Source organism: Lolium rigidum, chromosome 2, assembly GCF_022539505.1.
Source record: "Lolium rigidum isolate FL_2022 chromosome 2, APGP_CSIRO_Lrig_0.1, whole genome shotgun sequence".
Lineage (NCBI taxonomy): Eukaryota > Viridiplantae > Streptophyta > Magnoliopsida > Poales > Poaceae > Lolium > Lolium rigidum.
In genome coordinates, this window is record NC_061509.1 from 62,731,420 (window position 1) to 62,801,881 (window position 70,462).

General features: G+C 46.4%; 6 protein-coding genes across 9 annotated transcripts; 2 read left to right on the forward strand and 4 right to left on the reverse strand.

The window, feature by feature from the left end:
- The first annotated feature begins 7,358 nt into the window (after window positions 1–7,358).
- LOC124689809 (transcription factor IBH1-like 1) lies at window positions 7,359–8,012 on the forward strand. The gene is made up of 2 exons (XM_047223278.1): window positions 7,359–7,848; window positions 7,945–8,012. Exons 1-2 carry the CDS (start codon window positions 7,359–7,361, stop codon window positions 8,010–8,012), a joined length of 558 nt encoding a protein of 185 aa, XP_047079234.1.
- Window positions 8,013–9,025: 1,013 nt separating this feature from the next.
- LOC124691841 lies at window positions 9,026–17,070 on the reverse strand. Of its 4 annotated transcripts, none has more exons than XR_006999186.1 (2): window positions 16,493–17,070; window positions 9,026–9,383 (listed from the first exon to the last, which is right to left on the reverse strand). XR_006999186.1 is itself a non-coding variant. In XM_047225116.1 (2 exons), exons 1-2 carry the CDS (start codon window positions 11,808–11,810, stop codon window positions 9,377–9,379), a joined length of 525 nt encoding a protein of 174 aa, XP_047081072.1. In that variant the 5' UTR covers window positions 11,811–11,900; the 3' UTR covers window positions 9,026–9,376. The 4 variants fall into 4 exon arrangements, 1 of the variants encoding a protein (XP_047081072.1); XR_006999185.1 differs by lacking the exon at window positions 16,493–17,070 and adding an exon at window positions 10,516–11,221; XM_047225116.1 differs by lacking the exon at window positions 16,493–17,070 and adding an exon at window positions 11,293–11,900.
- Window positions 17,071–19,560: 2,490 nt separating this feature from the next.
- LOC124686584 (disease resistance protein RGA5-like) lies at window positions 19,561–23,183 on the reverse strand. Its single transcript, XM_047220510.1, has 3 exons — window positions 22,257–23,183; window positions 19,730–21,740; window positions 19,561–19,626 (listed from the first exon to the last, which is right to left on the reverse strand). The coding sequence occupies exons 1-3, from the start codon at window positions 23,084–23,086 to the stop codon at window positions 19,561–19,563; spliced, it is 2,907 nt and encodes a 968-aa protein (XP_047076466.1). The 5' UTR covers window positions 23,087–23,183.
- Window positions 23,184–36,575: 13,392 nt separating this feature from the next.
- LOC124686585 lies at window positions 36,576–37,507 on the reverse strand. Its single transcript, XM_047220511.1, has 3 exons — window positions 37,207–37,507; window positions 36,916–37,109; window positions 36,576–36,829 (listed from the first exon to the last, which is right to left on the reverse strand). The coding sequence occupies exons 1-3, from the start codon at window positions 37,315–37,317 to the stop codon at window positions 36,661–36,663; spliced, it is 474 nt and encodes a 157-aa protein (XP_047076467.1). The 5' UTR covers window positions 37,318–37,507; the 3' UTR covers window positions 36,576–36,660.
- Window positions 37,508–41,440: 3,933 nt separating this feature from the next.
- Window positions 41,441–43,640, forward strand: LOC124686586 (flavin-containing monooxygenase FMO GS-OX-like 4). Its single transcript, XM_047220512.1, has 7 exons — window positions 41,441–41,978; window positions 42,111–42,181; window positions 42,285–42,440; window positions 42,520–42,602; window positions 42,729–42,864; window positions 43,035–43,208; window positions 43,278–43,640. The coding sequence occupies exons 1-7, from the start codon at window positions 41,441–41,443 to the stop codon at window positions 43,527–43,529; spliced, it is 1,410 nt and encodes a 469-aa protein (XP_047076468.1). The 3' UTR covers window positions 43,530–43,640.
- Window positions 43,641–46,816: 3,176 nt separating this feature from the next.
- LOC124691842 (very-long-chain aldehyde decarbonylase GL1-2-like) lies at window positions 46,817–51,662 on the reverse strand. The gene is made up of 9 exons (XM_047225118.1): window positions 51,250–51,662; window positions 50,448–50,677; window positions 49,909–50,128; window positions 49,481–49,602; window positions 48,851–49,215; window positions 47,780–47,986; window positions 47,565–47,675; window positions 47,299–47,472; window positions 46,817–47,186 (listed from the first exon to the last, which is right to left on the reverse strand). Exons 1-9 carry the CDS (start codon window positions 51,522–51,524, stop codon window positions 47,031–47,033), a joined length of 1,860 nt encoding a protein of 619 aa, XP_047081074.1. The 5' UTR covers window positions 51,525–51,662; the 3' UTR covers window positions 46,817–47,030.
- Window positions 51,663–70,462: the final 18,800 nt, after the last annotated feature.

Consider the following 70,462-nt stretch of genomic DNA (forward strand, 5'->3'; position numbering starts at 1 on the left):
AGCTGCTAGATGTCGCCGATGGTCAGCGAGCGCCGGAGGACCATGGATGAGTGGTGGGTGGATCGAAGTGGAGGAGGGGTGGGTGTGGGTCAGGGTCAATTATTAAGGGATAAGACGACAGAGTGGTGGTTTGAGGAATAGTAAGTACCAGCCCCGCGTGACAAGGTCAACACGCGCCTAACCAAAAAACGAATCTTTCCGCAGATCGGATGGCAACGCATGCATGCGTAGCTACCCCCGTGGGCAGCGAATGCACTCTCATCTTCAGATACTCCTAAGGATAAAGCCAAGGGGAAGGATGTGATGTACTTTGGCAAAGACAAGTACCGGAACCCATCACCACCAAGGAATCAGTATGCTCCATGATATTTATTGTCATTTTTTATTGACTGAACCTTGTGATAGTTTGCATGATTATTTAGAAGCTATATATAATAAACTCCAAAGTTCATGTTAGTTTTATCATCTTTATGCTCGGGACGAGCATAGGTTAAGTTTGGGGATGTTGATGCATGTGAAATGCATACATGAACTTTGTCCTTTATCATATTGAATTCCCACATATTTGCAACATATATGATGATAATACCATGTTTACATTGATTTATGGGGATTTACCAATGATCCTCTTTATTTGGTTTATAACTATGCGGATGGAAATTCCTTGTTCTGTGTACTTTTTTACTTTTAGAGAACTATACGGAGTCAAATTGACCTGGGATATTCGGAGCGTCATTTTTTCATCGGCAGAAGCACCCTGGAACCTGGAAGCACACCTGGATGGGCCTGAGCCCAAAAGACACCAGGTGGCGCGCCCAAACATGTAGGGCGCGCCACCCGATGTCTTTCGGTCGTCGATCGTCCAATTCACTTGATCTTTTCGCCCACCAACGTATTTTGACCTAAAAATCACTATATATATGGCTCCGAAGAGTTCTCGGGAGGAGAGCTCCGTAGAAGATAGAAACACGAAAACAAAGGTTGCTGCGGCGAAGATATATTGGAGGGGGAACTCACGTGGGATCACCGCCGGAGGGATCTCCACCTTCTCCAACATCTTCATCATCACCATGATCAAGGGGAGTTGTCCACCTCGGCCTACGGGTTTTGGCAGTAGCTTGATCTATTTCTCTCATGTTCTTCGTAGTTCTTAGTGCCATATGAGCTGCCCTAGATGATTATGGCCATATTTGTAATACATATGTGGTGGATCCTTATTCTATGATATTGTGATATGAGATCTGATCATATTATGTGCAAAATGTCTTGATAGATGCATATTATGTACCCCGTTCTTAAGTATTTGTTTTGATCCAACTTATATGCAAGAGCGTGTGTGGGGTGATGTGTGTGTATTAGATGGAGTAGCATTGTTTTAGTGATTGAATAGTGACAACAAATTCGTGATCTATTATGGTTATGCCTTTTCTTTTGCTACCTCACTAGGCATAAAGTGAATGCATGTGCTATGTTCATCACCTGACAAAAGTGATGATCATGTTTGTTCAAGGTAGCATATTTGATATTCAAACATCATGTCAAAGTACTTATAGCTATGTGATACGTCCAAAACGTATCTACTTTCCCGAACAATTTTGCTATTGTTTTGCCTCTAATTTGTGTATTTTGGATACAACTAACACGGACTAACGCTGTTTTCGAGCAGAATTGCCCCGGTGTCTCGTTTTTGTACAGAAAGTCAACTTTCAGGAAAATCCCCGGAGTTTATTCCAATGGGCCTATTTTCATAGAAGAGGGACGGAGCCAGAAGACCAGAAGGAGGGGGGCCACGAGGCAGCCACCCCACCAGGCGGCGCGGCAGGCCCCTGGGCCGCGCCAGCCTATGGTGGCGGCGCCTCGGGCAGCCCCAGGTGACCTCTCTTCCGACTACTTAAAGGTTTCGACCTAAAAACGCACGGGGGTTAGACGAAATCGCGAGAAGACATCCAGAACACCGCCGCCATCGCGAAACTCCGTCTCGGGACCAGAAACTCCGTTCTGGCACTCCGCCGGGACGGGGAATTGGAGGAGATCATCGCCATCATCACCACCGACGCCTCTCCATCGACCAGCCATGTTTCCCCCATCCATGTGTGAGTAATTCCCCCGCTGTAGGCTGAAGGGGATGGTAGGGATTGGATGATATTGGTCATGTAATAGCATAAGATTGTTAGGGCATAGTGCCTAGTGTCCGTAATTGGTACTTCTATGATATTGTTGCAACTTGTTATGCTTAATGCTTGTCACTAGGGCCCGAGTGCCATGATTTCAGATCTGAACATGTTATTGTTTCATGATGATATGCATTGTTTTATGATCTTACCCGCAAGTTGTATACACGTATTGTTGTCCGGAACCCGAGGCCCCAAAGTGACGAGAATTGGGACAACCGAAGGGAAGGCGGTGATATGAGGATCACATGTGTTCACGGAGTGTTAATGCTTTGCTCCGGTGCTCTATTAAAAGGAGTACCTTAATTTCCAGTAGATTTCCTAGAGGCCCGGCTGCCATCGGTCTGGTAGGACAAAAGATGTTGTGCAAGTTTCTCATTGCTGAGCACGTACGACTAAATATGGAACACATGTCTATTGATTGATTAGTACTTGGATACCGTTTTATTATTATCTCGCAAATGCCCTACCTTGATTGTTACATGAGTTTCTCTCATCCATGCAACGCCCGTTCATCCATCCCTGTGCCTACGATATTTTAATCCTGCTGTTTACTATAATCACTACTGCTGTCTTTGTCACACTTGCTGCGATATTTCACTACGCTATCTTGCTATAAAGCTGTTACTATCGATAAACTTTTGCGAGCAAGTCTGTTTCCAGGTGCAGCTGAATTGACAACTCCGCTGTTAAGGCTTACAAATATTCTTTGGCTCCCCCTGTGTCGAATCAATAAATTGGGTTTTACTTCCCTCGAAGACTGTTGCGATCCCCTATACTTGTGGGTCATCACTATGCTCTCTTAATTTTTAATACAAGATTGCACGGAATTTTCCCTTTCTTGTGGAGTATAAGAGAAATGTGTTGCATCATCTCTATATTAGGACGTGATACCCATATGAATGCGTATCTTTCACATGTTATTATTTTGCATCTTCATATCTCATTGATGAATTGTTATTGTCCACTATAACTTAAAAGAGAGAATAGTCAAGTGAATCCATGAACCCCGGTCCACTTTTTTATCATAAGAAATACCTTTATACTGCTTTTATCTTGTTTTCTATTTGCTGCAATATTTTAATCCAAAAAATACAAAAATATTTACTTTTCCTATTCCCATCCAAAACACCCAAAACAATCTTTACTAATTTTGCTTAGTTACTTTATTTTATCTAGTTTATTTGTTTTATTACTATTTGTGTTTTATTTACTTACGCGAAACCTTGTGCTTGACAACCACACGGTGGAGTTGGGGACACAAGTCTTTACTTTACTTTGCGGGATTGCTAGAAGAAAAGAGGAAGAGATAACTCTTTGCTCGGTTCTCGAGAGTTCGATATTAACCCTCGAGTCACTCTTGTGAGAAAAATTACTTCCTAAACTACACACTCTGCACTTGGAGTCCCAACGTTTCAAAAGTTTTTGCTAGTGTTGTTTAGCTCCATCACTCACATAGTATTCACGTGCGCGCCAGTGGTATGCGCTACTAGTAGGACCACACTGGTTGTGTACGTGTTTTACACACGCGACCAGTAATAACAGTCGCGTGCCAAAAGTAGCGCCCGTTGCTCGTGGGTCTGCCCTATAGGGTTTTCATATTAGTGACATGGTATTTGTTCAAAGAAAAAAAATCCAACCTAACAACTGTAACCCTAAGGAAATGCTAACGTCAAACCATTATATCTTCTCGAACTAAACAAAAATCCTAATACATACCATAATTCCTAAAACAAAATTCTTACTGTGCTAGTTGTATTCCCTTACCAACATAATTTCTTACGGAGTAATAAAATTTAATTTTCATTCACTGCTAGAATGCTATATCATCATAGCAATGAATGATAATTAATTAAATTTTAATAAAAAATCTTAGAAATGAAAGAGAATTAATTAAATTTAGTATAGAATTATGTTGTTAAGGAAAAGATGCATGATACAATGGAAAAAATAGTATCACCTCTTACTTTTTTAAGAGATCACCTCTTAGCCTAAGAGAAAATAACATTTTGTTCGTTCATTCTCTATCGGTAAACTAAGAAAAAATCTAACCTTCTGTCCAAAAAAAAATTCCAACCTAACAAGAGAAAATTGCGTATACTAGCAACTCTCGGGGCAGCCTTTGCGCAAACCAGCGACTCAAGTTTATTTTTGCACAGTCCAGCAATTCTAGTCCTAATTCGTTGCAAGTAGTTGTAATGAGCAGCTTGTATGGTGAACAGCGTTCTGGTAAAACGGCCCACATTATTAGGTGACTTGGTGTGACTATTTCGTGGCTGAAAGAAAAATAATGAGGCAATGGCTTGTATGCTGCTGGCACAAGGGCAACGGTGGCTGCCAATGCGACTTAGAGACCCCTTAAAATATAGGAATTGTAAAATTGAGTTTAAAATTTATCTTATATCACATTTACGGTCATAAAATATTATCATGCATATCAGACACCAGACACCCGTATACGTACTTTTAAAATTTGAAAACAAAAATTCACGGGAGATTGATGACATTCAGATAACAGAAACAAAGCAACATTCAGATAACATACATAGTCCATACATTTTTTTACATCGCAAAACCTAACAATCCACGAGCCGCAGTCCTAATTCTACCAAAATGTGGGTCCGGGATACCTCATCGGAGCCCATGGATGCGGAGGCGACGCAGGTGGCAGGCTCACTCTCGTCCTCGTTGGAGTCGTGTGGTCATGTGCATCGGTGATGAAGCCCATGAGGAAGATGGCCGTCAACGGGATCGGCATCCCGCCTACGCCCATGCTTTGGGGACCGACCGGTGGTTCGACGAGATAAGGGTTCGGCGGCGTCGCCCGAGCCCGAGAGGAGCGTGCGGATCCAACCTGGGCCACCAATGACAACGACGGCTGGTGGGTGGACTTCTTCGCCACGCTCGCAACGAAGAGTTGCACAGCATCGACGGCCTCATCGGAGTGGCGGCATCTCGATCCACGAGCCGGCTACCCATGGTTGTGCCGCTCTCCTTGTCCCCAAGCCAGAGGTGAAAGAGGAAGATGATGAGTTGGTGGTGCTCCTCCGCCAGCAGCACCTCATTGCAAGCAGCGACGACCACGACCGGCACGCCGGGATTCAACACGGCGTTCATGTCGTCGCTGAACAACCACACCGCATGGGCGGGCACATCGAGGACGTGATAGGCTGATAGCCCTCTCCATCCGCGAGAGCGGCGGGCCGCTCGTCGACCTCACGCGTGACAACGGCGAAGGCGGCCCCAATGGCGCGGTGAAGGACGCGCCCGCCGACCCTCGCAGCAAGCCGCCTGCCGACTAGGACTAAAACGTCTTCCAAAATTACAATCGCTCCGGCAGCCGTGGGCGCCATTAGTTTGCTTTAATTTAAATTTTGTCGAATTTCATTCAAAGCCTTGTAGCATGTAACAAATTTGAATAAATTATAGAGTTTTCCAGTGTCTCAAACGCGGCACCAAGGTGCGGCGTCCCCCAAACGAACGATCCGATGCTTTAGCCGGACGCGTTTGGGAGTTGCGTGCTCTAAGGCATGTTGTTTAATTGCTTGATCTGTTAATTAGAGCTTCTTGTAACGAAATGTCTCTGAAGTCACTAGTTTGTGCAACAAAAAAATTAAGTCACTGGTTTGTGCAACCATGACCCCAAGAGTTGATGGTTTGTGCAATTTTCTCACGAAACAACTGTAACTGACATGAAACCATTATATTTTCTCCAACTAAAAGAATCCTACATAACACAATCCTAAGGAAATTATATATGACGTCAACCCATTATACATAGGCTGGTTCCTCAATTCTCTCAGCTCTCGCATATGCATTGCCCGCCGCAACTTACCGCAAAGATCTGGCCAAGATCTTTCTTGTTAGGATCTGCCTGCCTGTATGCATCACGCATGCGACACCGATGCACGCATCTCCCCCATCCTCCTATCGTCCCGTATCTCCATCCCACGGAAACCAGAGGAGGGAAATTTAAAGCTCACATGGGACGGCGGTACGCGCGCGCGTGCTCCATGATCGATCATGCATGCATCATGCATGTCACTCGACGAAGAGAGAAAGGAAGCGACACCTGAAACGGTGGAGGTCCAAGGATGTACAGCTAGCTAGCGCTCGCGAGATCAGGCACCGAGAGCGAGCGCGCGCGCGTCAGTCATGTGCCGGCAGCCGAGTTTGGGGAGGAAACCCATGTGGCCGCCATGTGAGCCTGGCCATGGCGGCCCTCCCTTGCTTTTTCTCAAAGCACACTCTGCCTCAAGACTCTAGCCAGCCAAGCCACCTAGCTCTGTTACGATCGATGCATGCTAAGACCAGAGAATTGCCCGATTTTCACCAATGTCGTTACGAGTATCATCACCCGATTTGCTCCGGTGTCGGTGTGAGTTTCCTGCGTGCCCCGTCTGCGCTTTTGGTGCCTACATGTTCCCAGAACATGGCCATGCATGCGCTGAACCGGTTGCTAAGCCATGACAGGCCGGCCGGCGACATGCGCATGCCATGCCAACGCACCTACGCTTCATAACTCGATCGCGAGGTTGCCAACTCGGGGGGCGACGCTGCATGTGCCGCCATGTGCTCTGCGTCGTCTTTGCCTTTGCCTGCCTCTCTTGGTCTTGGGCTCTTGGCCCACCCCTCAGGATCGACAGCCTCTGATCACCCAAATCGTTTACATGGATTTGGACATTCAGAACTTGCAGCTAGCGCACATAACTGTACCCTGGCCATGTTGCACACATAACATGCATTTCGTTTAAGACGATCATGGGATCGATGTGTTAAGAAAATGCGAAGAAATCAGATGCAACAATACCTTGTACTCTCCGATTCAAGCAACAACCACATGCATCCATGTTCAATTTAAAACAGGTGAGCTGTTCACGTGTCCTGCAAATCCCTGATACTATCTTTTACTACAACTCCATTTTGCAACCCTAAGCAAATCGGCAGAGTAGGCTGGCATGGCAACGGAAAAGGGGCAATGTGAAGGACGCCTGCTAGTAGTATTAGTTAGAGGACCACAGGCCAGGACAGGCCAGATGGTTGCAATATGCATGCTAGCTCACACCACATGTGCATGCCGTCCATCCTGTGTTCTTCACTCCTCGCAGATATATATGCACTCACAATTCACAAACACACACCAAGCAGTATCTCGAGTGAATTGGTCGAACACCAACGAATAGAGCAATGAGAGGACCTACGGCCAAGTCCTTCAAGCAAGGCTTCCTCAGGAGCTTCCTCGTCAGCCTCAAATCTTGCAGAAATGGCGACATGAGCCTACAAGAGAGGAAGCGCGCCGTCAGGTCGTCGGCCGACGCTGCAATGGCCACCGCCCGCGGCGGCGGAGCCATGTGGCCACAGGCCCTCCTAGCATCATCATCATCATCGCCGCCTACGTCGTCGTCGTGGCCTAGGCTGTTGCCTACTGCAGCCAAGGTGAAGACCACGAGGTGCAAGAGCACGGCGAGGAGGTGCTGTCGACCGAAGAGGAGTAGCAGCGAGATGATCGCGAGGAGGCTGGTGAGGAAACGGACCAAGATCTTGAGGGGGATGGTGCCCGGCGGCGAGCTCCTGGACGGCGTCTCGTTGCTCCGCGAGGCCATGGACTACGTCGTCCACCTGCGCGCGCAGGTCGCCGTGCTCCGGCGCGTCTCCAACGCCATGCACCACATGGCAGGTCCGCCTCAGTTTTCATCGATTTCTTATGCTTGTGTTCTGCGTGCATGCAGCAACTTCTTATCTGACTGACCTTGATTTATCACGACTCGCGCAGGGGCTGTTGCACCGCGTGTGCAACTGAAGGGCGAGACGGCTCAACTCTCGGATGGAAACCAAGGATAGGAAGATCGCAGCGGTAGTCAGAGGAGCCAATGCTCTACGGCGATCTCGGAGGCATGTAGAAGCTATCAAGAGAATGTCCCTGATGCGGGGTGTGCAGAACTGTCAAGATCCTGTATTGTTCAGAGAGGCATGAGATCGAGGATACGGTGAGTCGTCAGAAAGAGAGATCGTCGTAGTGTGTAGTGGTGTTCAGAGAGGCGCCTCAGAGTTTTTGGGTGCAATGACTTGCAACTGATTTGTGGTCAACCAAGAGATGCTGGCGCCCCGCGCTGGCAATTCCCGGATCATGCTTTGTGGTGTGGATATGAAATTCTGGTTATATTCTTTTCATGCCGGCGGGAATTTGATTTACACTATTGCGCGCTGGTCTGTTTTGTTAGTTTGATCACTGCATGTTTTCCTTTTCTCTTTCGTGGTTGATACCTTTTTCAGTGTTTCTGGGTATGTGCATGAGATTATCAGCGAACAAAATTCAGATCTTGTCCCTGGCGATTAAGCAGCACTATTTTGTCATCGGTAGCGCGCCCTCGCATGACCACTCGATGCCCCACTGAACCGTCACCCCACCCCAATCCAGATCATGAACCAGGCTCACCGCCCCCTTCATCCTCACTGGCAGGTCAGACGAGCGCCGCCGGGCCTCCCGGCAGCCCCGCACGCCTCCACATGAGCACCGCCGTGCCTTCCGGCAGCCCAACGCTCGTCACCTGCGAGCACAATCGTGCCTTCCTGCTGTTGAAATTTTGGCTAATGTGACCCAGCTCGAATATGTAACTATGTAACCATGTGATTCAGCTCACTGACAACATACCATCTGATTCACTTCACTGTGCCAAGAGCATATATTTTGCTTTATGGGCCTGCTAGGCAAAAGCCGGATAATAGGTACTGATAAACAAAGAGAACACACGAGTGCTGCAAGTCATTTTTATCAGATCATCTTGGCCTTTCTTCTGAAATTCAGATGCATGGAAAGTTCCACGGCACAAACAGCAGGTAGAGATTGGCAGGCATACAGCAAAACCACGGCCACATTATATAAAAACAGAAGTCTTAGTTAATCTAATGATTGTGCAGAAACTTAATACTCTTTCTCTCTCTACCTTATCTGGCAAACGCATTAACCATTGTCAGATCAAGGCAGACAAAATCTAGCTTCTAGGTGGCCGTATTACAGCCAAATAGTTCAATAATCACCATACTAGACCAACTTAGTTTTTAAGAGTTGCATCACCACACATGACGAACATCTCTAATCCACAACACTGCCAGACCTCCAGCATTCTCGGCACTATTCTGACCGTGGTGAATGTGGTCTTGACATTGCAGCACAGCCTTGTTCCAGCAACTCCTCAACCCCCTTTTCAACACCTGCCCAATGTCTCATAATTAAACGTCTTCACATTGCAGATATCTGAAAGCACTCACATTGCTTACAGTAAAAGCACGGTAAGAAAATCTGAGATGAAATATTAGGGTTTAAATCAAACCACACATAAAACATGGACGGAGACGTGTAAACATAGATAAATGGAACCTTAAGAAAACTTAAAGTTCTAAAACAATTGGTAGCTTCCTGTTCTAGCACTTCACAAATTACCTAGTATAATATTTTTCAACATTGAAGAGGAAGGAAACTCAGGGGGTCATAATACCAACAATCAATCCACTGTCATCCGTATAAAATGATTGGTTGCATCTGGCACATGCCTTGAAAGACTGAAAATCTAAGATGGAGGCGGATGAAAAGTACAACCACTGTAAAAGAAAATGTGTGCACTGCCTATAATTGATCTTGAAAAGTTGATTCCAAATCAAACAGTTTCTGAGCACAAGTTCAAAAACTATTCTTGCTACATAAAGGACAAGTTCAAATCTGTTTTGGAATAGTCCCTTGAAAAAAAAAATCAAGCTCACCACTTCAAATTTTCTCATATCAGATATAGGAGATGCAATAGTGCGACTATGCCAGTTATGCAGATTTATTCCAGACCAATATCGTGGGATAAATTTATATGTGTAAATGTGGCCAACTACTAGTTTAAATAATAAGTAGACAAGGTTTGTCCTGTTGACCAAATGTAAATATTTCTAGGGTGAGACAATTGAAAGATGCAGTGGTACCAATGTCCTGATTTAAAAGTGTAATCCTTCTCCTTAACTTGGGCCATTAAAGATAATTTGATCTAGTGTTTTTAAAATAAAATGAGGTCTCAAGAATGCTACTCATAGTGTGTTAGATCTATTCTTTTACTTATTCGATGAGCATGAAATGGAAACTAGATGTCCAGACTCTAGAACAGACAAAATAATAAATCATTGTTATGTTCCTGAGCACGATTTAGCTTTTTACAAGCACATAAAGAGTACTAGCAAGTAGTAAACTATGTCAACAAGACTTACCAATCACAGTAATGAACTATAAAGCTTCAGATCAGGCAAGTATTGTGAAAATGATAAGTGTGAAGCAAAGGAAATAACTAGGACTGAACAGAAAGTTTACCGCTTGATAGTTTTTTATATTCTTGGTGTTGACAATAACGATGGTGGGAAGTTGCTATATGTGCGGATTCTGCGCCCTGAGGTGATGAAAGAGTTTGAAACAAACACACTCTCAAGATGGAACGTCTTGACATCCAGAGATAAAAGGCGTGCATCGAGTGATGAGCTTCCGGGCTTAAATAGGAACAAGTGCCTCCCCGTCGAACCGATGAACAAGCAGTCAAAATCCAGTGGGACGGTCTTCTCAAATTGCCAACCACCATTGTTCCCCCTAACAAAATAGTCGAGGTGATTTGCGAATTCTGAACGCACAAACATCCCGGGCCTGCCTTCCCCTGCCTCCAAAATGGCTATATCTATATCCTCACCACGCGAACATCCGATTTCGCGTGGGAGTTGACTAATGGAGACCTCCATCCTCCGAGTGTCAAGCTCCAGCAGCTGTCCCCCCCAAAGTTTGAGCCAATAGAAGCACCCATACGCATACTGGCGCCCGGAGAAGGGAGGCATCTGTGTCAACAATAGCAAGTCAGCAATGGAACCACTCCAACTTGGCGACGAGACGGGTCGCCATTGCCCGGTGCTGGAAGAGAAGACAAAGGCGACCGGCTTAGTTGCGCAATGCGCCATCCAGACCACGCTGAATGACGTCGTTTCTTCCGCAGCCGATGCCGATGGGGGAGCGAGGAAGGTCTCGCAGTAACGGTGCTTTGTTACCTGGAGTGGGCGCTCCACCGTGGTGGCTAGGTGGGCAGGGATGGGAGGGAGCAGGATGTACCGTCGGTGCAAGGGGTCGCATACCACCAGCTCTGGGAAGACGACTTTGTATCTGTTTAGGATGCCGTGGCCGTGCTCACGGGGTCTGTCGAGGAGGACGCGGCCGTCGCGGATGTCCTGGACGAGCCAGTCCCTGGCGGGGGCGGGGAGGAGGGAGAATGAGAAGTCGACGGCGAAGGGGGCGGGGAGGAAGGAGAATGAGAAGTCGGCGGCGAGGGCGGCGGCGCGGGCTTCCGGCGCGGAGGGGTGAGGCGAGGCCACGGGGTGGAAGACTTTGGTGTCCTGCTCGAGGAAGCCGAGAAGGGGCGGGGCGTGGAGCTTGCGGAAGCGGCGGAGGAAGGAGCGGTCGGCGATGAGGCGGCGGAAGGAGACGCAGGCGGCGGAGGCGCGGACAAGGTCGGCTGGGTTGGGCAGGCGGAGGATGATGTCCAGCGTGAGCTCGTCGGGGATGGGCAGCGAGGTGAGCTCATGGCGTCGGTGGACGAGTATCTGGCGCTCATCCTCCGCGCCGCCGCCCATCCCGCCGCCGCCTGAATGGCTGAATCTAGCCTGGTTCAAAAACCCTAGCGCGGTGGAGAGGAGCCTGACTGTGTGAGGATTTGGGGGAAGAAGGAGGGCACTTCTTGCATCAATTTGGACATTTCGAGGGTCTGTCTGCAAATGACTGAACGGGAGGCCTGCACATCTACTCTGTACTCCTCTCTTCTACGCCATCTCCAACGCGGCGACCCATCCCGCGCCAGCGCGTTTGGATAGGTCGAAACGAACAAAATCACGATCTAATGTGCGACCACGCATCGCAAATGCGGATGGCCGCGGTGTCCGGGACGACCTAAACCCGACCTAAATCTCGGCCAGGTTTGCGTGGCCGCAGATGGCACGCACCGTCGTCCGCCTGGTCCGCGTGTCTAGCCCAACTTTCGGTGCCCCAGTCCTATTAAATTTAGAATGGGGAGGGGGCTATCCCTATCCAGTCCCCACTCCACCACCCCACTCCGGCCGGATGACCTCGACCTTCCGTGCCGCGATGGCCCGAAGCGTGAGTTCGAGCCGTCCGCCAACGACCACGAGGCCGGTAGGAGCCGGCGAGCCGCGCCGACGAACTTCGCCATGGGGCCGCCGGCTCCCATCCGCGACCAGATCTACGTCACTGTAGCGGTGGCACAGATGTTCTGGGAGGCCGGCGTCCCAATGCCGTGGGACGACGTGCACCTCCCCCATGGCCACTCCGCCGCGGGCCGCGCCAGCGCAAGCGCCACAGGCCCAGCCCGAGGAGGACGATGACCCCGAGCCGCAGGCCGCGCTGGCGGCGTCCCGCGAGGAGCTGGCCAAATGGGCAGCGAGGTCAGCTCATGTCCATCCCGCCGCGCAGGCCCGAGAAGGCTGAACGCAACGCGTCGGCGTGAGGAGTGAACTCGAAGGACCGAAATGAATCGAGTTCCCCGAGATCGGCGATGGTGGAGTCGATGGTGGTGGTGATGCCGACGAAGGTGCATCTGACACGATCAGAACAGCCGATGAAGTGCCTTGTACCAGCAGGGTTCCCACAGACGACGCCAATTGACGAGGGAGCTCCTCAGCAATATCCACCATGAGGGGCTTAGGGTTGACGGAATCTGCAGGTTAACACGAGACATCGAATTTCAAACGAACAGAAGGCGAGATTTACCCAGGTTCGGGACCCTCGATGAGGTAAACCCTTACTCCTGCTTGTATGATCTTGATTTATTCATGAAAAGGGTTACAATGGGGCTACCGATAGACTGCGCTGTGGTGAACTCACCGAAAGGCGAGGTTTCTAGGGTTGGTGTATACTAGGATGTATTGGTTGCGTAAACGTGTCGTTTGGCAAGCCCCCTCCTGTCCTTCATATAGGAGGCCGGGTTCGGAGAGTCCTGTCCGAACTCGTCTAGATTACATCATGATCTAATCTATCATTTCCTTTATCGACATCTCCTTACCTTGTCCGTCAAAAACCCATCTTCTTCCTATGTATTCTCCGCTACAACCGACATGTGGGCCCACCTTGAGTCATGACAACCCTCATGAGCCCCCGTTGAGCCGGAGGAGGTAGACCAACGTTGGGTACCCGAAGGGTAATACCCAAGGTTTGGAGGATGCCGCTGGAAGGTGATTTTTGTCCAGCGCTCCCCAAACTAACTTGACGGCCCATTTGGGGAACCCAGCTAGGGATGCTCTAACAATAGCAGGTACAGAGATTGCCGGGCATACAACAAGAGCACGGCCACAATATCTAAAGACAATAGTCTTAGCCAACTTGCTGATTGTGCATACTCTCGCTACCTTATCTGGCAGAAGCATTAACCATTGTCAGATCAAGGCAGACAATATGAAGTCTAGGTTATATTCTAGGTGGCCATATTACATCCAAACAGTTCAACAATCACCCTACTACACACCAACTTAGTGGTTAAGAGTTGCATCACCACGCATGACCAACATCTCTAATCCTCAACACTGCCAGACCTCCCGCATTTTCCTCAGCACTATTCTGACCGTGATGAATGTGGGCTTGAGATTGCAACACGGCCTTGCTCCAGCAACTCCTCAACCCCCTTTTCAACATCTGCACAATGTCTCATAATTAAACGTCTTCACAATGCAAATATAAAGAGCTTGTGAGCAAACAGCAATAAAAGGTAGGTCTTGGTATTTGTTAACACTCACATTGCTTACAGGAAAAGCAAGGTAAGAAAATCTGAGATGAAATAAAACAACACATAAAACATTGACGGAGGCATGCAAAAATAGATAAATGAAACCTTAAGAAAACATAAAGTTGTAAAGAAAATTGGTTACTTCCTGTTCTAGCACTTCACAAATTACCTAGTATAATATTTTTTAACATTGAAGAGGAAGGGAACTCAGGGCCTTAGGGCTCATAATAGAAACAATGGATCCACTGTCATCAGTATAAAATGATTGGTTGCATCTGGCGCATGCGGCATGCCTTGAAACACTGAAAATCTTAGATGGAGGCAGATGAAAAGTACAAACTGTCTAAAAACATGGGTGTACTGCCTCTAATTGATCTTGAGAAGTTGATTCTAAATCAAACAGTTTCTGGGCACAAGCTCAAAAACTATTCTTGCTACATGAATGGCAAGTCCAATGAGCGAATTTGTTTTGGAATAGTCCCTTGAAAAAAATCGAACTCACCACTTCAATTTTGCTCATATCAGATATAGGAGATGCAATAGTGCAACCATGCCAGTTATGCAGATTTATTCCAGACCAATATCATGGGATATATTTATGGGTTAATTAGATAAATGCCACTTCAATTCATGCGATTTCGAAAAATACCACTACAATTTCCAAACTTCAAAAAATGCCACTCCAATTCTCGCTTACGTCTATAGATACCACTCCAGCCATTAAAGTTTGATTTTAGTCAAAAAAAAATGTTTTCACATGCCCATTTTTTTTTGTCCGGGACGAAATAACCCCACGATCCATGACCTTATCCCCACAATTTTCCAGGCCGGCCTCTTCTTTCCTCATCCCGTTTTCTCGCCACAGCCGCCAAGAACCTAGGAAGGGCGACACGGCAGCAAACCTTCCCTCCGGCGCCCTCCAGCTCCAGCTGCCACAACCCTGCAACTTGCCCAGCCATCTGAAATTCGAACTCCTCGACGCGTGCTCATGTTGGGGCCCGTGACCATGCTAGCGACGACCACTGATGGTGCCGAAGGTGTTGGCCCAGAGGCCGCGTGCTGATGGCCGCTGCTTTTGGCCTAATCACACACGTACGAACAAGCTAGATTCATAGCAGGCAGCTTGATTGGCTTCACTACTAACCCATACATACACACCACGATGGATTAGTACATGTTCTACTTCACACACATACTAGTTACTACCAACGCACATGTACACCTAAAGCTACAATGTTTTCAGTCTGCCTACAGTAGCTGTTTACAACAAAATCTCCTCCATTTCTTTGCTGAATTTTACACATCGACACACAAAATCTCAGCTTTTCTTTGCGGAATTTGACACATCGACACACGAAATCTCAGCTTTTCTTCGCGGAATTTGACACATCAACTCAAAGAGTTTACAGCACATCAATTTCACACAAACACTTTGCTGAATTTCAAACATCAGAAGACCACAAAAGCCACTGATGCCACCCTTGCAGAAGTAAGTGACGAGGAGCTCCATCCAGCTACGTCTCTCCGAGCCATGCTGTTACAGTGGTGCTGCTGGGGAGCCAGAGAATGCGAGCGCCACTGCTGTTGGGAGGAACAGGGGAGAGAAGGGGCGGCAGCTGCAGGGCCCATCGACTGTGAGTAGTGCTGCTTCGGGGTGGAAGAGGGAGAGAAGTGGGCGGTAGGTCTACAAATCAGCGGCGGCGGAGCTGGGGGCACCGGAGGGAAGAGCTACAGCGGCCGGCGTCCATCCGACGACTCCTTGTCTGCTGTGGCGAGAAGAATGGGAAGAGGAAGAAGGGCTTCTGCGGGCTGGATGATGTGGGGCCAGGGGTAATTTTGTCGTGGACAAAATACGGGAGGAATACATGACACGTTTTTTATTAGAAACAAGCTCAAATGGCCCGAGTGGCATCTATAGAACTACGAAAGAATTGGAGTGGCATTTTTTGAAGTTTGGAAGTTGAAGTGGCATTTTTCAAAAATCGCATGAACTGGAGTGGCATTTATCCAAATAACCCTAAATTTATAGGTGTAACTGTGACCAACTACGAGTTCACAAAATAATTAGACAAGATTTGTCATGTTGACCAAATGTAAATATCTCTAGGGTGAGACAATCAAAAGGTGAACTGGTAGCAATATCCTGATTTAAAAGAGTAATACTTCTCCTTAACTTGGCCAATTAAAGATAATGTGATCTAGTATTTTTTTTTTAAAAAAAAGAGGTCTCAAGAATGCTATTCATAGTGTGTTAGATCCTTTGTTTTACTTATCCGATGACCATGAAATGGAAGATAGATGTCTAACAAATCACTGTTATGTTCCTCATCATGATTTAGATTTTTACAAGCACAAACAAAGTAGCAACCAGTGAATTGTGTCAACAAGACTTACCAATCACAATCATCAACCATTAAACTCACCAATCACAATCATGAACTATTAAGCTTCAGATCAGACAAGTTGTGTGAAAATAATAAATGTGAAGCAATGGAAATAACTAGGACTGAACAGGAAGTTTACCACTTGATATTTTTTATATTGTTGGTATCGACAATAACGATGGTGGGAAGTTGTTATATGTGCCGATTGTGTGCCCATAGGGCATGCAGAAGCTCGGAACAAACACCCTTTCAAGATGGAATGTCTTGGCATCCAGCGATAAAAGGCCTACATCGAGCGATGAGCTTTCGCACTTAAATAGGAACAAGTGCCTCCCCCTCGAATCCATCAACAAACACTCAAAATCCAGTGGGACAGTCTTCACAAATCGCCACTGGCTAGAACTCCCACCATTGTTCCGCCTAACATAATAGTTGAGGTGATTTGTGTTTTCAGGACCCACAAACATCCCGGGCCTGCCTTCCCCTGCCTCCACAATGGCTATATCCTCATTAAGCAAACCTTTGATTTCGTGTGGGGGTTCACTTATGGAGAACTCCATCCTTCGGGTGTCAAGCACCAGCAACTTCTCCATCGATGAGTTCACCCAATAGAAGCACCCATATGCACAATGGCGCCCGAAGAAGAGAGGCCACCTTATTGACGATGGCAAGCCAGCAAACAAATCACTCCAACTTTGTGACGAAATGGCACACCATTGCCCGGTCTTGGAAGAGAAGACAAAGGCGACCAGCCTAGTTCCGCACCGCGCCATCCATATCACGCTGAATGACGTTTCTTCCGCAGCTGATGCCTCGTCCTCGCAGTCTACGAGGGGCGAGAAAGGTCTCGCAGCAACGGTGATTGTGTGCTGCCGACCTGATTGGGTGCTCCACCGTAGTGGCTAGGTGGGCAGGGATTAGAGGAAGAAGGATATACCGGTCGGTGCAAGGGGTCGCACACCACCGGCTCCGGGAAGACGACTTTGTATCTATTATCGATGTCGTGCTCGGGGGTCTGTCGAGGAGGACGCGGCCGTCGCGCATGTCCTTGACGAGCCGGTCCGCGGCGGGGCCGGGGAGGAAGGAAAATGAGAAGTCGGCGGCGAGGGCGGCGGCGCGGGCTTCCGGCGCGGAGGGGTGAGGCGAGGCCACGGGGTGGAAGACTTTGGTGTCCTGCTCGAGGAAGCCGAGAAGGGGCGGGGCGTGGAGCTTGCGGAAGCGGCGGAGGAAGGAGCGGTCGGCGATGAGGCGGCGGAAGGAGACGCAAGCGGCGGAGGCGCGGACGAGGTCGGCTGGGTTGGGCAGGCGGAGCAAGATGTCCGGCCGTGGAGCTCGTCGGGGATGGGCAGCGAGGTCAGCTCATGGCGTCGGTGGACGAGTATCTGGCGCTCATCCTCCGCGCCGCCGCCCATCCCGCGGCCGCCTGAATGGCTGAATCTAGCCTGGTTCAAAAACCCTAGCGCGGTGGAGAGGAGCCTGACTGTGTGAGGATTTGGGGGAAGAAGGAGGGCACTTCTTGCATCAATTTGGACATTTCGAGGGTCTGTCTGCAAATGACTCAACGGAGGTGTCTTTTTTTTTTTTTTGAGAACACAGTACAACGCAGACGCTCACAAACACGCACGTACAGACACCCCTATGAACGCACGCACGCACACCCTACCCCTATGAGCACCTCCGAGGAACTGAGCCGGCATATCTTGAGGTTGACGAAGTCACCACTGGCGCCTCGCTGTTGACGGGCACGTCACCTACCACTGAAAGCATAGCGCCGGTTAAATCCTGGAATAAATCCAGGTAAATGCAAACACCCATGCCAAGTCTAGGACTTGAACCTGGGTGGGCTGGTTCCACCACAAGGGACCTAACCACCAGAGCCAAGCTCTGTTTGCCTCAACGGAGGTGTCTGCACTCTGCACATCTACTCTGTACTCCTGTTCTTCTAATCCTACCCTGCTTTTCTAATTACAAGAAAAAAGTAAGAAATTACAATATCAAAATAGGTAAGGAATTGAACGTGAATAGATCTACGTGTCACCCAGCTACTAAAGGAAGGTGAGCAAAATTAGGACGTCTACAGTGGCCAAATTAATATGAGACGTGGTAAACTGATTGTCTTTTATATATAGGTTATAATAGGTTATAATGCTTGCTTGTTTTCGTAGCCTCTTCACTGAAATATCGGCAGCATGACCATTGTGTTCTCTCCGCGCCGAGACAAATGACGAGGGAAAAAACTGAATGTCTGGGAGATACATCAACTGAACGAAAATGCAGCTGTTAAAAAGAAAAGATTCTACATGTTGCTTCTTTCCAGGTACACGACTAAGACTTCATCTTGTCGCAGATTGAAATGAAGACTTCATCTTTCTACATCTTGTCACAGATTGAAATGAAGAGCTGCACTAATACAGTATGTGCAAAGCAAATTATCGTCTACTCTTTACATTAATAAAAATCTACTGGGCATGGATTAGCTTTGCTCTTCCAGATTGTTTTGTTTTCTGGGTCCAGAAAACCTTCTCCGCTCCACTGTTCCAAAATGACGATCTCGGCATTGTCGCCAACCCCGACCAGGCCCAGGCGACCACGAGGACACAGACGTGTAGCTGAAACCCCTCCACCACATGGCAGAGGTGGAGGCGATCACCGTAGTCAAGTTGTGGTCGTTGTCTCCCGGAGCTGCATATGCTTGCCCAAAGTAAAGGAACTCCATCAGTACAGTGTACACGAATTACAACAGTAGCAGAGGGTCATTTAGTTTGTAAGGACCAAAAATATAAAAACACAAAATGTACATAAATTTGACTGAAATGCACATACAAGAAAGAGTATGGATGAGTTATCTAAATAAAATAAGAGAAACCAGCGAAGGAGGTATAACTAGATGGTGAGGTTCTCACAAAATTTGGCACATACCTAGGCAATCCACCTAAATTTGATAACAACCATATGATCCTAAATGACTTTATAGAAGAAAAAAATCATAAGTAAAAGATCCTACAATAGTATACAATTCAAAGGGGAAATATACAAGAAATGATAAAATATAGATCACACAACATAAGTAGATTACTAGATTACACACACTAGCATGATGGGAGAAATGCAGATTATTTGCTTATCCAAAGGAGGGAGACATATGCTGTAAGAAGAAGAACCAGCAGATAGAGTGAGGTAAGTACCTCCATAATGGCACAACATTATTTAAGCTTTGTTCGCTGTTGTCTCCTCTCTGGTGTGCATTATCTTTTGTGCGCCACCGTCATCCAGCTGAAGTAGGCACATGAATATATTGATTAGATCATTTTTTCGATAAAGATATTGATTAGATCATATAATCAATAACATATCAATTGTAGCATATGATCAATACCTCTTCGTCGTTGGCCAAAACATCTTTGCCATCATGTAACACGCGCTTGAGTGATTGAATAATCATCCTCCGGCACACTTGTTCTTGGTTTGTTTTGCTTGAAGCCTCCTGGTCATTGTATCTTCGAATTGCTAGCGAGGGACTGTTGGGGTGGACGCCGGCGGCGTGCCTCATCGCTGCCTCCATTTCCTCCACCTTCTCACCACTGTGATTCTTGCAGTTTAGCCAATAGGTGGCTTTCTCCAGCAATGGCATGCTCCCTGGAACCAAGCCGACATCTTCCGTTCCAATGCTGGCACCGCATACCAATTGATGAAGCATCGGCAGTGCCCCCTCCACACACTTGATCTCTATATTGGTGCTCAAGCATCTCAAGCTCTGGAACTCATCGCTTGTAAGAACAGTGTATGGTGTGCAGTTGTCCACACTCGAGATGCAGAGGAAGCGAAGTGATGGCAGACTCCCGAGAATTCGCAGATCCCGATGCTCCACAACCTGAGCTGCGAACAACAGGTACGAGAGGTGGGGGACACACGACGAGTCTAACCATGAAAGCCGCTTCGGTAAGAATATGCCAGACAAGGTGAGCTCACGGAGCTTGTAAGGTGCTGGCGTCCAGTCTTCCCAGCCATCATGGCATGGCCACTCCTCTATATCCATTGAGTCACAATACATCTCTAGAGTCTGAATTTTCTGGAGGTTGCACAGGGAGATCACAAGAGCCTTGTGCATGCTATCCTTCATTTCATCAAAGTGGATCTCCAGCACTCTCAACTCCGTTAGCTTCCCCATCTCAATGAAGAAGTTTGGGGATTTGTCCACTGAGAATAGCCGGAGCTCTTCTAGGGAGGTTAGCTTGCCAATCTCCCCCAACATTCTTGTGCCTTCAGAAGCGCGCAAGGACAACAACTTCCTGAGCTCACTAACGGACGGTGGCAGTTCTTCTAGCCCAGTTTCCCTGACATCCAATGTCTGCAAGAACTTGAGATCATGTCCTATTTCTCTCGGGAGCTCGGCAATAGGTGTGCCAAACAACCCTAGGTACCTCAGTTGAATCAACTTCCCGACATGTTCAAGACGAGAAACTCCTCCAGAAAAATCACATTCTGTTAGATCCAGTACACGCAATACTTTAAACCTAGAGAGTGGGGGCATCCTACTGTCACGACACATGCTAGCATTGAAAGACCGCAGATGTCCCGTTTCCAGGTTGGGGATGTGCCCGAAAGCTCTTTTGTGGAGAGCTAGTCTTCGGACACTATTGCTTGACAAACATGTCTTGTGATGCTCCACATCATGTAGTGTGATAAAGTTTACTTCACTCGACAAGGTGCGGATGAGATCAAGGACCATATCATGAACACGACAACGGACAACATTTACTCTATGGCATGGCTCTATCCAACGGATCATGCTCCTATTTATGAGATCGTTGAAATATCTCTCTCCCTGCTCAAATAACCCTATCTCTTGTTTATCTGGGACAAAACCTTCGGCCACCCACCTCCATATCAAAGTATTTTTGTTGATCCAGATATCTTCTGGAAGCACACTTAGATACAGTAAACAAGTCTTTAAACGAGAAGGCAAATCATAATAGCTAAAAGATAATATCTTTCTTGTGTTCTGTATAACTTCATTTTCTTCATTCCCAAAACCAATAGACTCATAAACCTTATACCAGTCCTCCCTCCGTTTACCAACAAGCAAGCTAGCTATTGTAATGACAGCTAACGGCACACCGCCACATTTTATTAAAATTTTATCAGATACGTCAGTAAACTGATTATTATGACTTGTACCTTGATCACCAAATATTCTGAAAGAGAATAACTTTTTGGAGTCATCATCAGACAGCGGTTTCATGTTGTAAACAGCACCAGCCTTCTTGGCAACTTCACAAATCCGAGTAGTTGCGATTACTCTACTTCCAAGGTTACCGTCCACCAAAGCATATTTAATTATTCCCCATGTTTGGACATCCCATAAGTCATCAATGACTATCAAGTACCTATTTGCATGAGGGAGAGGAGCAAGATCATGGAATTAGTAAAACTACCTAGAGTAGTACCCACTAAAAAAAGAAGAGCATGCCAATCTTGAGGTGAAAAGGTGCAAATAGTACTAATAATAAAGAAAGGATATACTCGAACAGAGGAAGGGGGTGACAGAAATGAAGGATTTATCAACACATATTGGCGCTTTAAGCTTACGCTCCAATGTTTTGTTTCCAAGGAAAATATTATCGACAACAAACTCTAGAAGTATAAGTTGCATGCTAGGTATAGATGTACAATTTATCTAGATTAGCATTACAATGGAGAAGGTTAGCTATACCCAACTATAAGCCAGACAAATTATATAGAAACTCGACATAATAAATAGATGATATCTGTAACACTGTAAATGTAATCCATGGCAGTCAAACTTTAACTATTAGCTAGAGAACTGACGTGCCATACCTACTGTCTGACCTAGGTGACACACAAAGGTAGTATCGACTAGTGTATTATGGCATAGTCCATACCTCTTATCCGCAAGGAATTTTTGCAGCTGGTTGATGAGCTGCCTTACATCCATAGCCGACGAAACATTGTAAGTTTGCAGGCCAAGTTCATGAAGGATGTCCCCAAAAACTTTTTTTATGTCAGGATTCTGACCCACTGGAACAAAAACTCCACAGTCGAATTTCTTGTTAAGCTTGTCATACAGCGCTTTGGCGAGAGTTGTCTTGCCCAACCCACCGAATCCAACAATGGAGATGGTCTTGAGCTTTCTCTTGGGCACATCACTTCCCTCAAACATGCTCTTCATTAGCTCATAAATTGGCTTGTCAATGCCAACAAGGTCAGATACCTTGTTGTACATAGCTGAGAGACGAGGGTCGACGACCGTGGTTGTTGCCTGATCAGCAGCAATATCATGGAACTTGTACCGATCGTACCTTTCCTTCACCTTCCTAACATGGCTCTCGATGTCTCTTATGTCATTGGCTATTTTGTGGCGAATCTTGAACTCAGTGATCTTGTTGCGTGTACACTTGATGAAGCCCACGAAGCTGACGCGGGGCTTGGTTGGCTCAAGTCCCTGGAACTGCACCATGAAGGAGTCGAGGCTATCTTCGATGGCATAAGATAGCTCTCTGACCTCGTTGGCCCAAATCTTGACCAGCGGATCAAGCTGGTCCAATGGCACGTTGGACACCTTCACAAGGGCAGTTTGCATGCTTTCAAGCTCGGCCTTGAGGTCCTTGATCCCCTGCTTCACACGCTTCTTCAGGTGATACTCCTCCTGGAGCAGCATGCCCAGCTTGGGGAGGAGGGCGCCCATGGCTCCAGTGGCAAACTCCATGCCCATGCTGGCGTGGTCGCCCTCTCTTGCTTGCAATCTTCTTTCTTGTTATATTTTTCTAACTTTTCTGGAAAGCTCTTGCTAGCTTGATTAGCTACAGCTAAGTTGCGATGGGTTGTACGTATATATAGACCGATAGCTATTGGTTAACGTTGCTGTTAGCCATGTAATACAAGGGACATGGTTGCTACTATAGCTTTGTTTCTTATATATGGAGCTATATATGTGCAAAGTTAATTAGATCAGAATTATATTGAAGTGTGCATGTGTGTGTGTACAAACTACAAAGTAGTCTGCAAGATTCGTTTTCTGTTCAGACTTCAGGCCCAGCTATTTTTCATACCAACTGTACTAACAGTACTATGGAGATTATACAAGAGGCTTAACCTGAGACAACGACGGTCTACTAATAAAGGATGGTTTTATAAATGATACACATCGTAGACAGGTTTCTTGGAAAAGCGTTTATGATTTGTACTTTGGTAGATGGTAGGTCATCGTTGACATTTTTCTCTGGAACGTTTTCTGTAATTTAACACACCGCCGCCTAATCATATGCCCTTTGTTCTTAATTAGTGCAATGACGACATGGTGCCATCGTATAGTATATGCCAAATGTTCGATCGACCTGCAGAAAAGTCAAGGCCAGGAACGACATGCGTGTTCATGTTGCCACAGCGGTCAAGGGCTCAAGGCATATGAACAACACCAAGAACAGTGGTCCGTCAAGGCGATGGAAATAATCAGGTCGTCAGAGCATCTCTAACTAATCTGAGTGTGCAGTATGTGGACAGAATCCAATGTTGGACCTGCAGTATGAGGTCACCTGCAGTCATATGCACGTACTAGTACTAGAGAAGAAATTAACAAGGCTTCTCTAGTCCCGTCTAGTAGTCTAGAGAGACTGACTAGCTTAAAACTGACATGGAACTATAGTTATCGCGGCATCAGGGGCCGGCTGTCGGGTGTAGATGAAAAATTAAGCCGGATTCGAGCTGTCGCTGAAACGAATGGAGGTAGAGGAGCAGAGCAGGGGCATCTATGTTCGTCGGTTCGTGCGTGTCCACTTGGGCGGCTACGTTCGTGCGTTCAGACGAGTCTGGTCCAAGTCTCGTACTGGACGTGGCAATAGTTTTCTTCACGACGACTACTACTGTACTAGCAGACATTGTAATTCAAGCGGAAATTCGTCTTGGCTCCACCGCCCTCTTAGCTGCAAAATCCTATACTATGTCGAAATGAAATCAAAAGTAAACATAGCACAAGCGACCAAAGAAACTTGGGAGGCAAAAACTGGATGGGGAAGAGAGACGGGGGCATGGGAGGAGAAGAGGGGCAGAGTGGAGAGATTATTGTACCACTGGGGCTCGACAGGTCCTCCTGCTTCCGGCGAACTGGGAAAGATTTGGGTGCTGACGGAGAATATGGCGGCGTCGTCGAGCAGCAACGAGTATCGCGGAGGAGGCGAGACAAACGCGCCGCCGCGCATGAGGACGAGTGGCGGCGAGAGGAGGCCTAAAAACTGCGAGGGCACTGTTGAGGAGCGGCGCGGCGGCGCTCGCCATCAGCGGCGCAGACGAGTAGCGGAGGGGCGATGTGATGGAGAAAAAATTTCTGGGGACCCCACCGAAGATTTTGACACGTCAGCTTTAACAACTAATCTTAAGAGCATTTACAGCCGCGTCCCCAAAACGTCACAACTCACAAACGGCACCGAACCTATCGTTTGGAGACATATTTTATTGAGAGAATTCCTTATATGACACTAGTCTTAAATTTGATGCCTTATATGACACTATCAACTTTTTCTTCCTCATGTGACCTGTTGTATAAAATTTATGCCTTATTGTTGATTTTGTTAACTTGTTCCGTCACTTTTTGCTCATCTGGACCAAAATAACCCAGTTTCCCGTTTCCTTGTTGCCCTGTATCAAGCACAACCTTCACGCATGGAACAACCACCGAGCCCGCACCCTCACGTTGGGGCGGAACCCTAGCAGCAGCGGCGGGCAAGGACCGGCGACCGAGGGCGCCATGGAGCAGGCGCCGGCATGTGTTACATGTGTTAACTACTTTTATTATTTACATTGCAACTACATGTGTTAACTACTTTTATTATTTACATTGCAACTACATGTGTTAACTACTTTTCCTATGTCTCATGTGTGAATCTGGTTGCTTATGTCACTTGTTTATATTTGTTCAATCGATTATATACATATAAACTGTGCATGGGATATGTCATCAAAATACAGTGGAGGTTCTACCGATTTTTTGAATTATCGTTTCAGTTATTATTAGTATATTTATATATATAAACAACTGTTGAATTTTTACATATTGCATCAGGGGTAGAACTGACTTTGTATGTGAAAAGTTGACACCGTTACAAAAAATACACTAGAGTGTCATGTGAGGCATAAATTTTACACAAGTGACCATAGAAGGAAGCAAAAAGTTGAGAGTGTCACATAAGGCATCATGTTTTAGGACTAGTGTCATATAAGAAATTCTCTCTATTTTGTTCGTGCCGCGTTTAGGGGATATCGCTCCCAACCGCGTCCTCCAAACTTTTTTTAACATTAAATTTTTTGTTTTTGTTTTTGTTGCAACATTGCCACGACCACGCCCGCGAGGCCGCGACCACGGCCTTGGCCTCTGCCTCGCGACTCTTGAGATGGTGGCGGCTAGGGTGGGGCAGAGAGACGCTAGGATTTGTGTGTGAGGGATGATGCGAGAGCGCTCTTTTTTATAGATCGGAGGGAGGCGGGGGAGCGGTGGCGCTCATTAACGCCGGCACGGAGAGCTAGACACAACGAGACGCTTCGCTGCGCCTCTGCTGGAACAACACCGTTGTTGCGCGCCAATAACTTCCATCGCGAGGTAGGCGACGGTTAGGTTAAACTTGAATGTGTCGCTGACGCATCGGGGCCGCCACTCCCCACCTTGCTTTTTGCTGTATCCGGCATGCCCGGAGCGTCCCATGTGGAGCGGGGACGGGCTCGGGACGCCGAACACCGTATTGGGGCCGGACGGAAGGAGGCTTTGGGGCGCGCGACTGGGAACTAAATTTTATCCGTCGCGCCCCAAATCTCTTTGGGGGTCGCTTTGGGAGACGCGGCTGGAGATGCTCTAAAGCCCCGAAATCATTAGAAAAACCATAAATCTATTCTCAGGCCCCCTAGGAATAGCCAAACACCGCAGGCTCATGCATGGACTTCGGATTTTAAGTGAACAGACATGATCAGCTAGACCATCCTTCTTTCCTCATCCCAATTCGCAATCTCGATCCCACACCGAACTAGGACGATGCCCTAGCCAGCCATTTCTCATCTCATATCCTCTTCTCGATGGCGACGCTCCCCGGTTCCCCTTTGCCTGTGCATTCCCTCCGACGTCCTCCCGTCTCCCTCAGCCCCAGCCATGCTATCCTCCGCCATCCCCTCCTCCCCTACTTCCTCTCAGCCGCCACTCCCACGTCAGATCTACTACCGCCGCCCGAGCGTCTGATGAGAGAGCATGTACAACACATGCCAGAGAGACGTGGCCAGCTTGCTCGCCGGCATTCGTGTGCATACATGCGTGCGGCTCCAACAAGCTCGCCGGACCGGGCCGATCAGCTTGGCCGATGGATTGGATTCACTAGTCTATTTAAAAGCTACAGGTTAATTTGATAGATGGATGTCTATTTGCGTTTTTTATAATTAACCTATTTCGAATTCATGGCAATAGGGGCATGAGAAATAAAAGTAGCTACATGGGCATTTGCTATTCATGGAGATTGCCAGATTGCTATTAGGAATGCATGTTCTGTGATAACATAGATCAGCTTCTAAGAGCATCTCCAGCCGCGTCCCCCAAAGCGTTCCCCAAAGGGATTTGGGGCGCGCCGGACAGAAAATGCGTTCCAGCCGCGTCCCCCAAAGCCCATTTTTGTCCGGCGCGGCCCGATACGGTGTCCGGCGCCCCGAGCCCGTCCCCGTCCCACAGGGGACGCACCGGGGACGCCGGACACAACGAAAAGCGAGGCGGCTCCCACATGTCGGCGACTATTTGCATAAACCGTTGGTTCGCGCCTCTTTTCTCGTCGCTCCTTCGTTCCCGCGCCTCCCACCCCACCGCCGCCGCTGGATTTTCCGGCCGGTTGGGCGTCTGATCTCTCGCCGAGAGTCGGAACCGTTGTCGCGGCCGGGGCTCCCCGGTCGTGCCGCCGCCGCCGCGTCGCCGGCGCGTCCCGGAACGCGCCGTCAAATCCGCCCCCACCTCCGCGCACGTAAGGTGCTCGACGACTTGCCGTGCAGGCGTGATTGGCCGTTGTTTGTTGCGTCGTCCGCCTCGACGCAAATTTAACCATTGATTTTGCTTCAGCCATGGACAGCGACGATGAGATGGTTGCCCTCGCTGGCTGGAGGACGAGCAAGCCTTCGACGACGACCTGGCGGGAGCATTTGCTGATCATCGCGTCCCTCCAGGAATTGCTCGACGCCGCGAGGCGGAGAAGAGGAAGAGGCCGCGCCGCGGAGGATCAAGGCCGGGGAGAAGGAAGTCGAAGCCCCGACAGAGGATGGAGGGGCATGCCATGCTGCACAACGACTACTTCGCCGACGACGCAACACATGCCGACAATTTTCGGCGCCGGTACAGGATGAGCAAGGGGCTGTTCATGAATATCCTCCACGGCGTTCGAGAGTTCGACCCCTACTTCAAGCTCAAGGTCGACGGCTGTAGGCGTTCTCGGGTTCTCGTCGATTCGAAGTGCACCGCCGCCATGAGGATGCTTGCATACGGAGCACCTACCGATACACAGGACGACTACCTTCGCATGAGTGAGTCTACTGCCATTGAGTGCATGTACAAGTTTTGCCGAGCTGTGGTGGGAAAGTTTGGCAAATACTATTTGAGAGGGCCAACTGAGGAAGAGACTACAAGGATCATGGCACAAAATGCTGCTAGAGGATTTCCTGGAATGCTTGGAAGCATCGATTGCATGCACTGGGCATGGAAGAACTGCCCGTTTGCTTGGCAAGGTATATACAAAGGCCGTCATGGATATTGCAGTGTGGTGCTTGAAGCTGTGGCAGATTATGACCTGTGGATTTGGCATTCTTTCTTTGGCATGTGGGGATCACACAATGACATCAACGTGTTGCAGCAGTCTCCGGTGTTCAGCAGACTAGTGGAAGGGCATGCTCCACCATGCAACTATGAGATCAATAGCCACGAATATACCAAAGGCTATTATCTAGCCGATGGTATATATCCAAAATGGGCCACTTTTGTCAAAACAATCTCGAATCCATCAGGTCTGAAGAATTCTCATTTTGCTACGCGACAGGAGGCTTGCAGGAAGGATGTCGAGCGGGCATTTGGTGTGCTTCAAGCACAATTTGCCATTGTCCGGTACCCTACTCTAAGTTGGTCTCACGACCAAATGTGGGAGGTGATGCAGGCTTGTGTGATCATGCACAACATGATCATCGAGGATGACCGCAAGAATCATGCTAGGTCACATGTTGGTCCCTATGAGTGTGAAGGCCCTCTTGCGGAGGTTGATCATGAGTTACCTGCAGATTTTGCTGATTTTCTCGCCATGCACGCAGAGATCCGTGACAGCAATGTGCATGAACAACTTCAAGCTGATCTCGTTGAGCATTTGTGGAGGATCAAAGGAAATACCATGGCACCTTGATGTAGCATCTACCCCTATTTATTATATTTGTTTATTTGTTTTATTATTTGTTGTAATTTAATTTGAAAACAATCCTCGCAAACATTTTTATTCATATGCTATATTTGATAAATGGTTCTGTGTTAAAAAAAAAGTAATTTAAATGTTTGGGGGTGGCGTTTGGGGGACGCGGCTGGGGAGCGACGCCCCCCAAAGGCGGCACGAACAAAACACGTCCCTCAAACGCTCAATCTGGCGCGGTTTGGGGGACGCTTTGGGGGACGCGGCTGGAGATGCTCTAAGTGTTGGAGATATATCCAAGAAGCAATAATAAAGTGGTTATTGTTATATCTTAGTGTTCATGATAAATGTTTAGATTCCATGCTATAATTGTATTAAATGGAAGCAATAATACTTGTTTCCCTAGTAAACCTCTTATTAAACTAGCTTGTTGATTAATAGATGATCATAGTTTCGTGATCATGAACATTGGATGTTATTAATAACAAGATCATACCATTAAGAGAATGATGTGATGAACACACAACCATAGTAAGGATAACATATGATCAAGTCATTAAGTTCGTTTTGCTATTAAGAATGCATGTGTTGTGATAACATAGCTCAGCTTCTAAAAGCATCTCCAACAGGCGCTGTAAACTGCGCGCGCTAAAAAACCGCTGAAATGCAGCGCGGGAGCGGACGCGCGAAGCTCCAGCAGACGCGCTGTAAAAAATTAACGCGGGCGGGCTTATGCACCATCCTACGCGCCAAAACTGACACACCGCTTCCAGTAAACGAGGCGCGCGTGCACCCAACCGCCTGGAAAGTTACCACCGCTTCACCTCACCACGCGCCGCTCCGGGTACCGCGGTGTGCGCGCGCATCTGATTGGGACTTTCTAAGCGGAGATCCAGAGTGGCGACGAGCGCATGGGCCTCGACACGTACGAGACGGCGCACGAGGCGGCGCACACATACGACGTGGTAGCCTGGCGCCTCGGCCATCCTCGCCGTTCGATGAACTTCACCGGCGTTTGGACGCACCAGCAGGCTGAAGACCTCGCGCCACCGCCGGCTGTCATGCAGGAGGCGAGGCAGCGCCAGCGTGAGCTCTAGCAGCGCCTCCTCGTCGCCGAGCGGGACGAGCGTCGGCGCCTCGAGTGGGCGCGATGCTTCCCGGAGGACGTGGCTACGGAGGTCGCCTTCTTCGCCAAGAAGGCAGAGGTGAAGGCGGCGCAAGAGGCGGCGTAGAAGAAAGATCGGGAGGCGAGGAGGGCCAAGAAGGAGGCAAAGAAAAAGGAGAAGGAGAAGAAGGCCATGAGGAGGGAGGAGGAGAAGAAGAAGGGTGCCGATCCGTCAGCCATCGTTGTTGAATCTTCCTCCTCCGAGTTCGAGTGGTTGTCGACTCTGGTGTCATCCACTGATCCACAACAACGAACTCCTCCGAGTTCGAGTGGTCTGATTAGTGTAGTCTATCTTTAGTTTTAAATTCGGTTGTAGCAAATGTGGATTGAACTATCTAATATATTTATATTTTCAGTCTATTTTTGGGTTTTGTTTGATCCATTTAGATGTGCCATTGTGTGGAAGTGTGGCTTTTGGGGCTGCATTTTAGCGCATCTACAAAAGGACCGTTTCAGCGTTGGATTTTGACGCGGCGGCTTACAGCACCCGGTGAAGCTCTCGCTAGCGTTGCGCGATGCATCCACATAGCGTGCACTCTAAAGATGATTTACAGCGCCGCGTTATACAGCGGTTGTTGGAGATGCTCTAAGAATTTCATGAGGCAACCATGTGTAGAAGCAAGCTATCTGATTTATCTTGCTCGAATCTGGTTTCTAAAGGAGATTGAATTAATATGATGTGCTTCAGATGAGTATATTAATCATGCAATTATTAGTGTTAGCAAACTAGTGTTATATGTTTTTTTAAACTAAATTGGAATGTTCTAATAGTAGTTTCCTGACCACATGTCTATGGTTTTAGGAGCTCGGCTCCAAGGTCCACTGTGGCGACCTCCACAACACTGTTCAGGAAATCAATCCTCTATATCGACACCCAACTGTCAAAAATTTATATTTTTCCGCCTACGGTTGGTTTGTGATTGGTGATTTGCTACTATGGTCGTGCCTATGGTTGTCCATTTATACTGCATGAAAATAGAAATGTTCAAAAACTTATTTGCTAATCAGCTTAATGTGTATGTATAGCCTCTTGTCGTATTTGCTGAAGTACAAATTAGTGCATTTGCTTGCACATATGGTGCAGAAACCTGTAGAGGTGAGATCTGTTCTCCGTTTGTTTGTTCACTTCTTATACATTTTTTAAATTTAGTTGCACTGATATCAATTGAGGATAGGAGAGGATGATTAATTAGTGCTAATGGCTAAATGTATTCCAAGGTGCCTAGTCTAAGTATCGTCAAGATTATAGTATAGTGTGAATGCATTTTCTAAGTTGGACTGTAGTGAAATTTCAGCTTCGGGCATTCCTCTCTTGTCTAGATGTAGTTTGGTTGATCTGTTGTTGGATTTACTGAAAGTACTGGCCCATAGTCATTTACTCATTTGGCAAGGAATTAGCCACGTGTTCTTAGACTTTCGTAGTTTCTTGGTTTCTATCAATATAATCATAAGCTTTAAAGGCCTCTTGCTAAAAAAAATTAAGAAAATAAATAGCACTATGAAATGCATCTTGGCAGGTAACTCAAAGTTCCATTAGTGTTCGTAGTTTTCACTTGTTTCATTCAATAGGCTGTGTTTACATTGTTTTATATGTCCTACAGTATGTACATCTCTCCTGTGAAGCTTCAATAATCTAGCGTGAACTGATCTGAACTCGTCCGGCGAATGGGAAGTCTTGTCGATATGAATTGATCTTCAACCCAATGACAATGCTTCGATTTCGATCTTGACTTCTTTCGAAATCCTAAATTAGCTCGATCAAGGATTGCAATGCATTTGACACTGACTTTCCACCCCACCCCCTTTTTTCGGAAGATCTCAGTTGTCCTGGACTAGACAAGTACGTAGAGATCTTGATTCTTCATAATTGTGAGGCTTTTCTTATTTTCATTTACATTGATCACATATTCGTTGACTCGTAATCGTTGCTTGCTTATTGAACATGCTCTATGCTTGACAACATGGGTGTCACTGCTCGTCCATACCATCTAGCGCGTTGCGCCCCGCTACTGTCCACCCCCGTTCACTGGGCACCTCTAGAATCTTCGACCCTGGCATCATGGCCGCCATGGAGGGCTTCTACCAGGAGATCAAGACGGGTCTACTAATTCGAGTTTATCAGTCATTCCATCCCCCTATGCATCGTCTTCCTCTGATCCACATTCAGTCCTCCCATTGGCGTTCTGCTCAAGCGTATCTTTTTTGTGGTGTGCTAAGATGGTAGGTCTGAAGAGTTGTAACAGGCTTATGTGTTGTTTTGGTATATTATAACATGGTTAATCTAATGTGTGTGTGATGTGCATATGTGTTGGAAGAAATTAGAGGCAAAAGAAAGAAAATAATAACTTTAGTGCTAACTAGTGGTTAACTTAAACGAACACGCATGGGTAACTTCAGTGTTAACTAATAGGTAACTTAACTGAACAAGTATGAGTAACTTTAGTGCTAACTGGTGAGTAACTATAATTTTAACTAGTGAGTAACTAGTACATTAAAGCATGGTTAACTTCAACAATATTTTTTGGTGGGATAACCCTAATATTAACTAGCGGGAAAACAATACACAGTATGATGTGTAACTATAAAACTAATATGGGGTAACTATAATATAATCGGTGGTTACCTATAATGTTAACTAGCGGGTAACTAGTGCATTCAAGCATCACCAAGATAGATTTAGTTACCCTTGCCATCTATTATACACGTATTACTCGTTGAGTTAACTATGTTTTTTGGATGTAGTTTGTCACCATAAAATTGATATAGTTATCGTGCTAGTACTTATGAGGTTTCCAGCCTATAGTTACTTGTCTCCAATGAATTTAACATCCTAAATTGGAAACGGTGTTGTGAAACTGGGTCATAGCTTCTAAAATGAAAAACGAAAAAAGCTCCAAAAGTGAGATCTAATTTCAAACCGAACTATATACGATATCCGGGTAATTCACATGTTACATGTGGGTAATTTTTATGCCCGGAAAAAAGTCATCAAAATATAGCAACAAGAATCTAGTTTTGAAGATCTCATCGCCCTGAAAACGGTTTGAGCTCAAAACCTTTTGAATTTTCAAATTTTGCATTCAGCGCAGCTAACATCAACAGTTTTTCTACATGTATGTGAAATGCCCCACCAGCCCGTTTATATGATGGCTAACTTATGTGTTACACGGCGGGTAACTTTGGTGGTATAGCCCATATTACTCATGTGTTAGAGAGGTGGGTAACTTTTGGCTCCAAAATAATGTTGTCGAAACATATTAACATGAGATTTAGTTTTGAAGATGCCATCGCGACTAGTCCAACAATGAAAACGGTTCGTGAATCGGATAAGCGGTTTGTCCTGCAAAAGATTTTAAATTTTCAAAATTTCGTACTTAATGCTGATAATATCAGCACTTTTGTCTTTTTTTCCCAATTGCTAAAAAGTGCTTGGATGCTGGTTATCAGTTTGAGCACTCGGTTTTTGTCCGTCCGATCCGCCTGATCGAAACGTGTCGCGAGTTCGGTTTCCGACAAATTCCCACCTGCCCACGTCCCGCACGCCCCACCTACTACAGCTTCCGCTGCCTCACGAACCCCCGCCGCCGCTGAATTGGCTTCCGACGCGCCGCCCGCCGCCGGCCTGGTTTCCCGCGAGCCGCCCGCCGTCGACGGGGTTCCCCGCGCGCCGCTCGCCGCCTGCCCAGTTCTCCCGCGCGCCTCGCGTAGCTCGCCGCCGTCCCGGTTCTCCCGCACGTCTCGTGCCGCCGGACGCCGTTCGGTTCTCCCGCATGCTCCCGCCGCAGGAAGTTTCCCCTGCTCGCCACCAAACTGGATCCCCAGCACGCCGCCGCTCTAGGCCCAGTGGCTGCCGGTCGAGACCCCATTCCCGCCCCCAGGTCTCCGGCAATCGCGTCCACGGAGGTCGCGTTCTGTCGACTTGCGCGTGCTTGCCTAACAGCCACCAGCTGCGTCGAGCCGTCGACCACGTCTTCCTCCTCTAGCTCAGCCTTGTTCCGTCGTCGAGGTGGTTTCATGCTGTATCGCGGGATGGCTTCACAGCTACTGCTGCGAACTGAGGAAGCTCCTCCGGCTCCTGCAGAGGATGCGCTCAACCATGTACAGCCTCGATGTGAAACCATCTCCTCATTTTTTTCTTCAATTTTGTCCTCCAACTTTACCAAATTTACGCATAAATACATGTACAGTCCTTTTTCAGATTTTTAAGGCTTAGGTGAATGTTACATGGTTTAGCCCCATTCCGCCAAAGATCGATCACCGCACGCGTTTGATGTTCGATGTCGAAGCTCCTCTTTTACCTCGCTCTTTGCTCCCGATGCCGCCGTAGGCCAACCTGAATGGTCCGTCCATCATCCCGGAGCTCTCATAGGGGCGATCAACGCCGATCTCAATGGACATCCCCTTCGGCTCTTGCAACACAATCTCACGTGACACCTCCTTCGGCTTCCCGCAACTCGTGTTGTGCCTTGTGTCATGGCTGATCATTTTAAGTTGTACCTTGCGGCACTAGGTTCCCTGGGGTTGGGCACCGCCGGTCTCAAAATGACATCTTCGTCTTATTGCGGCTCGTGTTGCGCCTCGTGTCATGGCTCACGATTCCGGCCACATATGTGTTGGTGGAGTTGTACCTCATGTCGGTGGCTCCACGAAGATTGCAATTTATTTCTTCGCACATATGTTAAGTTGTATTTTGTAGGAGGTACCATTGGTTCCACATATGAGCTTAGTTGTATTTTGCATATAATAAATTGTACTCTCACACATTTGCTAAGTTGTGTTCGTAGACGGTAAATTGTTGGTTCACACATGTTCTAAGTTGAATATTCACTATTTCTAAGTTGTATACCCATTAGTATTAATTTGTATACGCACTAGTATTAAGGTGTATACCCACTAGTATTAAGTTGTATACGCAATCGTATAAAGTTGCATACCCACTGCCCACTGGTATTAAGTTGCATACGCACTATAGTTAAGTTGCACCCATTGTCCCTAACCAGAACATAATCGAATGGCCTCGAGTGAAATTGCATGTTTCGGTGTCTAAGTTACCTACCGTTAGTACTCAGTTGGCTACCAGGATTTATTGTGAAGTAGCGCACCATTGTTGTGATTTGCCTACCACATCCTCTAAGTTGCGCATTATTTTTGTCGGCGGTATTAATGGTTCCACATATTAGCTAAGTTGTATCTTGCACATAATAAATTGGTTAGTCCCACATTCTCTAAGTCTGTTTTGTAGGCAATATATTTGTTGCTTCACACGTGTGCTAAGTTGCATACCTACTAATTCTAAGTTGTATATCAACTTTTGTTCAGTTGCAAACCCACGATGATTAAGTTGCATTCAGTGTCCAATGTAGTTTCACCATGTCTAAGTTGTGTACCACCACTACTAAGTTGGCTAGAAACAATGGTGAAGTTGTGTACCATCATCGTGAACTTGCAAGTCCCTACGTCTAAGTTGCCTACCTTTAGTACTAAGTCGGCTACCGTAATTTGTTGTGAAGTAGCGCACCATTGTCGTGAAATTGTCTACTAATGCATCTAAGTTGCACATTATTTGATATATGAACTTGTATATTGTTGGTACTAATTTGGCTACCTCGAAAACCAGTTTGCCAACGATTATATTGGTATTATTGTTGCGGACTGTTATTGTTGAGTTGAGTATCTAGAAAACTAAGTTGCCTACAAAATACAGCAATATAGTGAACTTGCCTATCACCGTGCCTAAGCCACATACTGGTAGTACTAAGTCGGCTCGCATCACTCTTGTAAGGTTGGGTTGTTTCTTCATGGAGTTGCATACAACTACCCCTAAGTTGTTTACTGTTTTCTAAGTTGTATACATCGTAGTGTTAAGTTTCATAACCATTATTGCTAAATTGTATACTCCTAGTGCTAAGTTTCATACCCCATATATGAAGTTGCATCTTGCGTAATTTACCTACAAAGGGAATGGCTATCACGGTATTAAAGTTGCTTACTACTAGTACTAAGTTGACTAACACCACGCCTAAATCTGCTAGCACCATCCCTAAGTCTGCTAGCACCACACGTAAATTGTGTATCACTAGTACTGTTTTGGCTAGAACTAATATGGTGAAGCTGGGCTCCATTATCGTGAACTTATGTATCACCGTGTCTAACTGAGTTGGTTTTCCGTAACAACTGAGTTGCTTTCCGTAACAACTAAGTTGATTTTCACAAAAAAAAGTTTGTCAAAATATATACAAATGGGATCTAATTTCGAAGATCTTGTCGCGAGAGGTCCAACGGAGAAAACGGAATGCAATTCCGACTTACGGTTTAAAAGTTATGACTTTTTAAAATTTTCTTTGCATGAAATTAAACTCACATGTGGTGATTACGGGGCAATTTTCTATGAGCTGTCATAAACTTTCCATTTTTGGACGTGGGGCCTTTCCTTTTTTAAACGAGTGCTAGGTTCCACAAAGGAGCACCCGGATGGGGTGGATGCTGCCTAGCCACGTCCCTTTTTTTTGCTTTTCAGGACATACACGGTTGATTTTGTCGGAACAGAACATGTACACGGGTTTGGCAAAACATGACGCGCAGGACTCGAGTGACGCTGTCCAAACTCGGAACTGCCCGTCCAATTTGGTTAACTACCGGGCGTCAGGAGACAGAGCGTGCGGCCCGGTCCCAGAAAAATTTTCTCCGCTAACATGCTTGGATCCTTGACCTCCGACCCAATCAACTCTACTTTCCCAATATCACGGCGTCCCACCACTCCTCATACCAAGTTTTTCTTCTCGGGCAAACCTCTGTGATCAGCCAATGCAAAACAAACGGGCTCACCAAACCAAGAGAATAAGCCCCCACATTGGTCAAGATACGGTTGTTTTTTTCTGTTCTTCGACACGAGCGCCTGAATACAGGGCAGATTATAATGAGAAGAAGAAAGAGAATCGCATGTGTAGAAGCTGCAAATGTTTGAGATCGATCGACATTTACCAGTAGACATCGTTTGGTCTGGGCTTTACTTGCACGGAGAGTCGCTCGAGCAGCAAATTGTTCTCTCGGCCTATCTTTCCAGGAACCTTGTATTTACACACAATGTCGAAAATCATGTTGTAAAGCTCCTCTTTCTTCTCGTCGATCTGTTCTAAGCGAACCGCAACGTCTTTTTGCTCTTCAGTAGTAGTGGCCTGTTGCGACAGGGTTTGCGCAAGTACATAACTGAGTTTTTATCCACAAGTAGCAAAAGAAAAACAGAGACCCGCAAAAACAAAGTAATTTACGCACCCTAGTTCTGGCGAATCGCCTTGGGAATAGCTGTCGATGCTGCTCCGAGACTGTCGCCGACTGCCGCGTTCGCCAGAGCGCCCGGCCACAGAGCCTCATCGCCGCCGCCATGTCGATTCTAGCTCTACAGATCCACGCCCTGACTATGACTTTGCCCGCGACGACCACCTCTTTCGTCCCCGTCTCCCGACACGAAATAGATTGCGGATCAAACAAGGAGATTTATTGGCCAGCGTACTTACCTAGCGGATCGCGGAGTTTCCTTCCAATTGTTGTTAGATTTAGGGTTCCTCTCTCGCTTCCGCAGAAGCGTTGTATTCCGTAACGGAACCGTCGCGCAGCCTCTAAAGAGTTCCCGAAGGTCTACGTTCGCCAGCAGGCCCAGCCCACACAAACGATCCACCTTTCTTGTTTCTAAAATACTACGTACTAGTCACCACTACTGTAGGTCCGAGAAAATACAGATTGATTGGTTGGCTTGGCTCAGACTGGCCGCTCTCCGGGGTGCTCCTATTTGCCGCCTATACGGATTAAAATCAGGGAGCGAAATTAAAGATTTTGATTGATTGGTTGGCTTGGAGCAAAATACTATTTGCATTGGCTGATCACAGAGGTAAATTAAATCAGGGAGCGAACGCCTACGGATTAAAATAAAAAATCACTGCTTCGTCTTTTTTTTTTAAAGAAAAGGCAGTTGTATCTACCATCCGATTAGATAAAAATAGTACTATGCACAGAATAACACAGTTTATAAGAAAAATCGGATCCAAAAATCACACATGCTTGATTTATAAGGAAAACCTAGATGAAAAACCACACAAGCGAGGAGACCGTCATCCACACAACGCAGCCACCAACGCATCAAATATACCACCAGGTTTGGGGCCGCCGCCCCCACATACCAGCCAGAACGAGCTCTACATTGCCCGAAGACGAACCAGCTAGGTCGACAAACTCGCTATTCACACAGATCACCAAGTCGCCACCCAAGTACAATGCCGACTATCTCGTTCTACTTCTAATTTCTACTGCGTACTGCTTCATCGTTGAACTAGTTTTCTTCTTGTTACAACTTGCAAGAAAAACTAAAGTAGCCGAGCGTACGGGTGGTTTCATTATACTACCTCCATCCTAAAGCTTAAGGCTTATTGTTTATTTGCAAAGTCAAATAAAGTAAAGTTTGATCAAACTTTTAGAAGAATCTATGAACAAATATGATATTTTGTAGGAATGTGGATTTTGTACACGCAGGTATGGGTATGGAAGTAATCTGTACCGTCCAGAATGTTGGTTGCTTTTCTGTCCCCTCAAGATTTCTCACTCCAAATCCTCCGTCGTCGTCGCCGGCGTGCCTCCTCTGTATCCTGCCCTCCCCGCCTCGCGCCCCTTGTTCTGGCCGGCGCGACTGCTCCGCCGGCGCGCCCTCTCTGCCACCCATCCTCTCCGTCGAGCTGCTGACCTTAGGCCGCTTGCAGGCAATGTCCGGCGGGGCAAGTACAGGGAGAACGCCCCCCCCCCCCCCAGATCTTCGAAGGGGCCATATCCACCGATGATTTCTACCCGCTGCCCGAGTACGTGGCCTCCTTGACCCCCCATGCCGACCCGCGGGTATCCTTTGACCGGTTTGTGGCCGAGCATGGAGTTGGGGATGAACGGGAGGAAGCCTCCTACATCGCCGGGCCCCAAGAAGGCAGCAACTTCGGCATCGACGAAGGAGGCGACCAAGGGCTTGGAAGCAACATGGAGGACGGTGGCACAGACGAAAGGGGCAGCACCATCGACGACTGCTGCGCCGAAGAGTTGGGCAGCGTCGCCGGCGGCGCACACGATTTGGATAGCGGCTTTGGCAATGACGTCGCCCAAGAAGGGAGCCGCGTCGTCGGCGACGCTGGTGTCGGATACAAGAAAAGGTACGCTGGCGTCCAACTAGCTTTTGGAATCTCATCTTTCAATTATAATTACTCGATTTGCCTCTTAGAGGGATGGAAAGTCTAATTTAGATGGTGGCATTGCCTCTCTCCAGTTCGTTTGGTCATTGTTGTTGCAAAACCAACAGATTCTGTCTTGGTTCCTCTACTTGCTAGCCTGAATCCACTTGTTTTCTGCATGCGTGGTGTGTAGGTTTAGAGGTCGGGAAGGATCTGATGTTCGAGTTGGGCCGCCAAGAGAGCTAGGAGCAGTGGAATTAGCATTGAGGAATTCATCGACAAGGAATACAAAATACATTTTAGAGCCAGTTGTTGGCACTTCTTTCGACTCTGGCGGAAGCCCATGATTTCTACAACCTGTACTCATGGGAGGTCGGTTTTGGTATTAGATATAGGAAAAACTACACAAGGGGAAAAACTACCGATCATCGCAAGAAGTGATCTGTCAGTTGGAGGTAAATATTTTTGCTGCTCCATTAGTATTACATGTTTGCATTCACCGGAGAGTAGCAGGTGTTATTTGTCCACAGAGTAAAAAAAATTCAAACTTGATTTCCCTTTTTTTTCAAAATGGAGACTCATGGTTTCTTCTCTTCAGGGGTTTGACAAAAGGGGCAAGAATGACTCCCCTCGTTATGGATGCAAGGCGATGATTCGTCTGCACATGTCAGATGATCATGGCTGGTTTGTGGAGACGAACCGTCCTGATCACAAGCACCTACTGTCCGACCATTGTGGTGAGAATATGTAGTGGAACTCACACAAGAAGATTGACCAGGCAACCAAGGATACTGTTCGCTACCTTAGAGAGAACGATGTGAGCCTAAGTAAAGAGCACTGCATTCTGGGCAGCATGCATAAGTCAGGTGACAGACTCCCCTTTACGAAGAAGTCGCTGCGCATAATCTGCCAACAGATAGCATTTGATCAGAAAGATGATGACATCAAAAAGATGGTGGATGCTACCCTGTTCCGCCAGCTCCATCCGTGCGGCTGCAAGCTCCTTTCCCAAAATCTCCAAATATCTTTTTTGGAGATTGACCAACTGCTCAACGTTGTCACGCACTAGATCAACCCGTATTCATGTTCTGCATGAGTATGGCCCCTGGGGCAAGATAGATAAGAAATGAGGGGGATTAAAAGGAATTCAACCCCAAAAACCAGATGGAAACTGCCATCTACAAAAAATGTAACCGAAAAAGACGCAGATCGAAACACAAAAATCGAAGGGGGAAAATCCTTACGTTTGTTCCTATTCTACTACATGAGTAGTAATCTCGGTTAGGGTTCCTGGTGGTATTGGATCTTTTTTGGCATAGAGGGATTTTGCAGGTGCATTGTAGCTGGGGTGGGGAGATCGGATCGGAGAGTTCTTGCTCCATACTGCGGGTCTGGGACCATGGGGAGCCGGAGCCACCGCTGCCGCGGCGATGGGCAATAGCGTCGATGCTACGCATGGACGCTTCGCTCGACATCGTCGGAAAACGGGGGAGAGAAATTATGGGAGAGGAGGCGACTAGGCAAGAGCTAACATAGAAAGGGGATGGAGGAAGGAGAAGACACGGGAGAAAAGCATGTCCAGGGAATCCCGTGTTCCTGCCTTCCACGAATCTCCATGCCTACCTACCTGCCTTTATGTCGTTTCCCACTCTTCTGCACTGCTCAGAGAAATGCAAGAAAGGTACACGTAGGGATTCTTCGGCATGTTACCTTCTCCAGATCTCAAAGCAACTAGCTGTTCTGAACGGTGACGATAGCTTCCTTACCCATACCTGTGTGTACAAAGTTATTTCCGATTGTTAAGAACATGAATGACACTTTTAAAAATATTGTAATTTTCATTTTTTGATAGTCATATTAATAAAAAAAAGTGTTGACATATTTCGTTAATTATTGTTGGTTATATTTTAGTACATCATTATTATTGGTACTGATACATAATATTGTTGTCAAATTAAATAAAGCTACAATCTCTAAGAAAACAAGTTTTTTGAACTTTTTTGCCAAAAGAAACTTCACGATAAAAGAAACATCAAACAGTACAAAATACCTCAATAAAATTATAACGGAATTCAACAATCATCAACCAGTGGCATCAATTTTTTTAAGGTGGCTTGACTAGCAGTCTAGCAGTTTACCACCGCCACAAGATACAAATTTTCGATACAAAATCCGAAAGTAAGAGAAACGATTCTCCAACTGCAAAAGAAAGACAAACACACGAGATAGGGTTATCTCAAAAAAAAAAAACACGATATAGGGAGGAGACTTTCCTCTGTATCGGTCGCTCCCTCCCGATCGATCTGATGCCGTCGCGCTCGCTCCGCGTAGCCGTCATCGGCGCCGGGGCCGCCGGCCTGGTGGCGGCGCGGGAGCTCCGGCGCGAGGGCCACGCCCCCGTCGTGTTCGAGCGCACCGACGACGTGGGGGGCACCTGGGTCTACGACGACGCCGACGCAACCGCCCCGCGGGACCCGCTCGGCGCCCGGCGGTCGAACCTCTACGCCTCCCTCCGCACCAATCTCCCCCGCCAGAGCATGGGCTTCCTGGACTTCCCCTTCGCCGCCGGCCCTGACGGCGACCCCCGCACGTTCCCCGGGCACGAGGAGGTGCTCCGGTACCTCCGGGAGTTCGCGCGGCGGTTCGACCTCCACGGGCTTGTCCGGCTCGAGACGGAAGTCGTCAGGGTGAGCAGGGACGCGAACGCGAACTCGAGCTGGCGCGTCAGGTACTCGAGGAAGTTGGCCGGCAGCGAGAAGCGCGAAGAGGAGGAGGAGGAGGTGTTCGACGCCGTCGTCGTCTGCAACGGCCACTACTACCAGCCGCACGTCGCCGATATCGCCGGTAACACTTCCATCATTCATCAACCGAGGTCAATTAATTCTTGACTACCCAGTAACTAATTGCATTTGTATTGGTCAACAAGTGCGGATGTCTGAATATATCGTGAGTTCGTGACATACTGTTAATTTGCAGGCATGGATGATTGGCCTGGGAAGCAGCTGCACAGCAACACTTACCGTGTGCCCGAACCTTTTCAGGGTCAAGTGCGTCAGTAACTGTGTTTTTTGTACGTCTATTAACTGTTTTGATGCATGTTTGGATCAAATATGATTATCTCAACTTTCAACAATATATATCTGTTGGCAGGTCGTGGTGGTGATAGGGTGTTCAGTGAGTGCAATGGATATTTCGAGGGACATCGCCGCTGTCGCCAAAGAGGTCCATGTTGCCAGTCGATCGGCGCCTGTTGCCACTTGCGAGAGGCTGCCTGGCCATCATACTAACCTATGGTTTCATTCAATGGTACGTTTTCTCTGTCATGCACAATACAATCATTCTTCTTATTTTCACAGATCCAATGATAATGTATGGCACCAGGCAGGTCGACCATGCTGAGGAAGACGGTAGTGTGGTCTTTCAAGACGGCAGTCGTATCAAAGCGGATGTCATCCTACACTGCACCGGGTACGGTTGCTCATTATCTCCTAGTATATAATATGCATTCCGTTGTTCATTGTGTGCCGAATTTCCTCAAGAAAACCAGTTCAAAAATGTCTGCTGCCTCTCCCTCTCTATCTCATCTTGAGATAGGTATGAGTACAGCTTCCCGTTTCTCGGCGACGACGCAACTATATCTGTGGACGACAACCGTGTCGGCCCACTCTACAAGCATGTGTTCCCGCCACAGGTGGCTCCTCAACTCTCCTTCATCGGGTTGCCTCTCAAGGTTCGTTCAGACCGATCGTCGAAATTACACACCCTTGTGTCATTAGCTACTTAGCCTAGTCAGTAGCTTTTTAGCTTAGAACTTTTATTAAGTAGTATTATTATTCTATTTATAAATTACAGTTACCAAGCCTGTAATGATTATTACCATCTCTGTCATCGTGCGTCCAGGTGATCCCTTTTACGCTCTTCGAGCTCCAGAGCAACTGGGTGGCCGGAGTTTTGTCAGGAAGAATCGAGCTCCCTTCCGAGGAGGAGATGATGCGAGAGGTGATGGCCTTCTACTCAGGCCTGGACGCTTGCGGACGGCCCCGAAGATACACACATGTCCTGGGAGACCTCGAGGTGCGCCCGGCGATCTCGATCTGGTTGTTACTTGAGATTTATGATAAATTTGTTCTAATGTTTCTGCAGTTCGAGTACGAGAACTGGCTCGCGGAGCAATGCCGGCGGGAGTGCATTGAGGACTGGAGGAGAGAGATGTTCGCCGTGGCCATGGAGGACAATGTGGATCATCATGGGAACCATAGGGACATGTGGGATCGTGGCCACCGTGACCATTTGTTAGTCCAAGCAAACCGAGAATTCACCCAGTATTTTCCTGCAGTCGTCAGCCATAATCCTCCTTTGTTAAATTGTTCACAAAAGAAGAAGAATACTCCCTAGTTCACATTGACTGCATGCAAGGATTTGGATACATGAAAAGTTCCCGGGGTTGGGATTTCATGTAAACAGAAATTACTGATATATTACAAAATTGGATATTGAAGTCGGTAATGTTTAAGCATTTCAAATTCGGTTTTGGGAGGAGGGGGGATCGAAAGTTCGGGCTTGCTAGAGGAATAGGTAGTGGGGTGACATCAGGGGAGAAACACGAAGGGTTTAGGACTGGGATTTTTGCACAATAAACATATTTTCCGGGGAAGGGGTTGTCCGGTTTCCAGTTGTGGTATTCTTTCTCTCGGTAACCAAATCCCTTCTCGTTGTTATTAAAAATTCATACAAGGTCCAAAAGCAAAAATGGAAAGTAAACATCCATGTTGGTTTGGACCTTAACAACACGAACCACACCATCATTTTACAACCACAATAACATTCAGGTAAAATCCCTGGGAGCAGAGTTCTTGGCTTTATTTTCAGCAGCAGGATTCCCTCCAGCTCCTACCGTGTGATCCTCTGTCCCAATGGAGCCTGTCCCTGATATCTATAGAAGTATAGAACACTTCCACTACCACCTCCACGAGTATCTTGGATTGTTGTCTGGGACATTTCCCTCTACAAACTAGAGTCATCTATGAAACGACACAAATGAACTACAGAGGTAGGGTCCTAGTGAGGTTGGTAGTTCTTCCCTTGCTTGGCTACGACATGGGGGTGGTATAGTAGAGCTGTAGAGGTGGTCTTGTGCTTGGGTGAAAACCATGCTGTGAGGTTCGGAGGTGATGGCGCCGTAGGGCATCACTCGCCTACTTGGGGGCTTTGTCTTGAGCTCTAACATTGTCTCCGCATCTAGTTTGTTCTCTAGGTGAAACCCTACAAGTTCTTTTTCTAGTTGAGGAGATGGCTGTGTCAAGCTGCATCCTTAGCAGCCTGGAAAGCATTAGCAACAAGGACTGGTGACTTGGGCGGGGTAGGAGCCACAAGACCAACAGGTCAGGCCAGGGCGGACATGAGTCGAATACCACACATATATATGTGCATGAAGACAGCGAACTCACCATAATTGGTGCCATCAAACAGCTTGACGCTTTGTCATGCTGTTGCTGCAGAGACCCAGTTCAATACTATGGTAACAACTTGATGTATCAATGAAATAGTCAATCAGTAAAAAGGAGTAAAGTTTTCCGTTGAGGATCTATTTGTACTACTAAACAAATATAGATACATAATTACTGAATTAATGTACATATGGTTTCCTATTTAGATTCGTATTCTATACCCTTAAATTAGTTTCTCTAATAAAGTAGGGAATGACGCATGAATTAACCTAATACTCAACTAAAAAACCCCTAGGTGTAAGTTGGAATACCATCAACTCCGGGCGCCATAAATCAATGTGGTATTGCTTTATCGACCACAGGGAATTAAAATAAACATGTAGAAAGGGCATGCTTGGCAAAAACATATATAATTGGAAACACAGTGGTCTTGGTATTAAAGGAGTATTTTGACTGCAGGTTAATTAAGACCATACAAGGCTGAGTGAATTCTATATCGCCTATGTGTTTCTCTATATATATTTTTGGAATTTTTCATTATGATGGCATTTTCATAATAGATGCATATAATGGATACAATATAGCTTAATATAAAATAGTGTGACATGCCACTGATGTAAGAAATAATAGCCTAATGGGAAGTGTGTGAGACTAAACATATAACAATCAGCTAAGCAGTCTACTTACACATAAGATAAGTAGGCTACACGCCAAATCGCACACTCAGAAATCAATGTGTTGCACACTGTCATGTCCATGCCGAGACAGACCGGTAATCCATTACAGCCGCGCTTGACGCCAATTTCCATCGTCTCCTGGCGTTATACTTTGTAGGATGGCCCATGCTCGCAGCCAGCTGATAGATATGAATCCAGAAAGTTGCTCAAAACTACTCAAAATAAGTTTTAGGTTTGTAACTCTCTAAGCCGTGGTCCATAAAAAAATACTTACTCTGTCCCACGAAGTTTGTCTGAGATTTGGCAAAATTTAGGTGTATCTAGACATAGACATCTTTCAAAATTTAAATACATCTAAATTTTGATAAATCTTAGACAATCTTCATGGGACGGAGGAAGTATTATACTGTGCATATTGCAAAATGGTTAAACCATTTCCTCAACCAAATTGTATGATGATGCCACTAATCATCACTTCTTAATATGTATATTATTTAACATGGCTAGCATATCCACCACAGTGTCAAATAATATTGGTGATAGAGGATCGTCTTGTTGAACCCCTTTTTTGACTAAAATTTATAGGAACTTTAACCAAACACTTTTTTTGCATAAAATTCTCTGTCCATGCTCTCAATAAGGGTGTGAAGCATTTCATGGAAAACATGTTATAAAAGGGTCATCGAACCTGTTATATACATGATAAGGAAATAATGAAGAACGAACAACAACACACTCAGGGGACCCAAGCCTATTGACGATGGACCTCACCCCGCTCGTCAGAAGTTAGCATCCCCTTTTATAAAAAATTGGATCACAACATAATATAACCTTGTCATAAGCCTTTTCAAAGCATGTTTTAAATATGACTTTATTTAGCTGTTTTTGTGTGAACCTCATGTACTCATGCAAAATGACGACTACGGAGAGTGGCACCGTACACAACAAAACTCGATTTTTTTGTGAAGTGTGTATCAAGGTTTTCTTGCTGGTAGAAAAAGCATCCGGGGTGGTGGGGGGGGGGGGGGGGGGGCTGTCAAGATTTCCGGTTACCGTAGAATCCCAACCGGTCAGCCAAAAAGTTTGAAACCCAAGATCTGAATTCAAATTCCTTGGTATGACTATTTACCGATGGTTCCCGTTAAAGGAAAAATTGGGAACTTTGTGTTCGGTATGACCATTTATCGTGGTTCTCCATAACCAAAATTTTCGCCCGGTAACCAAAACCTTGGTATGTATGCATCCAAATTAATTTTAGTTTTCTATGTCTAAGTGGCAAGCCATCAGATAGCCTTGCATCCAACACTGCACAAATCTCAACTAGTAAGAGACATCGATAGGCTCAAACCGTTGCCTTCGACGCAAGTAATTATCAGGCCACTCAGATTTAGCAATGCCGGCATGAACTAGCCATGAAACTGCCAATTTTCTCTATAGTTTATCCTTTTGTTTCTGATAACAACTTTTGTGGACGGGTCACGAGAAAACGTGTAGAAATAAAGATAGTAACTTTTGTGGACGAGTCACGAGAGAGATAAGATGAACCAATGCAATATGCTGCCCGGGGAATTTAAATTAATTTAATCTCGTGTGAACTTGGTATTTCATTGCATTTGATGACAAGAATGGAGTACAAGAACACGAGTAGCGATATATGGGACATATATGGAGGGAGGGAGGGAGCGATCTTAATTAGTTCACGTTTGTCTCAGCTGCATTCTGCACCTGCGCTTCACCTGCGTACATCGCCGCCTCGGTGGGTCGACGAGTGATCACGACGGCGTAAAGCCGTGCTTGAGCGCCGCCTTCCACACGACGTCGATCCGGTCAACGTCGATCGCGCCCACCTCGTGGTGCTCCCAGCCCTCCAGGAAGTGCACCACGCCGCCGGCGTGGCACGCGTGCACCACCCCTCTCTCCATCGTGTACTGAAACCAAATGAAAACACCAGGCGTAAATTGCCGTCAGTATGAGGTGACATGTATGGATCAGATTCAGATAGTAGATACGTGAGGTACTGCAGTTGCTGCGTGTTTTTACCTCGCAGGATCCAACACCCTGCACGTCCTTGGGGAGCCTCATGGCTGCGAGCTTGCCGTAGGTGCAGTCGCGGCGGAACCCGATGATGGGCGGCACGACGAACTGGTGGAAGTGCGTCCCCGGCGCCGCCCACCGCTGCTCCCTCGGTGACAGCCACTTGCCCACGAGCCACGTCTGCACGAGTTATCACCCAACATCGTATCAGGAATACTGCAGAAGCAGATCAAGCACAAGTTCAGGCTGCATGCATGAGGATGGCTGCTCACCTTGCAGTTCTGCGCAGGCTGGTACTTGGTGACCTGCACGAGGTACTGCTGGAACTCAGCCGGCGCCTCCCTCTGGATCTTCAGGAACCGCTCCGACGACATCGTAAGCATCTGAAGAAGAAAAAATTGTTATCGGAAAGAGTCAATTTAACCTTGACATTTTGGCTAGAGGCTCTTAATTAACCATCTGTGTGAATTCTGGGAGATGAATGTACCATGACTTTGATCTTCTTCCGGCAGAGGTAAAGGGCGATGGCACGGCCAAGCTTGGAGGTGGCGCCGGTGAGGAAGACGTCCTTGGTATTGCTGGGGATCTCGTTGAGGATGACGGCGGCCGTGAGGGTGTTGCCGTGCACCACCCTCACCCTCAGGTCAGGGTGCCTCTCCACGAACAGGGTGCCGCCTCCATTCAGCGCCTCGTTCTGGTCGAAATTAAACAAGAAAGAAACCATGTAAAATTCGAGTTCTAATGGTAAAAAAAATGTACTTCTGATAAACAAGTGTGTCAATGTCCACATCTTTTACTAGGTAGTAGTACTGTTTTGGAATTATTCCTGGGCTATATGAACTATTTCAAATTGTTTAGATACAGTCTTTCAGACATATACTGTACTGGTTTCTGCTACCCCTGCTCACCCAGCACGGCCCAAAACATTGCGCGGGACGCCGGGACCAGGCCGGGAGATTTGGCAGGAACACATGCGCGACCACTGTGAAGGGGCCGATCGGCAGCTCGATCTGCTCTCAGCCTACAGTGGTTCTCCTCCACGGCATGCATGCACCAGCTGCCGCGCCGCGATTGGGCCACGGGAAGACGATGATAAAGCCGTGCCAAAGCGCTCCACGGCAGTGCACAGGTCGGCCGGCCACCGGTTGGCACCGTCCGGCCCACATGCAGCCACAGTGCCGTCTGCCACCGGCACATGGAGATGGCCATTTTCGCGGAATTGCATGCTACCACCACCACTAGGCTAGAACCAGCGGCTAGCTCGTGGTTTTCTTGCCAAAGACACGGCAATGTGGAGGTCTGTGCACGCCGACCTCACGATCTAGCTTGATCGCTCTTTCAATGCGCTCACATGCCTCCGGCCAGTGATGGATGGATCATGGTTCATGGATGGGCACTGTGCTACACTGCTATTGATACCGAATACTTGCCAACTAGACGTACAAGCACGAGCAGGAAAGAGGCGGCCGGCCGGCATGGGGTAGCTGTAGCTGTAGCTTGGAAGAAATTAATGGCGAACACAAGGAAAGCTAGCACATACTAGTAGTAGGTACCCTACCTTGTTGAGCGCGGCGAGGCTGAGGACCTTGACCCCGATCCTGTCGGCGCGGACGATGGCGAGCTCGATCTGGTGGTTGATGCCCTTCTTGGCCGCCGGGATGAAGTACTGGAAGCCGTAGCGGGGCACGGTCCAGGTCTGGTGGAGGCGGCCGCGGAGGCAGTAGGAGCTGACGACGAAGGTCTTGGAGAGGCACCACATGAGCAGCATCCCCGTGAAGGCCACGGGCCAGAAGGGGAGGAGCACCAGGTGGTTCTCGAACGGCACGGACGAGATGGAGCGGAGCACGAAGGGGACGTGCATCGACGACATGATGTCCACCACGTGCGCCAGGAACACGAACTCCGGAACCACGTGGTTCTTGCCTGCACGGCATTGATGCTCCTCGATCGATTAGTTTCCATCAAGATCATTCGTACTGTTAACGAATTGCTCTAAACAAGATCGACCAACACGGCAACACATAGTATACTCCTACTACTATGCAAGCATGCATGCCTCATTAATGTACTAGTACTCCCGTTCGTTCGTACACTAGAACTATACTGTCTGATGAGAATGAAATTTCAGTATGGGTCCTCAGCCGATTAATTGCATTGTCTGAGCTGAGCTGGTTGGATGATGTGGTACCTTGATAGATCTCCTTCTGCAGCTCCCATGACTTGGAGTTTAGAGTGCCACCAAGGAGGTCAAAGAGAGGCATGAACAAGCAGAAATTGGAGTCCTTCTCTCTGTGGTGCAGGCTCAGATACCTGATTGGGAATTAGCTTCTTAATCAACAAAATTATACAACTAATAATGGCCTTAATTAGTTAGCACATAAACTACCACCTGATGAGGCAGAGACAAAGAAAGAACACATGAGTGAGTGCACCAGCTTTACCGTTCTGCCAGTGACAGTGCCACATACGGCAGACTGGCAGAGGAAGCCAACAAGAATCACCACACGTGAAGTACTGTTTTTACCGCCAAATAATTGTGTGTACTAGCATGGATGTGAATTGGTACTTTGGTAGCGGTAGAAAAAGGTACTCTATATGAAAAGAATTTGAACTCACGTCGGGGTGTAGAGGAGGTATCGGAGAGCCGGGACGGCTTCAAAGACCCTGTGCGAGACGACCTCCACGTTGCTGTACCCCATGCTGCGGAGGTAGTCGAAGGCGAGGAGGTAGACGTAGACCAGGCCTACGGACCCGGCGCCCATGAGGAAGGCCCCTGCCAGCGGGACCCCCATCGTCAGCGTCAGCAGCAGGGCCTCCAGCGGAGTGCCAAATGCAGCTGCAACCAAACAAGAAGAGAAACAGGCCTTGTCAGTTGATGCAGAGTAAATCTTGATGCCTGAAAACTAAGTTACCATGCATGGTAAACATCTACTTAGATCAATATGGCATGCATGTGTCATCAAAAGAAGCACAATGTTGTTTTGTGCTGGACTACTTGTGTCTGGTACATGTCGCGGTTCAGGAATCGGAGAAAAAGATGGGTCGACATCATGAATCACGGGACGCACACATGCTTTGTCTCTTCTTTTTTTGCTATCGCTGTTTGGTTGGAGCTCAGCGGGTGCAACACTGCCGTCGTATCGTACCGTACGTACCTGTGAGTGGGTGCGTGACCGGCGTGGAGTGGTGGGCGGCGTGGTACTGGCCGAAGATCGGGGCCCGGTGCAGGGCCCTGTGGGCCCAGTAGAACACGGGCTCTGAGAAGCCCACATGCAGCAGCAGCGCGATGGCCAGCCCGCGCGGGTCCCACACGCGGACGTGCGGGGCCAGTGGGCCGTTGACTACCGACGCTCCAATCAGCGTTTGCAAGATCAGCAAGTTATCCCTGCAGGGTGGGGTCGTCAGAACAACAAGAATTCAATTCCTCTGAAAAATATGCAAGATAATATATAAAACTGTTCGATTTACTAAGCTCTACGTCCCTTGGTGCTTCAAGATTATTCAAAAAATATGTATGGCCAACCAATGTGCAGGTAATAGTTGAACGTTGTAGCTGCTGTGACATACTAACAATAACTGAAGAAAAAGATGATGTGAAAACGTCATGGCGGTTGAGCGATGACCAGAGCTCCGGAAGGTCGCGTCTGGACGCAACGCAACCAAACATTCCAGATCACTTCACAACCAAATGATGGCCGAACTAGGAGTAGTTGCATTCGATACAGGAGGTAATTAACTTCGCCATAAACAATAAACTAACTGTCGTGTTACAGTTAAACATTCTTAGTACTAGCTTCTTACTTATGCCCACGCGCTTCGCGTTGAAGCATGCAGCGAACTCCCAGAAACTAGCTAGAGCTTACCGAGTTACCGGCGCGCGCGCGTGTTTCATGGCGGCAGCTAGGTAGACAAGGATGCACAGGGAATTGGAGAGCGTGAGTGAGTGCGTGGCCTTACCAATCCCATTCGTGGTCGATCTGGCGGAAGTCGACGCCGTCGGGGACGACGCGGCGGCGGCGGGTGAGGAAGAGCATGTTGCTGTAGGAGAACCAGAACTGGTAGGTCAGCCCTCGGGCGGAGAAGAGGAGCAGCAGGTGCAGCCACGGCGACCACAGCGGCGCGCCGCCCTGCTCCAGCCACTCCTGCCCCACCTTCCACGCCAGGGGCGCGAGCAGGAAGTACTTGTATACGCGGAGGCTCGCCCACGGCCAGGACGAGAGAGGGGGCGCCATGGCCGCGCGCCGGCGTCCTCGGGAGCTGGAACGAGCTCGGCAAGGAGGAAGAAAGCTGGGAGGTCTCCCTCAATGCGATTTTGCTCCAGACGATGAGCGGATATCTGGGCTCCTCTGCTGCGAGCTCTCTCAGCTGGGGCTTGGGATTCCCGTGCTTTATAACAGTGGTGGTACGCCGAATAATTGTACTGGCGGACTGCGGGCGTGGGCCCACCAAGGGCTGCCACGTGTACGACTAAAAAAAAACATGTCCAATTACGTACTGCGCGATGGGTGGCCGGTAGATGGAACCATCGAGAGATCTATCGACCAACGACGGGGAATCAAGGAGAGTCAGCAGAGGAAATGCATGCCCCAAAAATGGGCTGGGCGGATACAACTCCAAATCTGCAAACTCACAAACATTGATATTAGCACGTTTTCGTACTAAGTCAGCCTTGTTGTCGCGTGCGCATCAAACAGCAGAGCAGGTTGTTAAGCATCGATCCAAGAACTAATGTTGATGTGCAGTTGCGCATCAAACACGCGCAAGCTAGCAAGAAAACAGTTGGGATCGTCTCCCCGAGCAAATGTATCGCTTTCTCTCCTACTCAACGGAAAAGTTGTAATATGTGGCTGTGTCTGACGCCGTTCATTCCCCACCTTATTTTTCTCTAGGTTTTTTGTGTTTGATTGTTTCTCCCTTTTTTTGCTGCTCATGGCTAATTGTCAACCACACACAAAGTTGTCATAATCGTGGTGTCAGAATCGTGATTATCAATTGGACCGGTACCTCTATTGCAGGATCGCGAACCATATGATAATAACTTAATCGTAAAATCTTAGATTCTACTATACTTAGTAAGATTGTAGAGCCGTTCCACTCAATTTGGACCGAACATCGTAGAATCGCATTACGATTCCGACAAGTATAAGTCTATGACCACATATTATAGCATCAACACAACCCAACAACGGTGGCTGATCATAAGCATACCCAATTAAACATTGTTAAATATGGCAGTATAATTGTACTAGTGCAAAAAAAACTGTTTTGATTGAGTTTATGCAAATGTGAGAGATTCCAGTTGGTATTTGACAATTTTGCCAGTTCGTATGAAACTCCCTAAAATATACAAGTAAATAAACTGGTACTCTCATGTAACCTTTTTGTCAGAATCGTGGTGTCATAATCGTGATTATCAATCACACCGGTACCCCTATTGCAGGATCGCGAACCATAACCTAGTCGTAAAATCTTAGACTCTACTGTATTTAGTAAGATCGTAGAGCCATTCCACTCAATTTGGATCAAAAGTCGTATAATCGCATAACATAATTACGATTCCGACAACTAGGAGTCTATGACCACATATTATAGCATAAGCACAACTCAACAATCATGGATGATCATAAGCATACCCAGTTAAACATTGTTATTGTTAAATATAGCATTATAATTGTACTAGTGCAAGAAAATTGTTTTCATAGAGTTTATGCAAATGTGAGAGATTCCGATTGATATTTGACAATTTTCCCAGTTCGTATGAAAATCTCAAAAATATATATCAATATTGGTAGCTAAATCCTCCAACCGGCCTTCTCTTGACCTGCACTAACTCTTATCATGACACTTCTTCTACTCTTTTATTTATTTTAAGGAGGAGAGGTCGATTCTTCGCTATTATTATTCCATCCGTTTTTCTGCTCATGGCCAATTGTCAACCATATACAAAGTTGTCATTGTGATCATGAATCAGATCGGGACATCTTTTGCAGGATCGCAAACCGCATGATTATAACTACCAAAATAGTAAAATCTTAGATTCTACTTACTAAAACTGTAGAGTTGTTTCGCTCAATTTGAATCTTAAAGTCGTAGAAACTAATGGTCTAATTACTACTCCACCAACTATGAGTCTATAACCACATATTATAGCATACGCAGAACTCAACACGGTTCGAAACCTGTAGCTGAACATAAGCATGCCAAGTTGAACATTGTGAAATATAGGATTGCACGAGAAATAATTATACGAGTGCGCGAAATAACATTTTGATTAAGTTTATGCAAATTTGAGAGATTCCGTTTGATATTTTATAATTTTGTCAAAGATCGTATGAAACTCCCCCAAAAAAAAATGTAAATAAACCAGTAGTCTTTTGTTACCTGCTTTACCGGGGCCCTCCGATATAATATCAATATCGGTAGCCAAATCCTCACACCGGCCTTCTCTTGACATGTACTAATTCTTATCATGACATTTCTTCTACTCTTTTTATTTTGAGGAGGAGAGGTTCCTCCATCTTTACTGCACACAATCGTTCGATATTACTTGGTAAGTCAAGAAAAGTACATGGATGCTTATCCCATCTCTTATTCTCTTTCAAATCAAGAAAAGTGTGACATGACTTGACCATAAGAACCTCGACATCATGCCATCCTAGACATTTTGTTTGTGCTATGAGACTAAGTATAGATGGATTAAATTGGAGTTCGGAGCCTTGGTAAATGCCCCATAAGGGCTTGTTTGGTTGCACGAGGTAATTAAACTACGGAACTAAACCCCAAGGGGAGATTTTACGTGTCACAGGGGATCCCCTTCTCACCCGGGAGACATATCCCTTGCCAGGGATTAACCCCAAGAACAATTGGCAACAACAGGGGGTTGGGCCTCATAGAAATTCAGTTGTATTCAGAATTCAATAAAATCACAAAAATAAAAATAATCCCGAAAATGAAAAAGTGATACATAAAACAATTCAAAAATTATCACTATCACGCAGGCGTCGCCCGGGGAGAATTTTCCCGATGCCGGAGCGTTATGCTCAAGAAGAAAGAAGGGGTCATCTTTTTTTTATTCCACCCTCATGTAACCTTTTTGTGTTTTTTCTAAGTCTGTTTAAGCTCGTATCACCTTGAATAAGTCATGGGCATCTTCAAGGAAATAAAGTCTTATGAAATTTTTCCAATGAAATAAGAACCATATAAAATATATTTATTGATCTTTTGAATTGGGGAAACCTCTTTGTTCGCTGTTTTTTTAATCCTAAAGATATATAGAATGAGTGTATTATGAAATGTTCATTGGTAAGAAAAACCGGAACCTGTTTATGGACGTGTTTACACAATGGGAGGATACAGCGAGGTTTTTTTTTACCCAACATGGATGTCATCCTAATCTAAGGATTGTACCGCCATCCCCATAGAAATCTATACAATTCCCATATGATTACTTGTATTGAGCATTTTTTTTTCTCTTTTACATTTGCCACGCCTGATTTTAGACGGCTATGTGCATCTTGGTTATGCAAATGATAAGTGTAATGTTTAAACTTTTTAAATAATGAAACATCCTTTATAAAAAAAGAGGAAAAACTGAGACAATTTTTCATGTTGTTTTCTAGCCTAGGGAAATGGTCGGGGTCCCTATAGGACCCCTTCAAACAAGCCCTAAGAGCTTGTGATCCGGCGACCGATCAAGGGAAAAGATCGGTCGCTCGGTTCCACGCTCGGTCCACGCTCGCTGCTGGGTCCGCGACTTGCTGGTTTGGCTGGAATCTGGCCCATCACCTGTTCGCCCGCATGGCCCATCACTTTCGTCCACACGTTCTGGCCCAGCACTCAAGATATATAGGAACCAATTGCTGGTGTGCTGCTTCGTTTATTTTGTGCACCAGATTTTTGTTGTATTCGTGTGTGAATTTTTGTAAACATAGTTGTGTGTTTTTGTTGTAATTCAATATGTACCAAATTAAATTTTTTCTTGACCACTTTGCAGTGTTTGCAATCATATATATATTTGTTTTAATTATTTCCGATTTTTATACAAATAGTTGGTGAATTTTGTTGTAATTCAATATATAGCAAATTAATTGGTGCTTCACCACTTTTGCAGTGTTTGCAAATAAATAGACTTTTGTTGTAATCGTTTGACACCCTTTGTAAATATAGTTTGCAACTTTTGTTGTAATTCAATCTGTAGCAAATTAAATGTCGCTTGACCCGCCACTTTGCATCATTTTGCAAACATATTGATTTTTTATTGTAATGTTTGTGAATTTTTGTAAAAAAAAGTTGGTGACTTTTGTTGTAATTCAATCTGTAGCAAATTAATGTATTCTTCTATTTTTTTGCAAACATATAGATTTCTGTTGTAATAGTCTGCAGATTTTTGTTAAGAATATTGGCTACTTTTGTTGCAAATCGATCTCCAACAAAACAATTTTTTGGTTTAACCACTTTATTCTGACATTATTTTTTTTAAATGTCGTGACTTTTTGTTGTAAAAGTATTTTTTTTTGTGCGGAGCGATAGATTTTATTGTGAATACTCGGTCCGAAACAAATATGCTCTTGTGGTGGCATTTTGCTGTAAATATAGAAAAATTGTGCCCAAAGGAATATACCAATTCGTCTAGATGGAGAAGTGTAGGACCGCGGGTTGATTGTGCAAAATTTAGGGGGCCCAAGGTAAAAGTTTCGCTGCGGATATTTTCGGACGTCTGATGAAGATCGGACGGCATACATACGACCGATTTTTAGAGGGCCGATCGGCCGACCGACGCTTGGCACGTCCCAATTTTTTTTTAGAAAGAATGCGGTATGGGAATCTTCTACACCGTTTTAAAAATAGTAAGATACCAGATCTCCGTTTATGACCATATGAACCTAGGTGGTTGAGTGGTACATCCCCTTCCCCAACGAAGTGAGCCAGCCTCACTTCTTGTTATTGTATAGTATATGTTAATATTTAATTCTTAGAGGATCAAATTTATAAACAAAGAGAACAATTCATTTTTGCGAAATTTCTCCAATCTATTAATAATCATCAATAGTAGTACAAATAGACCGAAAAGTTACGACTAGGTCTTTGAACCACCTAACGACGACTACAAACACTGAAGCGAGCCGAAGGTGCGGCGCCATGCTCGCCCCTCCACCACCAGAGCAGGGCAAAGCTTCTCGTAGTAGATATTGTTATAGTGGACAAATAAGAAGTCGTCGTGCTAAGACTCCAAAGAACCAACTTCCTAGAGCAGCAACTGTCGTCAAAGATGACAACCCGGGATCAAAAGAGACTGGCATTAAAGCACACCAACGAACTTGAAATCCGACCAGATGCAAGGCGCACGATCCACGCACCCTTCGCCGATGCAAGGCGCACCACCAAAGCGCAAATAGGAAAGGGGTGACCTTATTCCGACTTCATGATGTAGCCGCCGCCTCACCATCGCGAAGAAGACACTGAAAACAACCAAAAAGAGAACAAAAACCCTCCGCCGACGAGAGGTCATGGTCCAACACACATCCAAAGCCCCAAAGGCACCGAAGGCGGAGGAATGAACGGCGTCACCGGCGAGGGGACGGAACCCTAGATGGGTTTTCCTGGCTGCGTTCCGCTCGACCTCCTCCTGAGTCTCGTACCTAACGGTTGAGAATTGGTAAGAGAACAATTATTTTATATCCATGCCGTTTTGTTTTGCAGTGTTGCAACACCGTTATTCATTTCTACAAAAACTTTTTGTTGATAATTCTCCCTCTATATGATAATATAAGATGTCCGTCCAGAGAAGCATTCTGCTACATGTCGAAAAAAACCTGTTTGAAAGTATGTACCGTAAAGTGATCGAAGTTATACAGTCGGGACTACTATACGTGTGTGATGGGTGGTAGGTAGTGGAATGACAATCAACCGAGGAGAATCAAGTATTTAGTATAGTCGGCACAATTTATACTCTATCCATCCACAAATCAATGTACTTCTAAGCTTTACCTTTAGTCAAAGTTAATAAATTTTTACCAACTTCATAATGAAAATCTAACTGTCCTAAAGCTGACCTAGAAGTAACTTAATTTGTGATCGATCTAGAACTACCAAAAGGGTTTAGACTAGTCACAATGGGAAGTATCATAGACTAGTATCATGCATATGATACTAGTTTATGATACAACACCAACAATGCATAGTATCATGAATTAGTATCATAATTGCATCATATTTAATGTTTTGTAGAATCTCAATGCAAATATGTGTACATGATGTGTTTACCACTATAATTTCTAGTTTTACGTGCTGTGATACCGTATCTACCTATGATACTACTCTCGCCTTTCTCCTTATTAATTAATGTGCCACATCAGATTTTTGCCTACATGGCATGCATCTGCATGATACTACCTATGATACTCCTATTGTGGCTAGTCTTATTATCTCGCTATCATAATGACACCGGGTCAACGATTGAAACAAATGTTAGAAAAAACGTGTGGAAGTATGTACCACAAAGTGGTCAGAGCTATAAATTGAGATCTATACGTGTGTGATGGGTGGTTGGTAGATGGAATGACAATCTCTCGAGGGGGAATCAAGTATTCAACTTTAGTCGGCACAATTTATATTCTCTTCATTCATAAATAAGTGTACTTCTAAACTTTGTCTTAAGTCAAATTTAATAAAATTTGATCAATTTTATAGGACAACATAGCGACATTTACGACACAAAATTAGCACAGGTAGATTCATTTTGAAATGTTGTTTCATAATATTTTAATTCTAAGGTCATATGATATTGTTATTTTTGTCTAGGCCTGAATCTGAAGGTGCATTTATTTATGAATGGATGGAGTAGCTAGAGAAGCGCAGCGAAAATGAGGAGGACAGATACAAATCCAATCGATCTTCTGCAATCAGCTGCATTCACAAACATTGATTGGTCCTATACTAGCTCATTTTCATACTAATTGCTGTTGTCGCGTGCACGTGAAACAGCGGGTAATTAAACGTTGATCTCTCAGAGAAAATATCGCTTTCTGTTCTACTAAACGGGGAAAGTTGAAAATATGTGGCTGTGTTTGACGCCATTCATTCCACAGTCTTTTTGTCTATTTTTAATTTTTTTTATTGTGTGTGTCTGTTCCATCCGCTTTTGCCTAGTCATGACTATTTGTCAACCACATCATATAACATAAGCACAACCCCACCACAGTTTAACAGCCGTAACTGAGCATAAGCGTACCAAGTTGCACATCGTGAAATCTAGCACTGCACAATAAATTATGTGGAAACTCAGGTGTGGAAATGTGCAATTCAAATTTTAGAGATTCCGATTGATACTTTTTTTTATGAAAATTCCACCGATCTATTAATAATTGATACTTGACAATTTACCAAATATCGTTTGATACTCCAAGTACATTACCGGTAAACAACCGTAATTTCCAGCTACCGGCTTTACCGATCGATCCGATATAATAACTCTATCGGCAGCCAAAGCCTTGCACCAGCCTTCTCTTGATCTGTATTGATTCTTGTCATGACATTTCTTCTACTATTTTAGATCAAGGAGGAGAGGTTCTCCCTGGCTTTACTGTGCACAATCGTTCGATATTAATTTTCAGTAAGTCAAGAAAAGTACTACATGCTTAATGCTTCTCCCTTTATTCTCTTTTGTATCGAGAAAAGTCCAAGCTGACTTCACCGCAAGAACGTCGGCATCACATGAGACTAAGTATATATCGATTAATCTGGACTTTGGAGCCTTGGTCATTTGACGTTGATTTAAGTGTTATCATAGATTTTGTTGATGCGGAGTATTTGTATTATTAACAGATCAAATTGATAAATAAAATAAGTAAGGAAAGTGCATTTGGCACATGAGCATCAGTGCTCCTGAGCTTTAAAATCATATTTTTGGATTCCAAAAAAATTGAAATTCAATACGCACATACATATAAATATTCCAAAGGTACGGTAAAAAAATTTGGAGAAAAATATGTTGTATTTTGATCTATACAAAAAAGATAAATTTCTAACAAATATACGCCCCCATACACAGCTACAAGTTTGTTTTTTTCCTGTAGCTTAAAATAATACGCAATTTCTACTAAAATTCACACGGGTATATTCAGAGCATGTGTATATGTTCATGGAATAAATTTGATGATTTTTTGAAACACAAAAGTACAATTTTCAAATATTTTGAAAACCAGAAGCATTGGTGCCCATGCGAACCAAATTTGCTTCAACGGGATTCTCTTATATCCACATCATTTTGTTTTGCGTGTTGCAGCACCGCTATTCTTTTTTTTTTTTGCTGATAATTCCTTGTAAGGGCTTATTTGATTCAACGGAATCCCAAAGAATTTTTTTTTGAGGTTTTTTATTCTCAGGATTTTTCCCATGTACGTCGGTTGATTTGTAGGATTAGATCCTTATGATATTTTCCCCACACCACATGATTGTATCGTACTATGTTCCGAAGAAAGTTCTTCGTCCATTTGAACATGATCTTAGAGTTTCGTCATGTGATTCAAAGTTTCAAACACTTGTTGACGAAAACTGACGTAGGATATTTTTAAAATAGAAATCTGCTTCATGTGTGAGTGCATATGCCTCTGCGCCGGCCTAGGTCGTAGCTGGCGGCGGGAGCTGGCAGTTCTGGCGCCGGTACATTACCTCGTGGCCTATTTGATTCAACGGAATCCCAAAGAATTTTTTTTTGAGGTTTTTTATTCTCAGGATTTTTCCCATGTACGTCGGTTGATTTGTAGGATTAGATCCTTATGATATTTTCCCCACACCACATGATTGTATCGTACTATGTTCCGAAGAAAGTTCTTCGTCCATTTGAACATGATCTTAGAGTTTCGTCATGTGATTCAAAGTTTCAAACACTTGTTGACGAAAACTGACGTAGGATATTTTTAAAATAGAAATCTGCTTCATGTGTGAGTGCATATGCCTCTGCGCCGGCCTAGGTCGTAGCCGGCGGCGGGAGCTGGCAGTTACGGCGCCGGTACATTACCTCGTGGCCTATTTGATTCAACGGAATCCCAAAGAATTTTTTTTTGAGGTTTTTATTCTCAGGATTTTTCCCATGTACGTCGGTTGATTTGTAGGATTAGATCCTTATGATATTTTCCCCACACCACATGATTGTATCGTACTATGTTCCGAAGAAAGTTCTTCGTCCATTTGAACATGATCTTAGAGTTTCGTCATGTGATTCAAAGTTTCAAACACTTGTTGACGAAAACTGACGTAGGATATTTTTAAAATAGAAATCTGCTTCATGTGTGAGTGCATATGCCTCTGCGCCGGCCTAGGTCGTAGCTGGCGGCGGGAGCTGGCAGTTCTGGCGCCGGTACATTACCTCGTGGCCGGGTCCGTTGCCTCCGGCCACGAATCAGTTGCCCGGCCCGGGCACGCATGTGGCATCAGGCAGTCGTGCCGCCATCACAGCCTCACAGGAAGCTCGAGCTCGATCGGGAGTATATATGGATCGGCGCCGAACAGCAACAGCAGTATATATGGATCGGGAGCCAGCAGGCAGGTATGATTCCGTGTAGATTTGCTACCCTGTTTGTCTCCCTAGCGATCTTGGATCAATCTACGCTAGCTGATCCACCGACTTCCTTTGCAGCTAGCGAGTGCTATCGGCCGGCCCGATCAATCCGTCTGGTTTGTGGATGGATTTGCACGTACGCTTGCACTGCGGAGGTATTGCGCGATTGGATATCGGAGGTAACCGGCCGATCTGCGTGTGTGGTTTCTGCACATGCCACACCGGTGACCTAAGTGATTATACAGGTGACAAAAATAGCTTTTTGGTTAAGTTGATGCAAATTTGAGAGAACCAACCTGTGTTGTGGTTGGATGGTTAGAAGAGCAGTGACACCTCCAGCCCATCAAAGTTTAAATCTCAGATTTGATAACTTGGTGTCTCATTAAAATACGAAATATTCTTCAGTGAATGGTGACATTCACAGAGAGATGCTCACAGAGGTAGCGTGTGCGAGCGTTCATAGAGTGAGTGTATGTATGTTGCGAACGGGGCTAGGTGCCGATGGGAGGGTGGGAGGCCGCGGACGGGGCTTGCCTGCGGCGCGGCCGTGCGCCCATCCGTGCGACGCACCCCTTTCTTAACCATCGCACGGTTCTGTTTCGTTTTCATCTCACGCATTCCTTTTCCGATTAAAAAAAATCATAAATACAGTCGTAAACTTGTAATACATGTATCTTCATTCACGACGTCCAGGATGGAGAAGGTCATACGCACAGACGAGCAGGTCATCCGCAGAGGCGAGTCTTCGGCACATGCGAGCACAAGGATTCTTCAATGCTGGACCTCACGGGCCGTCACCGCCAGTCCGCCACAGAAAAGAACGCCATCTAGGCGCCAAGGAGAGCAGCGACGCCGCGCTGACCGCCCGCCCGTGTTCCCATCCCACTCGTCTCGCTCGCCGTTGATAGGAACCCGACACCGGCCAACAGCCCAACAGTATCTTCATGTCCATGAGTGTGCTCATATCACCATTGAGGGTGCGGCGCCAACATCAACAAAATGGTGGTGCAGTGGGACGGCAGCACGGACACGCCGGCGATATTCTCCGCGAGTGTGCAGTGGGACGGCCGCGCGGGACCGCTTCGCTCTGGCGCTGAAGGTCGCGTGAGGTCCAAGCATGGGAGAATTCCTGCTAGCCGGTACGATTGACCGCCACCATCGGATGACCTTCTCCAGCCTCGACCTCATGGTCGACGGCCATGATGGAGGGGAATAGGTCGAAACTTGTATTAGGACGGTATTTGCGATTTCTTTTCACGGGAAAAGAAACGCATGAGATGGAGAAGAAGCGGAGCCGTACGATGCTTAAGGAAGAGGCGCCTCGCACGGATGGGCGCACGGCAGCGGCGCAGGCAAGCCCCGTCCCGTCGGCATCGGAATTAATTGGTTGCCCGGCCCGGGCATGTGGCATCACGCAGTCATGGCACCGCGCAAGTAACGTACGATACGGCGCCGACCGAAACAGTGGTATAGAACGATCGGGAGAGCCTGCATGCATGCATGATTCTAGGGGTGGAATCGAGCCGAGCCGAGCCGGCTCGTGGCTCGGCTCGGATAGGCTCGTCAAAACTCGAGCCGAGCCTGGCTCGGCTTGTCACCAAAAATAATCTGGGAAGCAGGCTCGTGGCTCGCGAGCCCAGCCTAACTTACACGCTAGCCAGTCTCCTCCTGTTCCTATTAATATCGATCCCATCGAAGGTTACCGCCGGCCGCCGCCATAGACGCCAGCTGCCTCATCAACGCCGGCGTCCACCATAGAAGGGCGCCGCCGCCAGCCTCCTACCTGCGGTCCCGCCGGTAGCCCGCCATCTGCGGTCTCGCCGCCAGCTGGTCACCTGCAGTCGCACCCCCGCTTGGCCACAGCCCCCGTCTGCTCTTCCCAGTCCTCTGAGATGCGAGCGGCGACGATCAATTAAATCCGGGCTGCCAGGCCTCCGCAACATGCCGTCCATGTGCAGCACGGAGCAGGGTGCTTGCCTGCTTCTCTTCGTCTGAATATTTCTTTGTGTGCTCTATGCAGTAGAGTCTGAATTTGCTTTCCTTGCTTAGTAGATGAGGCGCATGCATAGCGACATGTGCAGAAAAGAAATAAGAGGGCGTCATCATGCTGCTGCTTGCCCATTGCTAGCCCGTGAGAGGCGTAGTGCAACTGCTTGCTCTTAACACTGAGACGAGTGTGAGAATTTGAGAGGAATGAGAGGTTGAGAGATGTAGTGCTAAATACTACAATTATTTTTCGGTTAGGTAAATTTACTACTAAGTATAATATAATTAGTCATACTATATGAGATTTGTACTACTATGTGAGATTTGTAGTTGGTCAGACTACAAATAATTGGTACTTAGTGAGATCTTTCGGACTATACTATGGATGTATTCATGCTAAATGGTTGATTGTGATTGTGATTTGTTACATTATTATCAAAGGTCTCGTCGATTTTATAATTACATCGAGCCTTCGAGCCGGCTTGCGAGCCTTATCGAGCGGGCTTGTCGAGCCTCGAGCCTTGATCGAAAGGTTTAGGCTTGGCTTGTCTAACCTTCGAGCCGAGTCGAGCCCGAGCCGAGCCTTGTCGAGCCCGAACCGAGCCTCGAGGCTTGAGCTTTGTGTCCACCCCTACATGATTCCGTGTGGATGTTGCCTCCCTAGCTAGCTTGGATCGATCAGCAAACCGACCAATTTGCCTGGCTGATTTCTGTAGAGGGTAGTACGTACGTGTAGGATTGGACGAGCGCCGTACGTCGGGTCGGTCTGTCAGCTGGGTTGTTACTTGCATCAGGCCGGAGTGCGGTCGCACCGTACCGGAGAGATCTGTGCGCATTCAAGGCGCAGCAGTCTCGGTTATATATACACGAGGCGATTTGCACGAAAATAACCCAAAAGTGAAAGAAAAGCACAGACTGACCCTCCGGCGAAACTATTTCACTCATCTAACCCTTTTGTGTGGCGCCCTCCCATCGGCGCCACACTTGCCAGTGTGGCGCCCCTCCTGCCGGCGCCACTCTCCCAGCTGACGTGGCGCCCTCGACGCTGAGCTGGTCCGCCGATCCGACGTGGATCGGCGCCACACATGCACTTATAATTGCCCAAACATACTGTGAGACAATTCGTCTGGGACTTAGCCGTTTTGGTGAGGCTCTATCTGTGGCGCCGATGCCACGGCCGCCACACTAGCATATGTGGCGCCGATGCCACGGGCACCACACAAAGAGGCTCGCCAAAACGGCTAAGGACTTATCGTCCGGAGCCCCTGGATGTTTTCGACCCAGAAGTTGATATATGTTGGCATGTGTGGCGCCGATGCCGCGGGCGCCACACAGTGTATTGTGGCGCCAGTGTGAAGGGCGCCACACGTTGACTTGTGTTAAAACCATGAAAAATCCTACCATACTCCAACAGTTTTGAGTACAACATTGGACACAACAAGTAGCAATTTCAGAACATACACATATAACACTGAGCATTATAGACATGGTTCGAAATGACATAGGGTTCACAACTCGATACTTATGAAGATAGAGTTCACAACAACACGTAGCACATCCTAGTATCGTCCTCACGGGTTGCTTCCGGACGGCCATCCTTTTCGTCCGCTGCCGTGGCTCTTGTTGTTGCTGCTCCTCCTGCTCCTCCTCCTCTGAAGATAATGGCTCGTCGTTCCTCATCCTCGACAAAGATGATCTCCGCGGCGGCCCCTCATCCTCCTCAATGACAACCTTCTTTCCTCGGTTGACATAATCTTCCGGAGTGTGCCGGTTTGGAGCCTTGCCCCTTGGCTTCAACTGGTAAGCTGACCGTGGGGCTTCCTTCTTGCCGCGACTAATGCTTTGACTCAAAATTTCGCCGTCGTCAGGAATCTTCACAAACATGAACACATGAGATTACAAAAGTTGAAATTAGTAAGAACATGTTTGACAGCAACAAAATAGTCCATACCTCCTGCTCTTCAGAAGAGGAGGATGTAGGAATTTCGCCTTCGCGGCAACCTAGCAAGTTGGCTAACCGCTGCATCTTTCGTGCAGTGTTCTGCGTCATGGAACTCATGGATACAAAGCCACCAGAACATAATAGCATACATTCAAAGTTGGTGATCATACCTTAATGAAATGCTGCAACGGTCCGACAGGCTTTTCATCTCTCCCGCTCTGGTCCCACATAATCTCACACTCGTCAGCTGTTTTTTGGATCTCCGACCGCTGTGACAAACATAGCATACACAATTTAAGCGAGCACATGGCAATCTAGATGATGCACTATTTAGTGAGAGAATTCATTACCACGAAGTTCAGCTCGGAAGCAATAGAAGTCGATCTCCCTCTGCGAGCAAAGGTGTCGTGCTGGCTTTGCGCAACCTCATCGAACTCGATGGGGTCGTCCAAGATGTCCTCAGCATACGCGTGCTTCACTAACTCGATACGCGTGTTTTCATGGAACCACTAGAGGTAGTTGTTGAAAGCGGCCAAGTCGTGAGGCACAATTTCCACAGGGCCGGCGATCCGTGTCGCTTCCAAACAGTGTTGGAACGCTGCGACGTGGCCGCTATGATGGACTGGCCAATTTGTGATCTTCCTCTGCCGCTGCCTATCAAGCCTGCAAGAATCAAGAAGTTAGATTCTACCTCTTCTATCAAGAATCTTCCATCGCATGATTCCAGAAGTTTACCTATGAAGCTCCTTGTCCGTGTCTTGCCACTGAGGTGGGCACTCCTGATACAGCCCAAACTGTCTCATCACTTTGTGCGGCTGGTGGTGTTCAACAAGCCACATGCATATGAGTGGGCAGCGCATACGCCAGAACCGCGCCTCCTCCGTGCACTTGTGGTTGAGGTCGGTCATCGCCGCGCCAATACGGTAGTAGGTACCATATGGCTCCCATTCCACCTGCAGCATACAAATATTTCAGAATTTAGAACATGCCAGTAGAATCAATGAAAACTAGGATTGCAAAAGAGTGATCGGTTACCTGCTCAGCGGTAAGAGTGTCCAACTCCGCATTGTACTGCCTGTACATGATCTTTGGATCGCTCGTCATCTCCGAGACATTGTCCCAAAGGTATGCCCAAGTCGGCTCCCGATCAAGGTTCTCATGGTGATGAGGCCATCTGTCAACACACGGATTTTTAGGTCCGGATGCCTATTATGTCATTCATCGCAATCCCAGGATAATGTTGTTGCGAGGCATAATAGTCGAATATCACAGTCATTATTTATTACAAGCTATTTTGTCTTACAACATTGAATCACATGATTCATCTTACACAAATAGTTGATCTGTCGATCAACATACATACACAAGTTCATACATAGCGGAAGCGTAACGATAAATGGACTCTCTAGTCCACAGGCCAACGTTTGACGTCAGAAACTCCTAGTTGTCGTAGGCGTCCTGCTGGTCATCCTCATGATAATTCTGTTCATCGTCATACTCTGGCCATTTGAATAGCCAGGGACAAAGCCGTAAGTACTTTAAGTACTTGCAAACTAACACTAATGTAAATGCCAACTCTTTGAATAAATGTGCTAAGCTCTAGTTAAATTTGTATAAGCCATATTTTAGTTCACAAGTATTTGATCATGTGCTAACTAACTCAAGTGGGAACATTAGTGTCATTCCCACAACATTGGTTGTAATTCAACAAGTCACCAAGTCACCATTCATATTCACTAAAGTTTTCAAAATCGACACTCGGAAACCGTATGGCCTTTCCAACCGTCCGTAACCGTGGACACGGCTATTCGAATAGATTTACACTCTGCGAGAGGTTGCACACTTGTGCCACAACATTTGATTTCATCCGTCGGAATAACTCCGAATCATCGTAACACAATGACGCGGATCATCAACCATAACCTTTCACTTACAAATCCTAGTATGAGCACCTCTCCCCATGAGCTTGGCCTCCCAGTGAAAACCAACTGTTAACCTGGGAACTGCACAGGGCTTGGCCATACAATTCACCTCAATTCACATCATTTCTCAACAACGGAGGCAGCCTCGGCATAACCCCTATGACGTGTGTTCAGAGGGAACCCATACTAAAATTTATAAACTTCCAGCTAAGCCCTACCCATAATCAGGTATTGTGGGGGTACTCAAAAATTGGAAAGGTATCGCATTCAAACCAAAATCAGGTTTTCATCAAAAATCACTATCTTCTCTTGTTCACATTCACCTCAAATCATCCAATGGAATGGTTCACCATTCCAAGGTTTCAAATTCCACAAGTCACATGTTCCCATCTAGAGTAGTCAAATTTTAGTATTTTAGCACTAGCACTAATCATGAGGGGTGCTACATTGCTTTGCTATCCTTGAGACTAACTTTGCTATTCTAGTAATCTTCTCTATTTAGACCAAGTTAAATTTACTCCTTGAAAACAACAAGTAAAACTTGTATGGTATAAACTTAGGATAGGCTTGTGTTAAGAAAGATAAGAATCATGGTGCCTTGCCCCAAAGAGGCTTTGCACTTTGCAAGAGTATTAGCTTGCCTTGGTAGTTCTCTAGGTTTTCTTCTTCTTCTTCGGGTAGAATCCTTCTTCCTCTTGGTATTCTCCGTTGCTAGCGTCTAAATTGGAATACGAGGTATAATCACTCAACAAGCTCAAGAGCTAAACTAAGCACATCATAACTTCACACAAACTATGCTAAGTACACACATAAAATAATTAGGTGCATTGGTTTTCTTTATTAAAGAAAAGTAATTTCATCTCATTACATATGTAATTAATAATCTCTATTTAGTTCTTGAGAGGAATAATTTCCTCTCATTGAAATCTTATTAAGATTTAAATTCTCAAATGATTATACATGAATTCTTATTGACCTAAGTCAAATATTCATTATCATCATTTAAGAAAATGATTTAAATGAGGTAGACCACCTCATACCATTTAATAATTCTACAATTGATTTAATTCTCCAAGTATTCATATAAGAGGGTTTGACCAGGGGTTCAAACATCACATGAATTCACTTGAGACAAGATTTAAATGAAGTAAAATACTTCATATGATTTACATAATAGTTTTGGACAATATCACTTAACTAAATTAGCCATATTGTCCATTAATTAAACTAGGGCATGATCATGCAAAGTGACCACACCATTTTCTTGCAGAAACAATTAGTGTAAGTCAAATGTGAGCTATTGGAGATGGAATTAATTAAATATCTATTTTGGTTGATTTTTAATAATTCTTTGAATATGAAAAAGTCCCTGCCTTCTTCTTTTTATCATTTTATTTCCACAACAGATCTTGAGGTTAGACCAGTGGCATATTGTAGATCTTTTTACTAGCTTTCCAATAATATAAAGTTTGTCAAATTTGGCCAAGCCAAACAGATTCTATGAATTTTCAAAGTTGGGTCCAGTATTGAATTCAAATCAAATTTATTAAACGAGATTTGAATTAAAAAGGCCGGCGGGAAAACTAACTGGGCCTAAACGTTTAAAACGGCCCAAGGCCAGCCCACCACGCATCCACGCACGCGTGGGCTGCCTGTCAAGGGGCTCCACCCGTCAGCGACGCTTAACGCCCGAAGCGGTATGGATCAACGAGGAGCGTTGGATTAGAACAGGATCTAACGGCGCACGTTCATCGTCGTCGACGGCGAGAGAGGGTCACTGGCACGGCGGCGGTAGGGGGTCGGAGGCTCACCGTGGCTCCAGCTAGGGTTGGCAGTGTGCTTGGGGACGTTGTGGACGACGGCGAAGCTCCTGGTACCGGTGGCAGCTCCAGGGGCGGCTCCAATCGACGGCGATTGCTGCAGAGCTTCCGCGGCTCCGATCTTCCAATTGGCCTTGCTCCGGCGATGATTGAGGTGGCTAACGGTGCTAGGCGAAGCGGTGGTGAGAGGTGGTCATGGTGGTGTGCTTGGTTGTGTCCGGGGAGTGCTCTATTTATAGGAGGGAGGGGTGCTGCGAGGCATGGTGCGGGTCGTCGTGGGCGCGGCGTCTCCGGCGAGCTAGAGGGCTAGGCGTGACGCAGCAACGATCGAGAGGGTATGGCGAATCCGCGAGCGTCCGCGGCGAGTTAATGCAACGCGTACGGTGGTCGGGTCCTTGCTCGTACTGGCGCGGCCGTGGCGGGCGCGCTCGTCCTCTCCGGCGGCCGTGGTCGCCAAGGCATGACGTGAGCATGTCCGGCGGACTCCGCGTGGCGAGGAAGGTACCAGGGCGCGCGGGGTTGGTCGGGGTACGGCGGAGTGCGGCGAGCGACGCGTGGCCGTGTCGCGCGCGTCCGTGCACGGTGACGTCGCCATGCCGCTCGCGTCGTACCTGGGGCGTACTGGACGCGACCGTGGCGAGTCGTGGCGTCGTCCTCGCGATCAAGGGCGCGTACGGGTGGATCCAGGAGATCAAGGGCTTCGTGTTTGGCAAGGTGGCGAGTGCTGCCGTGGTGAGAGGAGAGGGGAGGCGCGTCGAGGTGGAACGGGATCGGCATGGCCATGGCCAGCCATGTTCTGGTCGTGTCCATGTCGATTTCTTGCATGAGCTAGGTAGGGTTGGGTCAGGGGAGCATGGCTAGGTCAATTGGTGGTCAAGGTTTGGCAGGATTTGATCACATTTTGCAAATTGAGAATGTTGCATATGTTTCAATGTCTCATCTTCACTTGATCATAACTCTTGATCCAAAATGAATTTGGTATGATGACCTTTACAAAAGTTGTTCATCTTGTTGTGTACTAGGATGACATGCAAAGATTTGAATTTGTTTAGTTTAGAAATCTTGAATTATAGAGGCTCAAAGTGGTGACCAGAATATAAAAGTCAGAAATGACCATTATCTCATGTGATCATATTTTGATTTTTGAATTTGGTTTAAATGGTATTTCTTTGATTCTCAAAGTTGTATTAACTCTTTAATATCATATTACAAATAGTGGTGAAGATCCAATGGGTCTAGGTTCAAATTTGCAAAAATGGCATAGGCCATATGTTAGGGTTTTAGGGTTTTAATTCTATTTGATTTCTTTCTCTTTTTGATTTATTTGATTGGTGATCTTCACTTGATCACTTTAGGGTTTTAGAGTTCATCACATAAACAATAAAACAATCATCATGGCATATCACTCAAAATGCACAAGTCCTATGCAGGGTACTATATGCAATTTTAAAAGTTTTTGTTGGTTCTCAAATTTGGGTTTCTGGAATTCTTCTTCTTCCTTTTATTGAAATTTGGGATGTTACAAACCCTTCCCCCTTACAAAAGATCTCGTCCTGAGATCTTAAAGAAAAGTTAGGTACTAAAGAGATCTGGGTATTCTTTCTTCATGTCTTCCTCTCGCTCCCAGGTGGCTTCATCTTCGGTATGATTGCTCCACTGTATCTTCAGAAACTTGATGCTTCGGGTGCGGGTGGTTCTGTATGCTTCTTCCAAAATGCGAATCGGCACTTCGCGGTATGTCAGATCTTGATTGATATCCACCGAACGGTGATCGATGTTCTTGAACACCTCGGTCTTCTCAGGGACTTCGAGGCATTTCCGGAGGAGTGAGATGTGAAATACGTCGTGCACAGCCGACATTTCCTCAGGCAACTCCAGTTGATAGTATACTTCACCTCAGCGACTCAGAACTTTGAAGGGTCCGACATATCGGGGTGCAAGC

Excerpts from the sequence above, each read along its gene's own strand:
- LOC124686586 (XM_047220512.1), top strand. The coding sequence starts at position 41,441 with ATGCCGTCGCGCTCGCTCCGCGTAGCCGTCATCGGCGCCGGGGCCGCC. Across the intron at positions 42,441-42,519 it reads ACCTATGGTTTCATTCAATG|GTCGACCATGCTGAGGAAGA; the intron begins GTACGTTTTCTC and ends GGCACCAGGCAG. Across the intron at positions 42,603-42,728 it reads GTCATCCTACACTGCACCGG|GTATGAGTACAGCTTCCCGT; the intron begins GTACGGTTGCTC and ends ATCTTGAGATAG.
- LOC124691842 (XM_047225118.1), bottom strand. The coding sequence starts at position 51,524 with ATGGCGCCCCCTCTCTCGTCCTGGCCGTGGGCGAGCCTCCGCGTATAC. Across the intron at positions 49,216-49,480 it reads GCAGAAGGAGATCTATCAAG|GCAAGAACCACGTGGTTCCG; the intron begins GTACCACATCAT and ends AATGCCGTGCAG. Across the intron at positions 47,473-47,564 it reads AGCCTGCGCAGAACTGCAAG|ACGTGGCTCGTGGGCAAGTG; the intron begins GTGAGCAGCCAT and ends TAACTCGTGCAG.
- LOC124686584 (XM_047220510.1), bottom strand. The coding sequence starts at position 23,086 with ATGGGCATGGAGTTTGCCACTGGAGCCATGGGCGCCCTCCTCCCCAAG. Across the intron at positions 21,741-22,256 it reads AAATTCCTTGCGGATAAGAG|GTACTTGATAGTCATTGATG; the intron begins GTATGGACTATG and ends TCATGCAAATAG. Across the intron at positions 19,627-19,729 it reads TTTTGGCCAACGACGAAGAG|CTGGATGACGGTGGCGCACA; the intron begins GTATTGATCATA and ends TGCCTACTTCAG.
- LOC124686585 (XM_047220511.1), bottom strand. The coding sequence starts at position 37,317 with ATGGCGGCGGCGATGAGGCTCTGTGGCCGGGCGCTCTGGCGAACGCGG. Across the intron at positions 37,110-37,206 it reads GGCGATTCGCCAGAACTAGG|GCCACTACTACTGAAGAGCA; the intron begins GTGCGTAAATTA and ends CTGTCGCAACAG. Across the intron at positions 36,830-36,915 it reads AGACCAAACGATGTCTACTG|GCGCTCGTGTCGAAGAACAG; the intron begins GTAAATGTCGAT and ends CCCTGTATTCAG.
- LOC124689809 (XM_047223278.1), top strand. The coding sequence starts at position 7,359 with ATGAGAGGACCTACGGCCAAGTCCTTCAAGCAAGGCTTCCTCAGGAGC. Across the intron at positions 7,849-7,944 it reads CGCCATGCACCACATGGCAG|GGGCTGTTGCACCGCGTGTG; the intron begins GTCCGCCTCAGT and ends CGACTCGCGCAG.
- LOC124691841 (XM_047225116.1), bottom strand. The coding sequence starts at position 11,810 with ATGGGCGGCGGCGCGGAGGATGAGCGCCAGATACTCGTCCACCGACGC.